At 35.8% G+C, this 72,089-nt stretch overlaps 1 protein-coding gene and 2 pseudogenes across 1 annotated transcript; all 3 read left to right on the top strand.

Moving 5' to 3' along the window:
- The first annotated feature begins 25,801 nt into the window (after positions 1–25,801).
- Positions 25,802–26,767, top strand: LOC101417892 (olfactory receptor 52N4). The gene has a single exon (XM_004463186.2). It carries the CDS (start codon positions 25,802–25,804, stop codon positions 26,765–26,767), a length of 966 nt encoding a protein of 321 aa, XP_004463243.2.
- A 12,640-nt stretch (positions 26,768–39,407) lies between these two features.
- On the top strand, positions 39,408–41,085 carry LOC101420967 (olfactory receptor 52N4-like; annotated as a pseudogene).
- A 26,664-nt stretch (positions 41,086–67,749) lies between these two features.
- On the top strand, positions 67,750–68,692 carry LOC105746583 (putative olfactory receptor 56B2; annotated as a pseudogene).
- Positions 68,693–72,089: the final 3,397 nt, after the last annotated feature.

The raw sequence follows: 72,089 nt of genomic DNA, 5'->3' as shown, positions 1-72,089 counted from the left end.
TGATATTAATGTATTACTCCGTCCCTTTTTTGGTTATTGTTTGCTTGTAAGATTGTATTCCAGCCATTCACATTCAACCTCCTTGAACCCCTGAGTCTAAGATGGGATTCTTGTAGACATCATATAGATGGCTCAGTTTCCTTATCCATTTGGCTTAGCTGTGTGTCTTAACAGGTGAATTTAATCCATTGACATTCAGTGCTGTTACTCTCAAGGAATTACTTATATTAACCATATTTTCTTTGGATTTGTGTATGTCATATGCTGTTTTTATTTCTCTTTTTGTCTTTTTAGTTGTTCTTAAACTCTCCTCCAACTCTGTCTCTCCTGTGCTTTTTCTTCCCTCCTGTGAACTCCATTAGTTTTTCTTGAAGGGCAGGTTTCTTGTTGGTGTACTCTTTTAGTTTCTGTTTATATGTGAATATTTTGAACTCTCCATCATTTTTGAATAGTAGCTTGGCTGGATAGCATACTCTTGGCTGGAATTTTTTTTTCTTTTAGAACTTTGACTATGTCATACCACTGCTTTCTTGCCTCCATGGTTTCAGATGAGAAATCAGCACTTAATCTTATTGAGCTTCCCTTGTATATGATGGTTCTCTTTTCTCTTGCTGCCTTCATTATTTTCTCTTTGTCTTGAGCATTGGATAATTTCACAATTATATGTCTTGGCCTGTTGGGATTTATGCTGTTTGGGATGTGTTGTGCTTCCTGGACACTTACATTCATCTCCCTCAGTAGGTTCGGGATGTTTTCAGCCATTATTTCCTCCAATACCCTTTCTGTTCCTTTTCCATTCTCTTCTCCTTCTGGGATAATATGTGTATTTGTGCATTTTGGGTTGTCATTCAGATCCCTGAGTACCTAGTGTTTTTTTCCTATCATTTCATAGATCAATTCTACTCTATGTTTGATTTCAAATGTGCTGTCTTCTACATCACTAATTCTCTCCTCTGCCTTTTCAAATCTACAATTATTTGCTGAGAATGGATTTTTGATTGCTTGGATTGTGTCATTCATCATGATCATTTCATTATCTTTTTGTATATGATTACATTTTTTTCTGAATGCCCTTCAGTATTTTCTTAATATTCTTAATCTCTTCCTTCACTTCCTTAAGTTGGCCCATGATATTTGTTTGGAGAGCTTTTATTAGCTGTTTGATACTCTGCTCCTCTTCCTGGTTTTAGTTTGTTCATTGGATTGGGTATGGTTTGTAATTTTTTTGTTGCTGTCTGATCATCCTTTTATCTTGATGGGTTTGTTTAGTTGATTAGCTTCTCCATCTGGTCTCAAGGTTTATTTAGGTGCTGTTTTCATGTGTGTGTTAAGTATTCTCATTGACACTTTGTTCTTCTTATTCGATTTCCTTGCTGTTGTCTACGTTCCCTTGAAGGAAAAAATTGGGGGCAGGAAAAGCAAAAGAAAAGCAAAAGAAAAGCAAAGTATAGTAGTAGTATTGATAGTAAATGTCAGCAGAAGAACCATGTAAGACCTAGGAGAATGAATATTAAACTCATGTAAGCTGTGTAGAGTTATAACAATAAAAAAGTGTAGTACCTACAATGAGATGGGAAATTGAATGTGGAGAAGAACATAGTATGAATTAAAAGGCCAGTGTGATCTGGAGGGAGGGAAAGTAAAAAGAAAGGACAGCAACATAAAGAGTGAATCAAAGATAGAAAACAGAATACAGGTGTTGGAAATAAAAACCCAGAGAAATTGGGAGTAAACAAAGAAGGGTGGAATGTGAGAGCAGCAACAGAAGATAGAGGATAGATGTAAAGGAAAGGGATAGCATTCTTAGCCAAAATCAGTACTCACAGAATAGAGGAAATTGAGGATGAGGAAGTACAGCAAACAAGAAACACTGCCTGCAGCACCTAATGGAAAAAAAGAATTAAAAAAGCAGTGTGGGGATGAAGAGGAAGGAAGACAGGAAAACAAAGAAAAAGCCCAGACAAGCCCTCAAGCAACTAGTCCTCTTTGCAATTGAATAAACTGCTTAGAATCTGTCCTTGCTTCTTTCTCCCTTCTTTACTTCTCTCTTCCAGGTCTTCAAGAAGCCCATGTGAGAGCTCCCCGCCGAGATTTAAATGGGACCCTGGTGAACCAACTCACCACAGAAAATAATGACTCTCAGTCGCTTTTAAAGGTAACACCCACACCTTGTGGGGGGCTCTAAATATGCTATTGGAAGACTATCAAACATGTTCCTCTGTCCCCCTCCCTTAGGTGTGTTGCACAGGACTAGTTAATTGCCTGACTCCACCTCTCTCAGGACAATTTTCCCTATCCCAGGGCATTTAGTAAATTGGGCTGCTCCCATACATTCACCTCTCCTCTCTTCTTAGCCTTTCCCCAAGCCAGCTGGAATACTCCTCCAAGCTCATGAAAGGTGGGACCAGACAATTGAGCCTGCATTCCTCAGGCCCCTCTGTGCCTCTCACCAGAACCCTCCCACTGTCGGAGTTTGTTGAGACCAGCAGTCTAGGGGAATGCTGGTGTTAGGGAGCGCTGGGTTCAAGGAACACGGGCTCAGGCAGCATTGGCTCAGGGAACATGAGTTTGGTGAACACTGATCACTGGGAACTCTGGGTTCGGGGAACAATGGACTCAGGAAGGCTGCTGTACAACTGGCAGTGTTCAGGGAATGCTGTAGCTCTCAGACCTAAGGGAAGGGTTTAGCCTTCCCACAGCTTTGGGTACAAGGTCCAGAAACCCATGGTTTTACCTTGAGCAAGCACTCCTTTTGTCACACTCTCTCCAGATCAATGTCCAGAAACCTCCTACTTTGTGGGTTCCCAAAACAGATCACTTGGGCAGGATTCTGTCCCCACTCAGCCAGGAGAAGTGAGGAGGGTGTACTTACTGAGATGCCATCTTGCCCCACCTCTGTAAGATGTTATTAACAGAGGAAAATGTAAGAGGGGGAAGGGTGGACAATATGAAAATGCCCTATATTTCTTATGTGAAGAATTTTTTAAAGAATCTTCTAAGGAAAATCCATGAGTATTATTTTTTCACTCAATTGATGTAAATTTAAATTATTGGCCATACAGGAATTGTTAAACCTTTAAGTATCAATACTATCCTCTGACTAAATTTTTTTTCCACAGTACATAAAATTTTCATTTATTTTTTAGTAAGTTTTTAAAATTTTTGAAAGATAGATAGATCATATAAAATATTACCTTAAAAATATGAGGATCCCATATACCTCCACTCCCCATTCCCCCACTCCTCCCACATCACCTAATTCTTTCATCAGTGTGACACATTCATTGCATTTGATGAATACGTTTTGGAGTACTGCTACACAGCATGGATTGCAGTTTACATTGTAGTGTACACTCTAACCCAGTCCATTCAGTGGGTTATGGCAGGATATATGATGTCCAACACTTTTCCTGCAATATCATTCAGGACAATTCCAAGTCCTGAAAATGCTCCGTAGCATAGCTCTTCTTCTGTCTCCCTGCCCTCGGCAACTCCTGTGGCCACTGTCTCCATATCAATGATACAATTTCTTCCATTGCTGGAGTCACCATATAATTCCATAGTTGAAAACAAGTAAGTCTGCTCTAATCCATATTTTATTCCTCTATCCTGAGACCCTGGGATGGCGATGTCCACTACATCTCTAATTTGAGAGTGGGCTTAGATCCCACATGGCTGAAGGATGGGATTCTCCTGCTTGCAGTTGTAGATTCTCGGTTCCCTGGTGTGGTGGTTGACCATCCCCACTTCCCTGTTAGTTGACATGGGCATCTGATTAAATTTTTACAAACAGAAATGAAAATTACGAATTTTATATAGATATAAAAAAGTAATATAAGTATTTTTCTTATTGAACCAATTTAACAACAGTTCTATTACCTAGCACATACATTTACCTAATCAACACACTCTATTGATTATCTACATTGTGTCCAGAACAAACTACAAGAGTATAAAATAGAAAAAAAGGAGTTCAAAAACCTTTAAAACAGAAATCCTCCATATGGGTTTCCTGTCTATGCGAACCACAGAGTCAATATAGGTGTCTTTTTGTTTATTTAACAAACTATTCATCTGTTAACTATAGAAAACTTTTGTCTCATTGTTTCAATAGTAAAAGATTTTATTAAACTATTAAGAACTATCACTAGAGTTAGGAATGCAGCTACTTGAGAATGAATATAGCTAGTAATAGTTTAAGATTAATGCACTTCCTAAAATTCAGATGATTCTCTGTAATTAATTTTACACAGATTATGTTAAAATTTTAAATTTCTATGATAGACTTCTCTTTCTTAATATATCCAACTTCATTAATTCAAAGAAACATTATCATAAATAAGTAATTTGAGCAATTATGAAAAATGTAAACCAATAGATACTCCTGGATACTGCTACCAACCACTCTTTATTTTTTTTTCTTTGTTGATTTTAAATTTTTGCTGTCTAAGAATTAATTATACAATCATTTTTTTTGTTGTCCGGCAGTTTCTATTACTCTAATTTATATCTTTTTATTATTTTTAAATATATGACAGCAATTTGGTGAATTCCAGCCAGAAATGACAATGAGCTAGGTATGCTAAGAAGATATAGGAATGAATTAAAGAAACACTACTCCCAGAATTGCAATTATGGAATGTGTGCATATGTGGTGTGTGTGTGTGTTTGTGTGTGTGTGTGAATTTATATACCTAGGGGGAGGGAATCCTGCCACTGAGAGTTCCCACCCTGATAAATACCTGAGAATATTAATCCCGGTTTTTTGGTCAAGATATGGGCAGGCCATTCTGTCAGACGTAACTCCCCCAGGTTGCTGAACAAAAACATGTTGAAACATCTGTACACAAGAGAAAGGGGGTTGGGTAGGCGAGGGCTGGGAGAGAGCCACTAAGCATGTCTGGGTTTTCCCCAGCAATCACACATTATTATCAGGATTTTGGGTGTGGCTTTCTAGATGGTTCAGGACTGGGGTATCTCATGAGGTTGCAGTCAAGATATACTTGGGGGTACAGGCATTTTAGAGGGTTTGTGTTGGCTGGAGCTGGAAGACTTGCTTCCAAGATGGTCATTCATGTACCGACTCCCTGAGTGTTCTCATATCATGAAAGTCTGCTTTCCCCAGAATGGGCATCCAAAAGACAGAGCAAGGAGGAAGTTTCAAAAGTCACACACTATCACTTCTGCAATATCCTATTTTTCCTTCAAAATATTCCTGACCTCTCCTCTAATTAGAGAGCTTTGAGACTTTTAAAGGTGGGCTAACCCATTCTTCAAGGAAGGGGATTTAAGCACCACCTCCTAAAGGGAAGTGTGTCAAAAGATTTGTGAATGTTTTTTAAAACAATCACATTTTTTGTTAATGTTTATAATTACCTGGTTTCTTTATCTTTTCATGTTTGATCCTCTAACCTGGGGGTGGAAATATGCACCGAACTATTAGCATCAAAATGCCCTAGGCTCCACATATGAATCAAAATATCTCTCCTATTTGGCTTCATAGATTCTACTTAGAATAACTATTGTTTTTCCAAATATTCTATGTGGATATATAGTCTATACGAAACATGAATAAGTACCCCCTAAAAGTCAAAAGTAAATTTTCTGCAATAGTTGGATGTGCCACTTCTATTTTCCCTTCTCTAATAATCATGTTTATCATCAGTCGCAGATTGTTCTGACACTAAGATTGGGGAAAGGATGAGATTTTTCACTTGGGAGCAGACTGTGAAAATGTTATAGCAAAGGAGATTTACTATGTGGAAAATATTTTGTCAAATTATTCTGCTTTGATTTGAACCTTTGATGTCATTGTAGGCTAATCAATTGTTTTTAAGATTCAGCTAAGAGAGCCCTCTAACTCCAGTTTTCTCCATCAAGTGGTTTCTGCAAGACTGGGGACCACACTAAACAGTCTTCTGGGCTGAAATGAGAAGGGATAAATGGGCAAAAGGGAGCAATTAGGGCTGAGGTTGTATTGAGCGTTCAAATCAACAGCCCAAACCAAATGATCCCTGAACTTGGATTCAGATGAGTGGGCTCTGACTCTGAATTTTGGTGTGATTGCAACTTCCTGTCATTTTGTGGGTGTTCACCACGTGTATGTATTGTCATGTGTTTGTAATAATGATATTACATAACAGTTGGTATTTTTTGAGAGCTTACCATTTTCCAGGCAAGGAGCTGAGGACCTTATCTGACTTTTCTCATGTAATCTGAAAAAAAAATTTTTTTGAGGAAATGGGCATCTTAAGTGCTCAGCAAACTTGTTTGATACAATACAAGTAAGAAGCCCAACTCAGACATGCAAATCCAGTCTAAAATTAGTGTTCTTAAGCAGTTAGCTTGCTTATAGTATCTCTGGGTGGACTCTGTACCTAAGTCCACATGTGTCTGGGCATACGTGTAAATGTGCTCTGTTTTGTTCTTCTTCTTTCATTCACTCATTCTTTTGGCCATTCATTCAACAGCCTGTATTTTAATGGAACAGAGAGCAAATAGAAAGGAGCTTAGCTTGGAAGTGAGTAGGGGAGGGATATCGTCTTCAAATGGGGTCTTGCATGGTCCTAAGGATTTAAACATTATTCATTTATTCAATAAAATTTATTCATTGGTTTCCAGAAATTGAAATAGAATCATGAAATAAAACTATGAATATGAAAAATGTCTTCATCCTCAAGAAGGATAGAAAATAGACAAATAAATGCAACAGACCGTTATAATTGCAACCATGGAATTTAAGTGTGTAGTTCTGTGGATGTAGAAAGGAAGGACACTTAGTTTAGTTTTGGAGGTTAAGAAAAATATTTCTGAAGCTGAGACAAAAGGGAAGGACAAAGGAAACATCCCTAAAAATGACCTGTCTCACTGGTTAAAACTTCTTGGGCAATCTTAATAAAAATGATAATTATGATTATATTTTATTTTTCATGGTAACACCTTTAGCAATCTTCTGATTTGGCATGTTACTGGCTGCTGGTTTGTATAGGTTTGTTTGGCCTTATTTATGCAATAATATTTAGTGATTTCAAATGTGTTTTCAGAGTTTATTGGGACAATTGGAATATTATCTTTGTCTTTACTCATGAATGATATTCAATAGCAGAAATATTTACTGAGCACTTTTTAAGTGACATCATCATGCAGACATCGTGCAAAACAAAACAAATTATATGATTTCTTTCTTTACAGATATTACATATAACAGAGAAAATACATATTAAACAAGTAGTTTCAAGTATAATCAATTTCAGAAAAGGAGAAATAAAATTAGGAAATACCCTTTTCTAATGCCAAGTGATCTGGAAGACCATTCCCAGGAAAGTAATATTTAAGCTGAATGAAGACAGGATTAGCTGAGACTTGAATGATGAGTGGAATTTAGCTTTGTTGGGAGATAGGAGTAGGGATGGAAATAATTGTTGTAAGCAAATGGAGAAGTATGTGCATTACCTCCTAGTCAGCAAACTTTGGCTCTAAAGAAACTGTTTCTTTACCTATATTTAGAATATTGCATATTATCTTTTTAGACACTTACCTACAACAGCCATTGTTCACAGAAGTGCGCAGTACTCAATACATGACAACGTCACCATGCATAGCAGTTCAGAACACCTTGCAATATGATTGCTCAACTTCAGGAAATGGACATTACATCATTTTTCTTCACTGCATTGATTTTCAATCTCTTGCTTCATTTATGCTCATTTTCAGAGAAAAGAGAGGAATCTTAGCTGATGTAAGTTTAACATGAAAAGGAAATAATTAGAAACTGTTTTTAGAACCCTGGAAATGAAGTGATAGAGGACTTTACCATGACCTTTTATATGGAAATTGCTTCTAACATATACATTTTTAGATTAGGCATTATATATTTTTGGCTAACATTCCTGGAGTGTATCAAGAAGGCTGAAGTATCAAGATCAGATTATTGAGATCTTGTTAGAAGGGTTAAGGGTTTTTTTTCACTTTGTTTCAAAACAGATTTGAATCAATATAATTGCATGTAGAGGGGTTTAAAGAGAGGTAGGTATAAATGATGCATTTCAGGTTTTTGCTTTGAGTGAATGAGTGGATGATCCCAACGTTCTCTGAAATATTGGATAAGGTAAGGGACAGCAAGTCTGTGAGGAAATATGATGAGTTTTAATTTTGATGAAATTTTGGGATGCCTTTGTGACATTTTGGGATGCCTTTGCGACATCCAAAAGGGATGCTTTTGGTGCAGCTGATTATATACACACAATGGAATATTGCTCAGCTGTAAGAAGAAATGCAGTTGGTAGACCTATGACAAAATGGATGAACCTTCAGGACATCATGTTGAGTGAAGCAAGCTAGACACAAAAGGATAAATTTTATATGATCTCAAGAATAAGAACTAATTTAATTATTATAAGCGAACTCATGGACTTAATAGTTAGAATATATGTCACCAGAAAATAGAATAAGATAGAGAATGGAATTCTGAAGATTACTTTCTGCGCAAAAAGATTGTTTGTAAATGGATAGAGATAATAATAGCATATTATAGTGATTGTAATTAGTAGTGCTAATATTTACATGTGATAAAGGGAATATTTAAGTTATGGTATATCACTAGAAGGAAAGTGGAAAGCTAAAGCATGAAACATGGGCCTGCACCCATAGCAAACTGTCTTGTGGATCATGTGTACACTTTGGATCAGTTGTAAGTGTTTGTGAATACATTTCAATAGAATTGGTTTGTTTCAAGTGCTCCATTTACACATGTACACACACACACAAAGAATGAAGGAACAAGAGGTGACAGGCAATGGCCACAATAAAATGCCATGATTCCTCGCCAAGTTCCCAGTTGGGCCAGTTTACATATTCAGAACCCTTTAACTGAGGAGGTTCCAGGTGCCCAGGGGGAAAGACCCTTCCTGCAAGTATATACTGTGGCAAGTATAATCTGTAATGATTCTTTCAGTCCTTGCACAAATGGACTCATAGCCATTTACTTGGGTGACTATCCTGAGGTAAAGGGAATATTCAGACATTTTGAGAATATTTAGGATATAGTATCTGAATTAAAATTGATTCCTGGAGATTCAAAATATCATCATGTTCCCCTTGTAAGAATGAAAGCTTAAGGGAAACAGATAACAAATGAAGTCCTGGCTAACACTTGGCTTTCAGTGGATCCACTGAGTCATAGTTTCACCTACTGGATGTTTCCCTGGTCTCTGACTATATAACTGGAGGTAATAACCACATTACATACTGTCCCCTGGAGTAAGAACTATTAATATGGAGAAGGATATGTAGAAGCCAATAAAGCTGACACCTCGCCCCATAGCCAATTAAGTAAATAAAAAACCGTATCACCTGAAGGGAAGGAAGAGATTAGTACCACCAATAAATATCTAAAGAAGGTTTTGATGTGATCTCTGTCCTATCTTGGTTTAATTCTCCAGTTTGACCTCTAAAGAAACAAGATGATACTGGAGAATGACTATATACTACTGCAGTCTCTATCAAGCAGCAGCCAAAATTGCAAATGCTGTGTCTGAGATTGTATGCTTGCTAGAGCAGGTTAATAAGGCCCTAGATACATGGTATGCAGCCATTGATTTCACCAATGCACTCTTTTCTATTTCAATTTTAAAAAAAGAAATAGTGCAGATTCAAGTGGAATGAACAAATGTATTCACTTAGAGTTTACTCCAGAGTTAGAATGGTTGATAACATTGTGTTGTTAAATCTATTAACATCTTATCCTTCCCTCCTTTCCACACTCCCTCCCTCCCTCCTTTTTTTTGTGGAAAAAAAACAGTGTGTAAGGATATTTGGTGAGTCTCTGGAGCACCTATTTTCACCTGAAACCTTGATACTATCTTTTTTTGCCAATGCCAACTTGACATATGATGTGTCAACAGATTTATTAGAGACCAATGCTGTTGTGTACTTCTTGAAATAGTACAGAAGCTAAATTAGCAAGAATGTCTTTCATCCTAGATATAATAAGATTAGATGAGTTCTTCTTCTTTTAGTTTATCGTCTCCACACACTTTGAATGACATATTCCTGTATTGTCTTCTGACCTCATTTTAACAACATCATGAATAGTGACCTTCCGTTCACAACATAACATCCCTGTCAGTAGTTATTTTGGGTCTCTATCTGCTTTTATTTTTTCAAGCTTCCTCAATTCGTCCAAGCATGACTACATTTGGAATAGCTATTCAGATATGTCAATTATGCTATTTTTTTCCATGGCTAAGACCATTTTTTTAGTTTGTACACTTTTTTACTCCATCGCCAAACAATTCTAAAGCATGTGATAGTTTTTCTAGATATTTATAACTTTTCATGTAACTATGGGAAAGCTGAATGAGTGAAATGATTAACCGTCTTGGACCCTCTGTAGGACAGTCAAACAAGTGTTGAAGAGAAAAGAAAATCAGTGATTCAAGATTCAGAGATATCTTTCTAGCTTGAATTATTCCCTATCCTGCTCACAAATTTTTCTGACAACAACATTCTTCTTTATCATTTCAAGATATTATCTATGCTATAGTTAGAGTAATATATCTAAAGCATATATATATATACAACAAACTTCCTTATATATTTTACAAAGCTTTTCTTCCTCTATAGCTTAAAATTAATCCACTCTGATCTAAAGCAACTTTTTCATATTTCCATCTTCACTCACTACTCAGATAGTCATATATAAATATTCACTTAATTAAACCTCAAAGATTAGATTATCATGTTATCCCATGAGTTACTTTCCAAGTCCGTGCCCTTCATTCAAGCTCCCACAGCACTTGTAGTAACCATTCTCATTGTACTTGCAATAAAACCTGTAGTTCTTCATTTGTCTATAACCTCTCCCTGAAACTGATTTCCTTGAAGAGACTGTAATTTATTCACTTTTTCTCCCCTAGACTAACAGAGACTCATGCAAAATTAGGATATGTGCTAAATATTTAAGTGGATATATTACTAATATTATACTTTGAGTTTTTCTTCTCAAAACTATGAAAACTATTTTCTTAAAACTATCTACGATGGAGGTTCACTTTTTTAAAAAATCAAACCATGTTGGATGAATAATTTTGTCAAAGACAAAACGCGATAAATGAGTCGCCAGAAACTAATAAAAGCACACAATATGAGACAGCTTTTCTAAAACTATCACAGTGAACAGGCATTTTAGAGTCCCCAGAAACACTCTTAATTCTGTACTTTACTCATCAATGACTAGTAACAAATTTTTATGGACTGGCAGAGATAAGTAGACCACATTTTGAGAAAACTGCTTTTTTTTTGCCTTCCCATGCAAATTTATTTATTTTTTATAAACAAATTTTTTAAACAAGCTTTAGATTACATAAAATGTTACTTAAAAAATATCAGGGATTCCCATATGCCCCTGTAACTTCCCATATTAACAACATCCTTCATTATTGTGGTACACTTGTTACAATTGATGAACCCATATTGAAACATTGCTACTAACCATGGACCACAGTTAGTATTATCATTTTCACTTTTTCCCACACAATTTTGTAAGTTGTGACAAAATGTACAATGTTCTGTATTCATCACTGTAATGTCATGCAGGACAGATCCATTATCCCAAAAATGCCCCCATATAACACCTACTCTTCCCTCTCCCATCCCTTATACCCTCTGGTGGCCATTGCCTTTACATCAATGGTAAGAGTTCTTCCATTGCTAGAGTACTAGTAAGTCGATAGTAGAATAATAATAAGTCTACTTTAGTCCATTGTTCATTCCTCAGTCTTGAGAATTGGGGATAGTAATGCTCACCCTGCATCTAATTGAGTGGGGATTTAAATCCTATTTAAGGGCAGATAGATGGAGCCATCTTGCAGTAAGTTGCTTTTGAATGTGTAAAAAATTCCCCATGTATTTAATTTCCATAAAAATGTTTAGAAGTAGGTAGTTAGATATGAACTACTATCATTTTTGAATCAGCATTCAAAGTTAAGCACCTGACTGCTAGAATTAGCCTTCAACTTGGTGAATAATTCTTGAAAATATGGCTTAGGAATATGCATTTTATTTCTTCCATAAAAAAACATTATTTTTTAAAGTTTCAGATTACAGAAGTGTTACATCCAAACTATAGGAGATTCTCATATACCCACATGCTCCCCTTTTAACATTTCTCCCCATTAATAACATCTTTCATGAGTGCAATACATTTGTCACAATTTACAAGCAAATATTGAGGAATTGCTACTAACCAAGGTCTATACTTTACATTATGCCTTACACTTTGTACTGTACAATTATATTGGTTTTGAAAAAATGTATAATGGCTGGTTTCTGTCATTGCAGTATTGTGCAGAACAATTCCAGTTCTCTAAAAATACCCTGTGTTCCACCTATTCTCTCTTCCTCCCCTTAGAACTTCTGGTAATCTCTATCTTTATATCAATGTTACAAGTTCTTCCATTACTACAATAATAATAATTGAACTTTGGTCCATAGTACACTTCCATTTCTGTTCATTCCTCAATTTTTAAAATATTTTGGAGTGGTGATGCCTATTCTGCTTCAGATTGAGAGGCAGCTTAGATCTTATGGCGCAGATGGAAGGAACTTACTTGCTTGCAGTTGGAGGCACTCTTTGTTTTTTGGGATGGGGGTTTTTAGTTATACTGGGCAAATCTGATGACCTGAGAGTAGGAATTGGTCACAATTCTGCTGAGATTCAGGGCATATGAACAGACAGAAGATTCAAGTCTCTGGAACATATATATATATATAACTGGTCTAGTGCAACTTATAGGTTCAAATAAAAGTGGTAAAATAATCATATGTAGGGAAATTATAAATGAGTCTGATTCTTTTAATTTGAGGAAATAGGTTATCATATATTCCAGGGTAAGGTCCACTAATGGGTGCTGATTTCATGGGGTTTGTGCTTTGCCTATAGTGTCAGTTAGTGATGTCTGCCTAAGATGTGCGTAAGTGTAACATCTGGAATGACCTCCTGAATCACTTTGTAATCTCTTAACCCTAAAAAAGGTTTTTGTATTAATGTTTCCCACTTTTGGTCAAGGTCTTTTCCAAATGTATCACTGGTTGGCATTTGGTATTAATCCCTCAGGGTCAGGGAGGTTCATCTCCTGGGGTCATGTCCTAGTCTGGGGAAAAGGTGGTGAGTTTATTTGTTGACTTTGGCTTAGAGAGAGGCTACATTTGTGTAACAAGGAGGTATTCAGGAGGTAACTATTAGGGATTAGATATTATTAGGCTAAATTTCAATTTTACAATAATAAGGTTCAGAAGTACAAGCATAAATATGGAGGGTTTGGCATATTGGTCTGTTCCCTTTGGTTAGGCACTCCCTATGTACTCTAGAGATCCTTGCCACTCTATTTGAGATTGTAGCAGTACTTCTCAGGATGGGAATTTAATTTTTGTTGGTTATTGTGAGTGTTGCCACCCCTGAGATTATACCCATGACCATAAGAACACATTCATATTCCATAGAGGCTTGCCCCAGGTCCACTTTTCCCCACACATCCCCCCACCTCCAAAACCCTGCACCTTGCCTGCGATAATTGCCAAAAGAAAACTCTCACAATTTAATTCTCAACCAGTCTTCTACTTACCCAGAGTTGAACTGTTCCTCCCTCCAGCCCACCCACCAGCTCTGTGGATAACTCAACCCACTGCCCAACCCAGCTTACCCTAATACCTCAGCATCATTGTCCCCTGTTATATTCACATCCCTGCACCACCATCATCCCTGTCCACTGCCAAATGATGCCCATCCACCTTATCATAGATTCTACCCAAATTGAGCATCAACTCACCATTCTCTACTCCCTTTCTGTCTCCTGGTATCCTATCTTCCAGACTCTGTGTTTGTGCGTATGTGCTCAATATCTATAGGTCATTTCAATGACATCATATAATCTTCAACTTTTACAGACTGGTTTACTTCACTCAATATAATGTCTTCAAGATTCATCCATGTTGTTGCATGTGTCAATACTTCATTCCATTTTACAGTTTAATAATATTCCATCTTATATATAAACCACATTCTATTTATTTATTGATCCACTGATGGACACTTGGGTTGTTTCCAACTTTTGGCAATTGTGAATAATGCTGCGATTAGCAGTGGTGTGTGTATATCTGTTCACCTCCTTAGGTGTGTTTGCATTTCAAACAAACATTCCAGGTAATTCTGATACTAGTACTTCTTGGATAATGAATTAAGGAACACTGTACCAGATTCTAATGTATTGTTATTTTGATGACGTATCTCCAAATACTAGTTAATATCTGGAATGTTAGTTTAATAAATATTTGCTGAATATTCTAAACATACTAATTTTGATTTGACAAATAAAGTAATTGAGATGAATAATCTTCAATAATGGATTTAAAATATAGAGTTGGAAAAGATACAGTTGGCTGAAAATCACATTTTCTGACTATGATTAGAGATATTTCTAATATACAACCCACTGAGGAGACAATAGTACAAAACATTCACAGAATTCACTAATGAATAATAATTCCTATATTAGAATCAGTTGATCTCTTTGCTTCATTACCAAAGGCTTTGACATAAATTAGAAGCAATTTCATGATTATAAATAAAATGGATTGGGATTAAAATTCAAATTAGTTATTTAATGGTTGTGTGATTATATTTTATGCATCAATTTCCCTATCATTCAAAAGGTTTCTATCTTCCCTGGTGAGCTGTCTTGTTAAGTTGTTGAGTAAAATAACATGAATGGTTTTAACATATTAATTACAATGGTAGCTATTACTATAGTATGCAGAAATTTTTAGCTAAGAAAAGGAAGAAAAGAAATATGTAGTGTGTCTGTATTACTCATTTCTCAGTTTGTCACACAGGATCAAAAGTTCAAACTCAAAAATGATTAGTTGGATGTTTTGGTAAGTTCCCAACTTCTCTAATAAAAAAACTTCAAGATAAGTGATTAGCTGTGTGGGAGATGAGACAGAGAATGGAATGGATTATGTAAATTAATTACCTTGATATCATTTTATAGCTTGGAAAGGACTTTTATTTACATCTCATTTTATATCTACAACTCTAAAAATGGGAGGAGGACTGAAAAAGTAATGCACAATACATATGGTCATATGGTCCAGTATGCCACCCCTCAAAAACATTCTAAATATTTTTTATCATATATTATTCTAATGTGTATTTTTAACGTTCCTATGCTAGACACTTGCTAAATGCTAAGAAAACAAAAATGAACCAAACAGACAAAAATCCTGGCCATCATCTGATTTCTATGTTAAAATTCTCATCATTATGGTTTCTTTTATGACATAAGTGTCTCTGAATATGTGTATACTCTCATACTTTTAAAAAATTTTGTTCAGGTTTAGAATATTTCCATGCCTACAATTAATGTTCTACAATTTTCCTTTAAATCTTAATGGTAATTTTGCTTTTACATTTTTATTTAATAAAACTTTAATGCATTTTCATGTATGAAGGAGCAATAAAATATTACAAATAATAAAAGCATAATAAAGTGAACATCACAATACAAAAATGGATAGAGTGTTAGAATTGGTTGTTCAGAAAATACGTATTTACATATAGAAATATATATGACAATAAAGAAAGTCAGAAAATGAAACAATAAAGGAATAATTATGTATTCACCAAAAGCACTAAAAAATCTAAAGATGGATAATATATAATGCTTTATAATTTATAATAAAATAATACACACAGACACATAAAGACAACAATCTTCTGGTAAATCAGTAGCTACAGGAAAGGGAAGAAAAAATTAACAGAAAGACTAATAGTGGGAGTTTTGAATACACTACTTTTCGTCCAAGACCAGTCAGGTAAACTTCATTATAAAGTATATTTGATGGTCATATATTTAACCCAATATCCCAGTATTAGATAATTATTCTTCTTTAGCACTTGTAAATATTAACAAAAACAGATCATATTCTTGTGGAGGTCACAAAACATCCTTAAGAAGACCCATAAAGAGAAATAACACAAGCATCTTTCTCTCATCACAATGTATTACAACCAACAATATTATATTTTAAAAATTAACAGACTTTACTGAACTCATTTATAAGTTCTAGAAGATTTGTTGTAGACTTCTCATTGTTTTCTATGTATAGGATCATATCATCTGCAAATAGTGAAATTTGACTTCTTCCTTTCCAATTTGGTTGCCTTTTATGTCAGGTTCTTGCCTCAGTGCTCGAGCAAGTACTTATAAGAAAATGTTAAATAGAAGGGGTGATAGTGGGCATCCTTGTCTTGTTCGTGATCTTAGATGGAAAGATTTTAGTATTTCACCATTGTAAATGATGTTAGCTATGGGTTTTTCATATACACCCTTTATCATGTCCAGAAAGTTTCCTTCAAACTCAGCATGTAAATGCATTACCTTCCTCCCCACTGTGGGATATGACTCCCGGGTATGAGCCTCCTTAGCGCTGATGGATTACTACCAAGCACCAGCTGATGACATAACTAGAAAAAGACCTTGAATAAAAAGGTCAACTCAGACCAGCAGAATATCTCAGCCTACATGTAATAACAGGTGTTAAAAACTGCTTTTTGACTTTGGATAAAAGGGGGAAATGGAAAGGACAAATGAGTTTATATGGCTATGAATCTCCAAAAAAGAGCCAGGAGATCATCAAAGGGGTAACATGCATGCCTCAGCAGGGTACCAGAGGCAGCCAAAGTAGATAGGAACCCAGGTACTGGTTCTCCTGAGGGCTACAGAGACCCATATGTTCTATGGTCATAGCAGATGACTCTGGAGTTCAGTGTCATGTCAGTTGGCCCTACTTTGGAGTTTGTGTTCCTGAATGTGATGGAGTTGGACTCAGACATGACCTATCTACACATGCCTCTTCTGTTACTTTTACCGGACCTGTGGTTGGTGTTTGGGTTGGTGTATACTCAGGAGACCTGAATATCTGGACTGTCCATGTGACAGCCAGGCCCTGAGCCTCAGCAGACTTGCAACTCCTACCATCTGGTTTGTTGGACTTAGCCTGGCCAGTTAACAGGGAGGTGAAAAAGGTCAACCACCACACCAGGGAGCCAAGAATGCCTACAACTGTAAGCAGGAGAATTGCATCCATCATCCACGTGGAATCTAAACCCCCTCTTGATATAGAAGGGGAGTGGACATAACCATCCCAGAATCCACAGGATGGAGGAATATAGTATGGATTAGAGTGGACTTACTGGTGTTCTGCTGTGGAACTATTGCAATTAGTAATGGATGAAATTGTAGCATTGATGTGGAGAAAGTGGCCAAGGTGGCTGCTGAGGGTTGGAAGAGGGAAGAAGAGATATGATATGGGGGCATTTTCAGGATTTGGAGTTGTCCTGAGCGGTGCTGCAGGGACAAATGCTGGACATTGTGTATACTGCCATGGCCCACTGGGTGGACTGAGGAAGAGTGTAGAAGACAATGTAGGCCACTGTCCATGTGGTGCAGCAGTGCTCCAAAATATATTCACCAGGTGCAGTGAATGTGCCACAATGATGGAAGAGGTTGTTGATGTGGGACAAGTGGGGTGAGGGGGTGGGGTATGAGGACCTCATATTTTCTAATGTAACATTTAAAAGAAAACAAAGAAGAAAAAAATTAACAGATTTAGTAAATAAGCAACAATGTAGTTAAATGACTATAAGATAATACTCTCTCATCAAATCTGCCTATAATTATTGGCATGAAAAAATGAAACTCTAACACACAATAGAAATTTATTTTGAGGGAACAAGTAGGTCATAAATGTCATAAAAGTTTCACAGACATTTTCATTTATTAGAGCATTCCTTAAAAATAATAGTTTCTTTTTTTAAGAATAGAAACAGGTTTAAATAAATTATATATAAATTAGTTCATTCATGATGAACTTCTATTCAATCATAATAATCCCATTTCAGAATGGTGTAATTCTATAATATTAAATGGAAATAGCAATATTCATATTGTAATATGTTATCACCTATTTTCTCTTAAACCATATATATGTCAAACCATATATAATGAAATTGCCATATATGGTTTAAAAAATCATGATAATATACTTTAGAAGTCCCCTCTAAACCTAAAGTGCTATGGGTATTTTTAATCTTCTTCAAAGCTCCTTTTTACGTTCTTCTTTTATTCAAAATATTAATGAATCTAAAATTAGAATTAGTATTCTCTTTAATATATTATCATCTTCATATGATATCAAGGTTTCTACATTCTTCTAATTATCCTAACTTAATATTATGTGTAATAAACCTAAACTTTTGGTGGTTTTCTAGACTGCCATAATACTCATCATTTCCTTCATTGAAAGTAAACTTTTTGACCCAGGGGCCATGTTTATATAATGTAATTTGTAAATTGCTAATCACAATTACATTATGTGGGGAGTAGTAAGTCCTTAATAAATATTATATATATGAAGAGTGAAACAACACATGAATAATATAATAAATAAAACAATGAATCAGTGGGTAAATGAATAATACATTTTCTATCTAAGCACTTTCAAACTTTTTTCTACAGACCAGTGGCAACGAAGGGAACATAAATCTGCAATAAAGTTTAAAATCAGTAGTTATCATTAAAATTAACTTCTGATAATTTTCATTCACTACCCCCATATATATATGCTCATACATATTTAAAAAGCATACAGATACACACATGTGAAATTATTCGCTTATATATTTATGTATTGTTATTTGGGCATGAAGAATGGAAAGCTCTCACTATTTTTTTCCTACTCCCACAGAAGTTATATAGATTCCCAACCAGCAAATGTGTCTCCGATGCTCTGAAATGTCCCCTTGAGATATATAGCATATATTTTCCTTTAAATGCCGAGAACAATAGTACACAGAAATCAATGTGTTTAGCGGTGGAGGACTGTGTATTTTGTGATTGTGATGTTTTTTGACAAGGCCTTGGACCCCTGGACCAGATTTCGTTCAGCTCACTATATTGATATCCAAAAACTAAGGTATTAATGGACATACAAAAGTGGAATAGTGACAGGAATATTTTTGTAGGCAGTTAGAAAAATTGGGGAGGCTTTGAATATATATATACATAGAGAGAGATATAGATATAGATAAATTGTTTATTATTTTTCCAGAAATAAATGTTTGACTCTATTCAGTTTTAAAGCAGAATGTTGGGTGAAGTCGGGTTTTCTTGGAAAGTGTATATATTCCTAACTCTGCCATTAAAATTCAGTGTATCCTTTCATGACGGTTATGAACAACTCTGGTATTTTTTAACAAAATAGGAATTTTTAGTACAGTAGTGGTAGAATTCAGATGTGAATTGCCCCTATGACAAAGACAAATGGAGGAAAGCTAGAAAATAGTTCTTGTTCATGAGAACAATGGCCAGAATCCTTTTGCTCCGTGTCTATCCTTCCCTCATTCCTTAAAATTAGATCTAATATTCTCAGTTATTTTCTTGGGACAATTAATTATTTCTTTGTTTCTTCCATTTTGAATAGCAATACTAACACAGAACAAACGATTCTTATATGAGAAAAGAACATGGGTCTAAAGAATTGAAGATGATATGGTGAAATAAACACATTTATTGCCTATAGGGTTTAAGAAAGAGGACAGACAACAAATGATATCAAAATTGTACTTTATAAGTGTAATAGTTTAACTTATTAATAATAATGTCAATATTATTATTCCAATAACCCTACCCACACTTAAGCATTAAATTTCCTTGCAGGAGGAAGTAAAATTATAAGGTAGTGAAATAATTGTGAATTTGTTTCAAAAAAGAAAATTGCTTCAGTGTGCAACTAATAATTAGATCTCTTACTTAGATCTCTGAGAGCTTTGCAAATGTTTTCAAGATGGGACCCAAATTGTTGAGATAGAATACTTCCAGTTTTACTGATTAAAGCTATACCTATGAAAAGGAAATATGAGGGATATAAATAGAATGTTTAACTAGTATTAAAAATATACATCATTCAGAATTGTGCACATATAATTCCAGAAAAAATATTTTCTGATTTCTGTTAAGGTACACCTAGGCTTCCCTTAATATCTCTACTGGCTTCTAATACATAGATATATATATGGTTAGAATGCAAAAGAGAGAAAGAGACTCTTGGAAAACACACATAGTATCTTTGTCTCCAACCCAGATAGTTGATCTTTCTGTGCAGAAATCATTAAAACACTGAACTAACACTGCCCACTGTTGCCATGATGTACTCTAATTACAAGGTGAGCTTCAAAAGTGCAATTATTTACAATGCACTCTACTGACTGAAACATGCAGTTGAACAACAAAGTTAAGAGAAACTGTTCAATGTATTGAAGGGGATTGGAAAAAGAAAGTAGTCCTCTTTGATTAGTTAATAATAATCATAAGTTATTGAGGACTATTTTTACAAATCTATCTTATTGCAACAGTAATTAATTGTGTGTTTTATATACCATTTTATATGTATGTTTCTGTTAATGTGTGTGAAAAAAACCTGAAAATATAAATGTTGATCACAAACATAGATTATTAATTGATTGAAATTTGTTCTTCAAGGATAAACATTTCTTACATGCAAACACTTATTTTATACTTTTATCTAAGATGCAAATTAATACAGTCCTTGAATTTCCAAAACTAAAAAATTAACTTAAAACAAACCATTTACCTTAAATTGAAAATTGAAAGTCAGATTATAAAGTATCATATGATTTAAATGTAAATTTGAGAAATCCTCATTTTAAAACCTTCAGTCTGTATTAAATTAATGAAGTGAGTTTTAATGATTTTTATGATTTGAGCTGTAGAAAAACCTTTTCACACCTGGAAATGAATGAATTTGTTACAATCCACTTTAATTGCATACTAGCACAACTTTTATTTTCCCAAATTATTCTTGACCCAAGTGTTTTGTATTTGAATTCTCGACCTGGCATTAATACATCTTCCTCAATTCTTTGCCATGTATCATTTACCTAAAAAATGTTGCATCTATGTTTTTAAACCTTTGTGAGTAGTTTTTCATTCTGATGCTCTTTTGTACTATATGTATACTGTATGTATAATTTTAAAAAATTAATTAGAATTTGGTCCAATTTAATGTGTAAATGTAAATACAAACTATCCCTAATGTCAATGAATTCATTGAATTGTGGAGGATTTCCCCAAATGAATTGGTTATTACGGTACCATGAGGTAAATATAATGAAAGAAAATTCTGTCAACAAATCAATTTCTTACCTTTAAGACTGGTTTGTTGAAGACACATTATTTTAAGGTCATTTAGAGGAAGATTTAGTATCACATCCAAGGGACAGTTGGATCTACCTTATGAATGGGTAGGACTAGCTCCATTTGGTAGGAGTGGCAGGTTTGAGGGGTTTGGCAGGGGACGCACCAAAATAGCAAACAGAAACCGGAAACTACACTGTTCCTTCCATTGCGATCTGCCATAATCCCAAACATTCTTCAGGTCTAAGAGCACTTGTCCATTCCTCTGAGATGATTTCTCTGCTTTATCCAAGACCAGGTTAAGTATACATGTGCTCCTGTCACACACCCTGTATAACTCTAATATTTTGTAATGACATGAGGTGAGTCCTTGAAGGGCATGCTTATTAAAATATTCAACCTGTGAAGCTTCACATTTCCAATACAAGTTACGTCTTGATAAAAATGATCTGTCCTCTCTTGTTGTCACTTTATGACATAGAATTTCTGTGTGACCATATGCTCATACCAGATAATGATCTTAAAATAGTTTATTTTATTATTAATTGAGGGCAGGAGGAATCCTTCCTCTTATGGGGCACAAAAGAGCATTCATTTGATGGTGCATAAGTACTTCCTACAACATGAATTTGTGTAAGCTATGCCAAAATGACTGTCAGTCAGAGAAGAATATAAAAATATGGGTACCCAATACGTAAAAATGAAATAGGATGATTTAACATGCTGCTTCGTTTACTTCCCTCTGCCATATTTTTAAATAATTATAATATACATATGAAATATGAACAATTAATTATATTCAGATAAATTCTTACAGCCTGAATTCTCAAGTACCTTACAACTAGATTAAGATAAAGCATTTTACCAGCATTCTTCAAGAAGTCTCTACTTCATGTTTCTTTCGAGTTACCACTTTCTCCCATCTAGGGAAAACACTGTCTTGTTTGTAATAAAAGATTAGTTTGAACTATTTTTGTATTTTATATAAATGGCATCAATATTATATACCATTTTATAAATTAATGCTATGTTTGTAAGATTCATGTCTTTACCTATGCTGTTGAATGTCATTGTAGACCTCTTATTCTCATTATTATGTAGATAGCCATTGTAGGAATGTACCAAAATTTATTTACCCATTCTATTGTTGAAGGGCACTTAGCTATTTTCCAGTTTTAGTTTACCACAAATTGTGCTAAAATATTAATTCTAGTTCAAGTGGTGTCTGGCGAATGAATGTATATACTTCTGTTGGAAATGAAATGGTTGATTATGAATATATTTAATATCACAAGATACTTGAAAAATGTTTGTTCTAATTTGTACTCCTACCAGCAATGTATGAGAATTCCACTTACTCAACATTCTTGCCAACTTTTGGCATTTTTGATCTTTTACATTTTAGTTCTTCTGTTTGCTATACACTACTAGTCATGAGAGATTCAGTTTGCACTTACTTCATGATTAAAACATTTATGCCTATTTATGTATTTATTAGCACTTTTATTCCTCTTTTGTAAAGTATATGTTAAGTCTTTTGCTCCTCTCCTCCTTTTCTTATGGGTGTTGTAGAAGTACTTTAGATATACTGGGTACAAAATTTTTGTTGAATATATTCATTGAGAATATCTTATCCTAGTTTATGGCTTATCATTTGTATACTTTTAAGAGAGTCTTCTCATTAAATGATTATTTTAATTTAATCCAATCTGTCTTTTTTTGTAGTTAGCACTCTTTGTTTCTGTTTTCAAATCATTGCCTACTCCAAATATCAAAGAGGATGTGTGTACTGCCTTTAATATTTAGATCTAATATTTTTCTGAAGTTGATTTTTGCATATGATATGAGTGAGGGGATAAAATATGTTTCTTTTCCCCACTCAATACCTAATTGACCTAAATGCCTAATTGGCGTTACAGTTGTTGAAAATACCATTTTGCCCCACAATCCGTGGTGTTTCCTTTGTCATATATTAGATGACCGAATATGTGCCTTAGGACTTGATTTCTGAACTCTGCATTTCTCATAATATTATTAACCTATTTTAATTTTAATATTTTATCTATATTTTAGAGGATAGATTATTTTAAGGAAGTTACATAATTTGTTCACATACATATATTTAGAAATTGAAAAACCAGATTAAAATCTATGTATTTCACTAAGATCTTTCTCTTGTTGTGCTAATCTAACTTAGAGAAATTGAGAAGTCAGAAAAAAAAAAACGCTTAACAGAGTTTAAGTGAACTGACAAAATCATTTCCATATCCCAGATGTTCTGCCTAACAAATTCGTGGATTACCATTATATTACTTGACAATATTTTAAGAAAAATAAGATGTACCATTTACAATTTAGTGAAGATGGTAAGTGGTAGCCAATTGGGCTGTTTGGGAGATCTGATCACAGAGTTCTTTTCACTCTAACAAATAGAAAGCTCCTGATACCTTGGAGCTGGCTAGCTAACTGATAACTGGCAGATATATCAGCCTCGATTCCTGTCTCCTACTGACACTTACCCACTGATCAGAAAAACAGCAGAAAGACTATAATATCTCATACATATTTTCTTCCTTCTGCTGTCCTCACTCCTTAGGAGGAATGAATATTTCCTTGGAGGGGAAGAGGACTCAGACTTCTGTACTCCTTGATAAGGTTCCCAAGCACCATAGAGTTAATTCATGATCTTCAGGATTCTTGTGAATTCTTTATTATTTTTCTTCATTTCAAGGAAGTCCCTGTATCTGAAATTTACAAGATCCTTTGTGATATGGCTCCTGACAAAATCTAGTAGGACAAGGATGACTAGCCCTTGTGGCTGGCCTCCTGCGACTTGATGGCCTATATACCAGGCACATCACACTTTTTGAATTCTCTCAAACTTGATCGTTTGACTTCCGTGCTTTCACATGTAGATTCTTCTCTCTGGGATTCATTTCACAAACTTATATTCCTTAGAACTTGTCTTTCTTCAAAATAGATATAAAATAAATTCTTTTCAACATAGTCCATCTTAACAATCACCAATTCTTCCTCCAAACACTCCATCACCAACAATCCACATCCACTTTAATAGTCTAGTGTGCATTTATAATCTTGCACATACTTCTGTTTTAGTTCTTGTCACATTACTGTTATTATTTATATACATTTTGATTTCTCCATTAAACTCTAGTATTCTTAAAGGAAAAACCAGTGTCACATTTCTTATATTGTGACATTGCAGGTATTCAATAAATATTGATGAGCGATAAAGAGATGAGTGAAATAATGAGAGGCTATTTCTTCATCCCAAATATTTAGTTAACTTGAAAATAAGATTTAGATATAAGTAAAGAATTTGGGATTGTTTAATTTTGCTCTTAGATTAGAAATAAATTTGACATGCTATTAAAAACGTCACATTGAAATCTATATTTATATTGTAAATCAAGTAAAATGAGTTCCATTTTAAAATTCATAAATATCATAAACCCAAAAGGTCAGAGAGAAAAACAGGTAAGGAAGCAATAAAAATTAGGGATGTCAACCTATTATTGAATGATCAGTGTTAGATGGAAAAACCAGAGAAATGAAGCAAAGTATATTCATGTCTTTAGTAATGTTTATTAATAACAAGATGGTTACTTTTTGTCACAGACACCAGAAAATTTCAGAAGGATTTCAGTATCCGATGATAAAAGAGGGATTGACAAAAAGATAGAATAAAGGGAAAGATGTGAACCACTGATAGACTCACCATCATAACCAATGTTTACTAGTCCCCTGTCATGGTTGGAGGGTTATTCTCAGGAGAAATTTAAAAACAGTGCTCTAAATACATCTTTGCCAGCCGAAGTCAAGGGCAAGGATAAGGCATCTTAAAAAGTGAGAAGACTGAATCGAAATCTTCCCACTGAATTGTAGGATCCCAACTTCTATAGAGGAATAAATGAGTTACTATTTCCCAAGTTCATAAAATAGGGCCTGGATATATTAAGTAGTGATATATTAAGTATATATTAAGTATATTAATAGTAAGCAAAATAAATATCAGTCATTCACTAAGAATAAAAACATCTTCATCATAACTGTTGGGTCATTGGCAAGATGATCAAAGGAACTTGTTTAAGATCACATCCAAGGGAACTGAGTGGTTATTAATTTAAGTAAGATATCCTAACAAAAACCCTTTTACAAAAGTCAGAACAGATTTACACTTGGTTAAAAAAGAGGACAGCGAATCTGTCTTGTTTAAATTAATATAGAATCAGTTTCTGTGAAGAGAAATGGGGCATTGGGGGTCCTCAAAATTTTTTTCTGAATGAATTGGTCAATTCATTAATGAAAAAACAACACCTAAGCAAACAAAAAAACTTATTCTCTGTCACTCAGAAAATTTGGTGCTTAATCATTAAAATACACTGAGGAATAAAAGAAAATTGAGGGAGGGGAAATATTGTCCATAACCTGTCTTTTTCTGTCTCTTTTTCTTACTCTAGGAAAACTTATATAAATTTAAAAGTATTTGATGATCATAATAGATGATCATGCTAATGCTGAATAAAACAGCACTGACACCAGCATCATTCATTCTGAATGGAGTCCCAGGCCTGGAAGACATGCATGTCTGGATTTCCTTCCCATTCTGCTCCATGTATGTTGTGGCTATGGTAGGGAATTGTGGACTCCTCTACCTCATCCGTTATGAAGACTCTCTGCACAGGCCCATGTACTACTTCTTGGCCATGCTTTCCTTCACGGACCTTGTCATGTGCTCTAGTTCAATCCCTAAAGCCCTCAGCATCTTCTGGTTCCATCTGAAGGAAATTAGTTTTGACGAATGCCTGACTCAGATGTTCTTTATCCACACCTTCACAGGGATGGAGTCTGGGGTGCTCATGCTTATGGCCCTGGACCGCTACGTGGCCATCTGTTTCCCTCTGCGCTACTCAATTATCCTCACCAATCCTGTTATTGCAAAGGTTGGGCTTGCCACATTCCTGAGAGGAGTGTTGCTTATTATTCCCTTCACTTTCCTCACTAAAAGCCTGCCGTATTGCAGAGGCAATATAATTTCCCACACCTACTGTGACCACATGTCTGTGGCCAAATTATCCTGTGGCAATATCAAGGTCAATGCTGTCTATGGTCTGATGGTAGCCCTCCTGATTGGGGGCTTTGACATCCTGTGCATCACAGTTTCCTACACCATGATCCTCCGGGCAGTGGTCAACCTCTCCTCAGCAGATGCTCGGCAGAAGGCTTTCAGCACCTGCACTGCACACATCTGTGCCATTGTTTTCTCCTACAGTCCAGCTTTCTTCTCCTTTTTTTCCCATCGCTTTGGGGAACACAGTATCCCTCCATCTTGCCACATCATTGTGGCAAATCTTTATCTACTCCTGCCTCCCACTATGAACCCTGTTGTCTATGGAGTGAAAACCAAGCAGATACGAGACTGTGTTCTAAGGATCCTGTCTGGTTCTAAGGACATCAAATCCCACAGCATATGAACAAACATTTGCCACTGATCAGGAAAAAAGGGAAGGATTACTCCTACCTGCCTGTTTATTCAGGAGCTGTTAAAATGTTTCTGGAGTACTATATTGACTGTTTAAAGGGAGGATGGTAAATGGTACATTGAAAATAAGTGTCCTGAGAATCTCAACATCACTGCATGACCAACATCTTCTCTTTGAATTCTGGGCCTTTTCACCTCTGAGGAAAATTAGCTTCATTATTAGCCTAAGTTTCTTTCAACAAAACTTCATGAACAAATGAATAAAGTGGAAGGAGGTATTCTGGGACCAAATCTTCTTGGTCTGGACCTGTTTTCAAATTGGGTATAGTTTTCAGACTTATAGCCAGTTGCTACTTTCAACTGGAATATCTGTGCTATACTTTTCTCATCATTACTTAAATACCTCTGTTTTCTCAATAACTTCTTGTAGGAGAAGCTGGGAGGTATCCCATGAAGTCTTAAGCATAAGTTTTATATTTCTGGATATCTTCCTAGAATCAAGTTATACAACTGAAAAGTTTTCCCCAAACCAGGCCACATACATAATTTTTCATTATAGAATGAATGCATTTTTCTGTTTCCCTTCATAGGACTTTTAAAAGCACACGGTTTGTATAGAGAAATAGATAACTTAACCAAATGTAAGAAACAGTGTTTTTTTTTTTCATGAAAACAGCATGCGAGGGAAGGAAAAAGTACTTGTTCCATCTTATTTTCAATTTTGAAACTAAAAAAGAAAAGGTATACTCCTTCCTCTAATACTTAAAGTTCTTCTAAATTAAATAAAACTGAAGAAAATAGTAGTTCTATATCAAGGTTTCATTAAATAAGACATTATATAGGAATATAAGTAAGCATTTTTAACTCTTATCTCTCCCTATTGAAAGTACAAGAATAGACATTTTTTCTCCTCAGTTAAGCTAATTACATTCATTATATTTTTTGAGTCATCCTTTATTATCTATAATTTTAAAATCTTATAAAAAGCATCCTACCCCCTATAGTATAAATGCATGTATCCTCCCATTTCTCTGATAAACTTAACTTCAAAGTTTGTAGAACATGTTGTCAATGTTCTTTCCCTTTACTTTCTCAACTTAAAATCATTCTTCCCCTTGCCTTTCTCCTATCTCTACAATCACTTGAAAGTGCTGTTATCAAATTCATCATTGTTTTCCACTTTACAAATAAAATAGACTCTCTTCGCGCTCACATAACACTTTCAGAAATACTTGAATTGCAGACATTATTCCTGATATCTTATAATACTTCAATTTTTTAAAAATTCAGAAGCACTGAACTGTTTATGATTTTCTCAATTCTTACTGAACACTTCTTTACAACCTCATTTTTTAGATCCTCCCTCTTGATGCCAGATTTTTACATATTTGGCATGTCACTGGACTAAACCTTGATTTCTTTCTACATTCTCTTCCTTGGAATTCTCTTTCAGATTCATGGTCTTCAGTATTATCTGTTACTTATGATACTCAAGAGAAAGCTAAAGTTCTGATAGCTGTTTTCCACAAACTTGTTATTTCTAACAGAGCACATTTTCTTTTTGCTCTCTGACTACACTGCTGATTCTCATTTTCCACTCTTTCCCATATTTTGGCATATATTTTTGGATGCATAAATATCTTTGAAAATGCAACTTGAGTGATTTTACGTATTTAAACTTAAATACATCTATTTTTTTTAAGATTTATTTTATTTGTTATCCCGCATCCCCATTGTTTGTGCTCACTGGCTGTTCTCTACCCATTATCTGTGTGCCTTCTGTGTCTGCTTGTCTTCTCTTTAGGAAACACTGGGCACTGAATCAGGGACCTCCCATGTGGAAGAGGGACACTCAATCACTCGAGGCTCCTCTGCTCCCTACTTTGCTGTCTCTTTCATTGGGTTCCCTCCTTGTGTCTCTTCTTGTGTCATCTTGTTGCATCAACTTACCGCGCCAGCCCATTTCACTAGCTAGCTTTCCTGCTGTCTTGCTTACCTTTTCCAGGAGGAAGTGGGAACCAAACGTGGCTTCTTACGTGTGGTAGGCAGGAGCTCAATTGCTTGAGCCACATCTGCTTCCCTTAAATACATTTTATTATCATAAAGATCTCAGTCTATTGCTTACTTTTTCACTCAGCACTTTAGTCTCTTTTTTTTTGTAGTAACATATATACAATTCAAACTTTGACCATTTTGACGACTATCAATTGTACAATTCAGTGATATTAATTCCATTCATAATATCGTGCTACCACCACCAATATTTATTAATTAAACATATAACTCTTGTCTCCCCCTGCTGTGGGCACCTGATAACCCATAATCTACAACCTGTCTCTTAGAATTTTGCTTACCGTATGTGAGATCATATAACATTTGTCATTTTGCATCTGGCTTATTTCACTCAACATGAAGTCTTCAAACTCTCATCCATGTTGTAGATTTTACCAGAATGTCAGCTTTTCTCATAACTGTATAAAGTCCCACTGTGTGACAATACCATATTTTGCGTTTCTATTCATCTGCTGATGGACACTCGGATTACTTTACCTTTTCACTTTGTAGATAATGGTGCTGAAGACGTTTCAGTACAAATATCTGTTCAAGTCCGGGCTTTCAAATTTTGGGGGTATATAACAAGAAGAAGGTTTGTCAAATTATATGATAATTCTATGTTTAACTTTCTGAGGGAACTCCAAACTGATTTCCATAGTGGATGTACCATTTCATAACGTACTATGATCACAGATATACAATATCCCTATTGTTTCATCACCTCAAACAGAATCCACTCAATCATTAAATTATAATTCCTTCCTGTTCCCCACCATAGCCACTGGCAACCTATAAATCACATCTTTCTCTACGAAACATCTTCTAGATATTTCATATAAGCATGATGATACAATATTTGTCTTTTTGTGTTTGCTTTATTTTTATTTACCATGATGTGCTCAAATTTCATACATTATTGTTGATAGTAGCCCAAAATTTTAAGCATACTCAATATTACTGAATTGTACACTTGCATTTAGTTAAAATGGTGCATTTTGTATTATGTACTGTTAAAAATAAAAAGTTTAAAATAAAAAAAATTGTGTTCATTCTCATCTCTCCCCAGTATATAAATGATCACACACAAGCCCACACATGTAGATACATACAAATGATTTTTTTTACTTACTTGCTTAATGCTCATCATTTGAGCTATAAGGATGGAAAGCTCTCATTCTTTTTCCTCCTTTCATTAACATGAACTTGATTTTCACAACAGTGCTTGTGTCTGTGATGCTCTGAAGTATTCCCTTGGGACATATAACATTCATTTCCCTTTAAAGACTCAGGCCAAAAGTACACAGAGATAAAAGAACTTTGAGGCAGAGGGCTGTGCATGTACATTGATGCTAAGATTGTGATGCTATTCCCCCAAGGTCCTGGGCAACTGGATTGTATTCAGCTCACTGTTTGACTATCCAAAAACTAAGGTATTACAAGACATAGAAAAAAACTGATGACAAGACTTATGTTTCTGTGGTAAGTAAGATAGAGTAGAAAGGGACTTTGAATGTACATGAACTGCTTATGCCATTCTCAGAAATGCAGGTATGATTCCAAATAAATACTTGAAGATAGAAATGTTGTGAGAAGTTAGGTTTCCTTAGAAAATACGTATTTCCCCAATTCTCAGATTATGTTCAGTGCAAATTTATCATGATTATTGTGGATAGCTATGTTATTTTCCTAACCAAATAGAATTCACTGGTTCTATAGTGATGTGAGGGAGACAGGAATCCTCCCCATGAAAAGGAGGAATGGGGGGATAGTTAGAGAATAGTTCCTTATCATGAGGCTAATGGGCAGATTACTCTTGTTTGTTTTTTGCCTACCTTACCCTTATTCCCCAAAACGGCTAACTACTAAAGAGATTTAGCTACAACTGAATTCATCCACTTTTAAACAGTATGAACCCACTATCATATATACTGAAAAGCATGGGTCTCAACTACTGAGGAAAGTCAAGAGTGGAAACAAACTTATTGCTTATGAGGTTTGGGAATTAGAATAGACAGCAGAAGATATCAAAGTTCCACTTTATAAATGGCAATATTTGAGTATCAGTGTTATTATTCTAACACCCCTGCCCACAGCCACAGCACATTATCAATCAATATTCCTTACAGAATAAATTAAATTATGATATATTGAAATTATTTGAAATTTGTTTTGGTATTATAAACATAATATTTAAGGTTATAACTATAAAAAAGAAATATGAAGAATATAAATAGGAAATTTATCTCATTTTTCAGATAGATAATTCCCAGAATAGGAAAGCAGAAGTGATTTCAAAAACGTATTTCCTCTTTTCAGTTTCGCAGTAGCTACATTTCCTGTAATTTCTCTTCTTCCTTCTGTTGCCTGGATACAGAGTTAAGAGTTCACTGTTGAAGAGTTATGATCTCATTTTTTCAATTACTTATAACAATTTGGTATACACTAACCAAATGTTTATCAGAAATAACTGTAAAAGTATATTTATTTCCATTGCAATCAATTGTGTAATTATGTATATATCTGTACATATATATTTGTCCTTGTATGTTTACATGTACATATATTTACATATGAATTGTTATAATTTTTGCTTCTTTAAATTATTTCCATGAAAATAACCTGAAAAAATTCAGTGTATACAAATATAAAGTATACATTTACAAGCTAGAAGGAAAGAATCTTGATAGTAATTTTGATCTTCAAAGAAACACAATTCTTCTATTATAAACCCATATTTTATTTTATTCATAATGCATCATACAAGGTATCTTGAGGACCTTGCACTAATTTACTTAGGGCCACACCCATGACAACATAAAAACTTGAAGATCAGCTAAATTATCTGTGATATTTAAGAGAATTCCCCATATTTTTAAAACTTCTTACAAAATGTACTCATAAAGTGAGAAAGATCATTCCAGTGCTTTCTGTTATTTTGGTTTTAGAGAAACCTTATCAAATCTGGAGATGTAACCATTTGATACAGTCTGCTCAATTGCATTGTCAAGAATTTCATCTGCTGTTTCTCAAAACTGGTCTTGATCCAATATTTTTTTGCTTTGATTTCTAATTTCTTTGATATTAATATTCCCTCCCACATTTCTGGGTCGGATTTGGTATGTTTTGTATATTTTCTGTTGAGTGATAAAAAAAAAAAAACAACTTCAAGTATACTTCAAGTATGTTTCCTTCTATGCACCTCATTTTATTGCACACACACACATATATATATAATCACTCTGAATTTTGAGTACTTTTGTGGTATAGTTAAATAATTGGCATTTATTGCTTAAATGAGCATATTCATTTTCCTTTCTGTCTTATTTTTTTCCTGTTTTCTTGGGATAGCCTTTATTTTCTCTATTTAAAATGGAATTTTTTTGAAATTGATATTTTTCTGGTGTTTTATGAGGTACATTTTCTTGTTTTGTTTCTTCTGATGGTACTTTTTTTTGTTTTCCAGACAATAGTATGAAGATTATAGTTTAATAACCATTAATATCAAGAATTAAATGCTATTCTTCTATTCCATAATCTACTCATTCTAACAGAAAGCATGTATTGACATCTAATATTCAGCATAGAACACATTAGACACTGCAGTTATAAATATGAATACCCCAATATTCAGTGTTTTTATAAATTGTGGATGAATGAAGAACATAAATATATTTTATAATACCAATGAATAAATGAAATAGATTGATTTCTACAAAAAAAATTTTCTCCTCTGTACGTCAAGGACTTTTCAAATTATAACATATAAAGAAGATTTAGAAAATGTTTAACTATCCTGTCTAAGAGTTGAAGGTAGTTATGGTCGTGGTGGACGGTAGTAGTGAAGAATAGGAGTAGAGGGACAAAGAACTGCAAAAGTACAAAACTAAAAGTTATTATGAAGCGAGTACAAAATAAACAGCAACAGTCATATGAAGGAGATTCTTATTTTGATCTGGCGTTATCCTAGTCAGGCTTCAGAACTAAGTTCATTCGTCATTTCCTCTTCCTCTTACAAGCTTTTGTTGCTGTCCCCCAAAGTTTTGCTTAATTTACATTGCTATCTGCTTCTGCAAGACTATAAGATTTTTAAAAATTAGGTAACATATATATTTATATATTTAATAAAAACCTTGCCATTAAAGAGTTTCAACTGGATAAATTAATGGCGTTAATTACATTTACAATGTTGTGCTTCCATCTGCACCCTCCATTATGAAAACTTTTTTTCGCACCCAAAACAGAATCTCTGCACATTAAGCCATAATTTCTTATTCCTTCCCTCCTCTCCCAATCTATTTTCTCTCTATAAATTTTGCTAATACTATAATTTCTTATAATTAGAATCATACAATGCTTATCCTTTGTGCCTGTTTTCTTTCACTTAGAATAATGTTTCACTTAGAATATGTTGTAACATATATCAGAACTTCATTAATTTTTATGGCAGAATAATATACCATTGTGTGTATATACCACTTCTGTTTGTCAATTCATCTCTTTTTTTTAATTGACTTTGTAATAATATTACATTAAAAATATATATGTGAGGTCCCATTCAACCCCACCCCCCCACCCCACCTCTCCCCCCACCCCAGCAACACTCCCTCCCATCATCACGACACATCCATTGGATTTGGTAAGTACATCTTTGGGCACCTCTGCACCTCATAGTCAATGGTCCACATCATGGCCCATACTCTCCCCCATTCCATCCAGTGGGCCCTGTGAGGATATACAATGTCCGGTGATTGCCTCTGAAGCACCATCCAGGGCAGCTCCATGTCCCAAAGATGCCTCCACCTCTCATCTCTTCCTGCCTTTCCCCATACCCATCAGCCACCATGTCCAGGGAGAGTTGGGTTGTTTCCATCTTCAGTCTATTATGAATAATGCTTCCATGCCAGTAATTGGACAATACCTGCTCTTGTTCCAAATTTGATTTCTTTGGCGGTGTATATCTATGAGTGGAATTGCTTGATTATATGGTGTTTCTGTAACCAAATATTACCAAACCATTTCCACAGCCGCTGAACCATTTTACATGATTATCAGTAATGCTGACAGTTCCAGTTTCTCCACATTCTCATCAACACTTATTTTCCATTTTTTAAAATATTAGTTCTCCTAGTGGATATAAACTAGTATTTCATTATGATTTTATTTAAATTTTCCTAATGACTAAAGAAATTGAGCATCTTTTCATGTGCTTTACGGCCATTTGGTCTTCTTACTGAGGATCCCTTGTATGTGATGAGAAGCTTCTGTCTTGCTGCTTTTAGGATTTTCCTTGTCTTTGACATTTGACAATTTAACTATAATGTGTCTCAGTTGGAACTTTTTTACTTCATCCTCTTTGGAATTCACTGAGCTTCTTGGAGGTGGACATTCATATCTTTATTCCAATTTGGAAAGCTTTCAGTCATTATTTTTTTTAAGATTTTTTAAAAGTCTATTTCTCTCTCCTTCCCCTGCCTCCCATTGTCTGCTCTCTGTATCCGTTCACTGTGTGTTCCTCTGTGTCTACTTGCATTCTTGTCAGTGGCACTGGAAATCTGTGTCTCTTTTTGTTGCGTCATCTGGCTGGGTCAGCTCTCCATGTGTGCAGCACCACTCCTGGACAGGCTGCACTTTTTTTGCCTGGGACGACATTCCTTGTGCATGGGGCTCCCTTACGCAGGGGATACCCCTGTGTGGCATGGCACTCTTTGCTTGCATCAGCACTGTGCATGGGCCAGCTCATCACATTGGTCAGGGGGCCCTTGGTTGAACCCTGGACTTCCCATGTGGTAGGTGGATACTCTATCAGTTGAGCCAAATCTGCTCCCCAGACATTATTTCTTCAGATATTCTTTCTGAACTTTTATATTTTTCTTACCCTTGTAGTACAGAAATTGGTGTACTTCATGGTGTCTCACAGGTTCCTTGGACTCTGTTCACTGTTGTTCATTTTTTTCTCTTTCTGATCCTTAGGGTGCATAATTTTAATTGCCCTCCCTTCAGGTTTGCTAATTCTTCCTTTTGCTGGCTTTATATTTCTGTTGAACCTTTCTAGAGATTTTATTTTTTTAAAAATCATTATACTTCGTAGCTCCAGATTTTCTGTTCTTGGGTTCCTTTAAAAAATAGCTACTTCTTGAATTCCTGTTTTTCATGTCTCTTTTTCCTGATTTCTTTAGTTCTTTGTCCATGTTTTCCTGTAACTCACTGAATTTATTTAAGAGAGTTGACTTAATATCTTTAATTAGTAATTTTGATGTCTGACTTCCTTAGGGATGGTATCTATCATTTTTTATTGTTCCTTTAAGTAGGCCCACTTTTCCTGTTACAGATTCCTTGTGATTTTTTACTAAAATTTGGACAATTGAATATTTTAATGTATTATCTCTGGACGACAGATTGTCCCTTTACCAGGATATTGCAATCTATAGTTGTCTATTTGCTTTGTAATTTTTCCAAAATATTTGTGCTAAGACTGTTTCCTAGATGTTTATAGTCACTGCAATTTCTTTCCTTTAACTTATATTCAGCTAGTGTTATGATAGAAATTTCTTTGAATCCCAGGAGTTAACAAAGACAAAAACAACAAAAATCTAAATCACACCTCTCCATTGCTTTCAGAATGGCTTTGTGCTGAGGCTGTTCTTCAGCATTCAGACAGTCTTGTCCTGAGCATAAAGAGCAGACCATGGTCAACACTTAGGAGCCTCTCTGGTCTTTCTGAGCATGCACCTTTCTGTGGATTTGTGCAATTTAAATTCCCCAATTTTCCCTGGTACTTCTTGGCAATATTTCCTCCTGTGTAAAGATGTTACACTGTATGTCTCAATCACATAATGCTTTGTTCCAGGTGGCTGCTGTTTGATTGCTCTTTTACAGAGATTTAGTGTCCATGCCTGCTGCGTCTCCATCCAGAGTGAGTTCTGGGACAAACAAGACAGAGATGAGTATCTTGGAACAGTCCTTCAGGCTGTCATCAGACATGTTCGAACAGACATACAAATCCTCCAAACTGCAAATAAGGTGGAGTCTCTTCTCTCTGGAGTGAGAAAAAGGAACACACAAAGGGACCATGAGCTGCTATTGTACCAAACCAGAGTCTGTGGGGGAAGGGCTTGAATTAATGACACAAGGCTTTCATACCATTTTTAAGTGGCCTTTTTCTTGATTGAGCATTCACTTGGCTGTTCTTAATAAAAACATTTGTCTGTTTTCCAGAGTTCTGAGAAAATTGGTTCTGCCCATTTATGTCTATTTCTCAATGTTTTTGTTGGGGAATAGGATTTTAGAAACTCTGACTTTGTCATCCTGCTAATGCCACTCACTAGGATTTTTCAATGACAGGAGAAAGATCTTTGAAGAATACTTTTATTAATACGATCAACATATTTTCTTTATTATATATAGAAGTTACTTTTTCCATACTTAATCTGTCATCCTTCAATATGAATACATAAAGATAAATAGATATAGATAAAAAAGTGAATAAGGAACATTTTGATATCTTTGTTTCGTGTTCTTTCTTATACTATATGTTAACTAAACTTTTAGGGCTGGAAGTTTATTTTAGTCAGAAATTTTAACAAATATTAAAAATGCATATGTATCAGATCTGGCCAAGAACAAAGATGAGGCATCCCAAAAAATTAATGGAAGGATTGTGTTTAAATATTTATATTTAATTGTGAGATCCCCAGTTTTCTTTTCCTATTCAACTCCAAGAACTCTAACAACCAATCATATTTTCTTAAAGGAAGCATTTTACTTGATTCTTCTTTGGAAAATTTGAAAAGCCTGGAAAAAAGACTTATTGACTCTGATAACTAAGATTTCTTCAATGAAGCAAAGAAATCTCTTAGCACTCCTAAGTGAATTATACCAATCATTGCTTAGTTTGGCAGCACATATAATAAAATTTGAAGGATGGCATGCAAATTCACAAAGTGGTCCATATATTAAAAAAAGAATTTATACCAATCGACGAAATTCAAATATCACACAGAATATACAGTCAACAATTTAAGTTGCTTTCTTATATCAAAGAAAAAATTGCACCAGGCAATGTTAAGCAGAGAAAGGCTACTGCACTAACGGAAAGAGGATAGAAACCAAGTCTAAATTCAATTCCATCCAGACAATGGACTGTAGATTTATAAAGGCTAGGGGATGGATTAGTGGAAAAGCATCCGAGGATGTTAAAGCAGTTTTATCACCGGTCAGGATGAGTGATTTTCTGAGTTTTCAACTAGGACTACTTGGTTTGGAATGTTTTTTTGTTTGTTTGTTTGTTTTTTACTATGATTGGGTCTGATGGTTATAAAGTACAGGAGAGGAAGAAGGAGGTAAGGAGCTTTCCAGTTAGGCAGAGTCAGACCTGAATAATGACTAGAGGGAGGTCAGAGGCCTTGAAATCAGTAGAAGCCTGTCCAAAGTTTGATCAAGCTAAAGGGAAGTTAAAGCAGTCATAGTCACTTAGTAATATGAATTAACAGTCTAGCATTACCAGACATTTCAGAATAACCCAAAAGAAAAGCCATAAACAAAATAAGCTATAAAATAAATAATTGAAGGCTAGACTTTATGTAATTAATATATATAGCAAAATGCATTTTTATGTATACATATAGAGAATTATGATTATCAAATTTACAAGTTTCATTGGAAAATAACAAGATCTTAGAAATTTGCATATGATAAACACCAAAAAATACCAAAATATTTTGAAGAAACACTTGAGTAACTTCTCCAGAAAATGAATCAAATATGGATGCAAATAACAATTAAAAAGAAAAAAGAAAAATAAGATAATATCAGGAGGTACAATGTTCAAATAAAAAGAGTTGTATAAAAAGTAAGAAGAAAATGTTGGGAAAGAAATTATCAATAGTCAATACAAGAATTTTTTCCAAAACCATAGGTCACAGAACTTTTTGCTGAAAAGCACAACAAGTATCAGAAAATAAAACGTGTACCTCCACAAACACCTCTATCATCACCATTATTACCATGGAATTTTAAAGCAGACAAATTTTTAAATATTCTTAAATATTTCAAAGATAAAATAAATAAATGAAGAAAATCAAAAGAAGAATAGTTCCGGTAAAAAACATAAAAAGTTAGAAAGGTTTTCTGATGGAAGTTGGAGATTAGTAGGGAAAAGTTCTCAAAATTCTGTGTTAAAATAATTGTTAACCTAGAATTCTAAGTCCTACAAAATGATGAAGAGAACAAACATATATTCAGATATTGGTAATCTCAAAAACATAAAATCCATAGGCTTGTGTGAATGGGGAAGGAGAAAGATACCAGTTCAAATATGGTAAGTTAACACAAAGAATAGATGAAGGGAATTTCTGGATGGGAATTGTGCCACAAACCATGGTAGCAACTACTAGTCAGAGCAGCAGGAGGACCAAAACTTCCCAGAAGGAAGTGCAATGGTGTATGGGAAGATAAAAAATAATAGATTGTGCCCAACTGTCAAAAAAAACAGAGTAAATTTTAATAGGGACTTCAAAATATTTTGAGACATATCAAATAGCAAACAAAAATAAAGGAAATTATTCATCAAAAAGAAAAATATTAAATGGGGAAGAAAATAAAATTGCTATGCCATGTTATTCAGAAAGGGATAATTGTTATATGATCATAAAATGTAAACAATACAAAATAATTTAAATGAAAATTATCTTGAAGAATGACAAACTAAATAAAAACAGAACATGCATATCATTTTGAAACATGGAAATAAATGCTATTCCAGAGCTAAAAGATTGAAAGGGACTGTGTATGGAGACTTCAAAATTCAGTATGGTCGAGCAGTTAAATTTGTTTCTTGTTATGATCCTATGACTCTATGAATTGAATAAAAACACATTTCTTCGATGAAAGTTGGAAAACAATTTTTAAAAAAGTGTTAGTGGATGACTCAGTTTTGGTGTTCAATGCACAATTCAGAATAAAGAAGCCCCATCTACATAATTCCTCTATTTACTCAATAATAGAGTGTAGCTTAATGATAATACCTTCAGAGCTTGTAGTGAAGATTAAATTAATTAATATTTATGAAATCCTTATAACAGTTCCTCATGTATAGTAAAAATAAATACGACATGTAATTAAGAATATCAATAGCAATTACATCATCCTTATCATATCTGTTGGACCATTGGTGAGGTGATCAATGAACATGTCTTTAAAAAACACTCAAAAGAAGTTGTGTGTAGTTAACATTTAAATAAGATACCTCGATAATGCAGTCAAAATATAATTACATTTCATTATGTCAGAAAGAATTGAATCTATTTCATTTCATAATATCTGTCATATATCCTGGCTATAGTTAGTGCTAAAAATGTATTTGTTGAATGAATTGATAAGTGAATGAATTAACAAACATATATCATTGGCTTTAACAATGTTTAAGTAAATGCTTTTGGTATTTAAAAATGTAATTAATATTAAAATGCACCATTTGAGAGAGTAGAGACCATAAGAGAAATATTTTTCATATTTTTCCTTTCTAGAGGAATCAAAAAACAAACACCTATAAACTGCTTAAGGATTACATCAGCCTTATCATGCTAACGTTGAATAAAACAGAACTGACCCCAGAATATCATTCATTCTGAACAGGGTCCCAGACCTGGAAGACATGCATGTCTGGATTTTCTTCCCATTCTGCTCCATGTATTTTGTGGCTATGGTAGGGAATTGTGGACTCCTCTACCTCATCTGTTATGAAGACTCTCTTCACAGGCCCATGTACTTTTTCTTGGCCATGCTTTCCCTCACTAACCTTGTCATGAGCTCTAGTTCAATCCCTAAAGCCCTCAACATCTTCTGGATCCATCTCAAGGAAATCAGCTTTGACGAATGCCTGGTTCAGATGTTCTTTATCCACACCTTCACAGGGATGGAGTCTGGAGTGCTCATTCTTGTGGTCCTGGACCTCTACGTGGCCATCTGCTACCCTCTGTACTACTCAATCATTCTCACCAGTTCTGTTATTGCAAAGGTTGGGCTTGCCACCTTTCTGAGAGAAGTGTTACTCATCATTCCCTTGATTTTTCTTACCAAAAGCCTACCTTATTGCAGAGGCAATATAATACACCATACTTACTGTGACCAGCTATTTGTAGCCAAGTTAACCTGTGGAAATATCATGGCCAATGTTATCTATGGCCTAATGGCTGCCGTCTCAATTGGGGGCTTTGACATCCTGTGCATCATAAGTTTCCTACACCATGATCCTCCAGGCAGTGGCAGCCTCTCATCGAAAGATGCTCGACAACTCAGATGGGATCTCCCTTCATAAGACTTTCATGCTAATGTGCTGGAGGTGCAGTTAATGTTGGGGTTTAAGATATATTTAGGGGATTTGAATCTCTGGACTGACAATGTGATAGCCAGATCCTGAGCCTCAACAGACTCCAGCACCTACAATCTGATTTATTGGACTTACCACACTCAGCTAAGATGGAGGTGAAGAAGGACAACCACCACACCATGGAGCCTAGAGTGATTACAACTGAAAATGGGAGGATTGCATCCAGCATCCAGGTGGAATCTGAGCCTCCTCTTGACATAAAGGTGCAATGGACACAACCAATCCAGTGTCCACATAGAAGAGGTGGCATTGGATTGGGAAAAGTGGACATAATGGACAAAGGGAATGGGGAAAGGCAGGAAGAGATGAGAGGTGGAGGCGTCTTCGGGACATGGAGCTGCCCTGGATGGTGCTTCAGAGGTAATCACCGGACATTGTAAATCCTCACAGGGCCTACTTGATGGAATAGAGGAGAGTATGGGCCATGATGTGAACCAATGTATATGAGGTGCAGAGGTGCCCAAAGATGTACTTACCAAATCCAATGGATGTGTCATGATGATGGGAACGAGTGTTGTTGGGGGGGGGGAGAGGGGGGGTGGGGGGGTGGGGTTGAATGGGACCTCACATATATATTTTTAATGTAATATTATTACAAAGTCAATAAAAAATAAAAAAATTAAAAAAAAAAAAAAAAAAAAAAAGAAAGATGCTCGACAGAAGGCCTTCAGCACCTGCACTGCACACATCTGTGCCATTGTTTTTTCCTACAGTCCAGTTTTCTTCTGCTCCTTTGTGACCACTTTGGAAGCCACATTATCCTTCCATCTTGCCACATCCTTGCAACAAATCTTTATCTACTCTTGCCTCCCACTATGAACCCTGGTTTCTATGTGTTTAAACCAAGTAGATATGGGACTGTGTCCTAAGTATCATTTCAGGAACTAAGGATTCCAAATCCCACAAATCATGAAAAGGACATTTGTTAAGGAAGGGAAGGAATTAAAGGGAAGGGAAGGAATGTTTCTGCCTGCTATTTAGGCAGGAGGTAATGATGTCTTCCTAAAAGTACTGTCTTGAGCATAACAAGGGAAGATGATGAGTGGTGCTTTTCCATTAAGAAACTTCAGAATCTCCACATCAGAGGCATGGCCAACACACATCCTCAGAGTTTGGTATCACCTCACCTCTGTGAAGGCCTCCTGTCATCATTAACCCAATTTCCCATGAATAAATTCCTTATGGTAAGTTCAGGCAATTATCAAGAGAAAGGCATAAAGTAGAAGGAGACAATCTGCAGCTAGATGCCAATTTGTTCTATTTTCAAATAGTAATTAGAATTTTCTGTTTGAAAGGCAGTTGTTTTATTTCTTCTGGAAAATATGTTGTATATTTTTCTCATCATTACCAAAATTTCTCAGTTTTCTCAATGGTGTCTTCCTGATGGAGAAGTTAGGTCATATGCCGAGAGGTATTTCATCTAATGAGGTTTCAGCTTCTAGTTTTTTAATGTGAAAATAAATCTTCATTCCAATCACAATTCTCCTAGTCTGACCCTACTCAAAACTGCTTTTTACAGACTAGTTGAATATAAAGTTACTTTCAAGATGACCTTCCAAAAACAGGTCATTTGGAAAGAATGATAGAAATGCTAACCAAATATAAGAATCATCATCATAAATATACCTTTCATTAGCAGAGGTTATGGGGAAGCAAAACGTATATTTCTTGTATTCTTTACATTTGAGAATGAAACTAAAGGAATCAACTCTACATTCTCTTAATTTTTTTTTAATTTTAAAAAAATTTATTGAAATATATCACTCATACATAAACATACATAAACAATAAGTGTATAATAGTTGTGAACCTACAAAACAAACATATATAACATCAAACAACATATATAACATCTCACCCTACCACCAATAACTTGCATTGTTTTTAAACCTTTTTAACTAATGATTAAACAGCATTGTCAAAATATTACTACTAAACAAAGTATTTTTCCCCTAACCAATCTGATTATTATTTTTACATCATTTATATATGAACATACATAAGCAATTAAGTGTATAATTAAAGTTGTGAACTTACAAAGCAAACATGCATAATATCCTACAGGGGTCCCATACATCAACTTTCCACCAACACATTGCATTGTCATGAGACATTTGTTGCAAACTATAAAAAGAACACTGTCAAAATCTTACTACTAATCAGAGTCCTTATCTTACATTTGGTGTGTTTTTCCCCCAACCCACCCTATTATTTTTTAAAATATTTTTTATGACAGAAGTTGTAAATTTATAAAACAATCATGAACATGTGCAGAATTCCCAAATATAACCCCTCCATCAATACACAACAATATGGTATGTCATTTGCTACAGATAAAATAATATCATCTGATTGTTACCATGTCCATACTGTTTATGTGGCTCACATTTTCCATACTGCCTCGGTATCAACACAGCATATCTTTTGCATAGATACAAAAATATTATATTATTACTACTAACCACAGTCCATAGGTCACTCTAGCTGCATTTTTCCCATGCTTCTCCACATTCCCAATACCTTGCAGTAGTGATTTACATTTGTTCTAGCTAACAAAGAACACTCTTGCTTCTGTACCATCAACAACAATGCTCACCCACCTCTTGGTTTATTGTGCTATCCAGGTTCTAGATTATTCTCTAACATTCTGTCAATTGGCATTTACATAACTAGACTACTATTTTCAGTCACATCTCCATTTTAAACTAGCTGTTACTCACTGTGTGTTACCATCCACTCTATACATTTCCACAATTTTACAGTAAAGCTAATTAAAATTTCTACGTATATTAAACATCAGTAGTCCACTCAGTCCTTCTCTTATCTCCTTCAAGAATCCACCACTTACCACCAAGTTTTGAAGATATTTTCCAATAATTTCTTCTAGAAGTTTTATGGTTATTGCTTTTATTTTCAGGGTTTTTTTTTTATCCATTTTGAGTTAATTTTTGGATAAGGTGTGAGGTAGGTGTCCTCTTTCCTTCTTTCAGCTATGGTTGTCCAATTCCTTCAGCACCATTTGTTGAATGTATTGTTCGGCCCAAGCTGTGTGAGTTTGACAGACTAGTCAAAAATCACTTGACCATAACTGTGAGGGTCTGTTTCTGAACCATAAATTTGGTTCCATTAGTCTGTTGTGTCTGTCTTTAGGTCGGTACCATGCTGTTTTTTACCACTATAGGTAGGTCTTATGATTTAAAGTCTGGAGATGAGGGTTCACTTTTCCTTTTTATGATGTTTTTGGTTATTCAGGATTCCTTACCCTTCAAAATAAATTTAATGATCATATTTTCAATTTTTTCTTTAATGCTGGTGGAATTTGTATCCGGATTGCATTAAATCTATATACCAAATTTGAGTAGAATTGATATCTTAATGGTATTTAGTTTTCCAACCCATGAGCATGGAATATTCTTCCAGTTATTTAGGGCTTGTTTGATTTGTTTTAACAATGGAGTTGCAAATTTCTGAATATGAGTGCTTTACATCATTGGTTAAGTTTATTCCTCTCTATTTGAGTTTTAACTGTCTTATTTTATTTTCACCACTCTTTTGACCCTTTTAGTTACTTTTATTCATATAACCTTCCTTTCTAGACTCTCTTCCAGGCCCCTCCCTCCTGTCTTTTCTTTTCAGGCTCTAGCATACCCTTTAGTATTTCCTGAAATTCTGGTCTCTTGCTTAGAAACTCTCTCAGTTTCTATTTATCTGTGAATATCCTAATCTCACCCTCATTTTTGAAAGACAGTCTTGCTGGATATAAGATTCTTGGCTGGAAGTTTTTCTCTCATAGTATCTTTTCTCTTATAGTATCTTAAATATATCAGACCACTGTCTTCTTGTGTCCATGGTTTCTGGTGAAAAATCAGCACTTAATCTTATAGGATATCCCTTATATGTTATGCATTGCTTTTCTCTTGCTGCTCTCAGAATTCTCCCTTTGACTTTGGCCTTTGATATTCTGAAGAGTATGTGTCTTGGAGTTGGACTATTCAGATTTTTTTGGATGGGAAGATGTTGTGTTTCTTGGAGAGGGATATCTATGTCCTTCAACAGGGTTGGGAAATTTTCTACCATTATTTCTTTAACTATTCCTTCTGCTCATTTTCCCTTTTCTTCTCCTTCTGGGACACCCATGACATGAATATTTGCATGTTTTTGCTGTCATTAGTTACCTGAGACCTTGTTCACTTTTTCCATTCTTTTTTTCATCTCTTCTTTTGGATGTTCACTTTCAGAGGCCATTTCTTCAAGCTCACCAATCTTTTCTTCTTCCTCCTCAAATCTGCAATTATATGATTCCAATGTTTTTATTTATTTCATTCATTGCACCTTTTATTCCCATAAGATCTGCTGTTTTTCTGTGTATGCTTTCAAATTCTTCCTTGTGCTCATCCAGTGTCTTCTTTTTTTTTCTTAATTTTTTTTAATTAAAGTTAGTAGGTCACAAGGAATGTTACATTAAAAAACATAAAAAAATACAAGAAACATAAGAGGTTCCCATATAACCCACTCCCCACCACACACCACATAATTTTTGTAAATTGTATTTTTTGAAGATATATACATCATAAAAAAAGTTACACTAAAAAATATAAGAGGTTCCTGTTTTCCTGCACCTCCCACCCCCCTCCTCCCACACCAACAACCTTCCTCATCATTGCAGCACACTCATTGCACTCTGTGAACACATTTTGGGGTGCTGCTGCACTACACAGATAATAGTTTACCCTGTACCTTGCATTCTCCCCCAGTACATTCAGTGGGTTATGGCAGGATATATAAGGTCCAGCATCTGACCTTGCAATATCATTAAGGCTAACTCAAAATCACACAAATTCCCACAAGTCACATCTCTTCTACCCTTTCCCAACCCTCAGCAACTACTGTGGCCACTTTCTCCACCTTGATGCTAAAACTTCTTCTATTAGTCGTCACAATAATTTTATAGTAGAATATCAGTAAGTCCACTCTAGTTCATATTTTATTCCTCCATTCTGTGGACACTGGGATGGCAATGTCCCCTCCACCTCTAGATCAAGAGGGAGCTTAGCTTCCACAGGGATGATGGATGCAATTCCTCTACTTACAGTTTTAGGCAACCTTGATTCCCTCGTGTTGTGGTTGACCATCTTCACCTCCCTGTGAGTTGACCTGGGTAAGACCAATGAACCAGAGAGTAGGAGTCACCACTCTGCTGAGGGTCAGGGCCCAGCTGGCACATGAGCAGGCCAGAGATTCAAGTCTCCTAGCACCAACCACAGGTTCAGTAAAAGTGACAGAAGAGGCATGTGTAGAAAAGTCAAATCTGAGTCCAGCTCTGTCGCACTCAGGAGCACAAATTCCAAAGTAGGGTCCTCTGATATGGCATAGAGCTCCAAATCCATCTTCCATGATTATATACCCTGTGGATCTCCCTAGCCTTCAGGAGAACCAGTACGTAGGGTTGTATCTACTTTGGCTTTTTCTGGGGTCCTGCTGAGGTGTGTGTAAGTACGACCCCTCTGATGACCTCTAGACTCTTTTTGGAAGATTCTTATTAGCCATATCAACTCATTTGTCTTTGCCAATTCCTCCTTTTATTCAAGGTCATAGAGCAGTTTTTACCACTTGATCGAACATGTAGGCTGAGATATTCTGTTGGTCTGAGTTGACCCTTTTATTCGATGTCTCTTTCTAGTAGTTTTTCCAGTTAATGATTGGTAGTAATCCCTCGGCGCAAGGGAGGTTTCATCCCACGTTGGGGGGAAGGTAATGCATTTACATACTGAGTTTGACTTAGAGAGTGGCCACATTTGACCAACATGGAGGCTTTCAAGAGGTAACTCTTAGGCACCCTGCAGCTCAAGGCCTAGTTCATATTTCAGGAATACAGTCTCCTAAGCATAGCCATCAGTACCAAGGGCTCATTATTGGACCATCCTTCCTTGTTGATCTTTGCTGTTGCACTTAAGGAATTATTGCTCTATTGGGGAATATGATAGAGCTCCCATGGGTGGGAACTCAGCACTCCCTCAGTTGACATTTGTAACATAACTAACTATAAAAATACCCCACAGATATCCTAACATATTTATGTTCCCTATATACATGCCCTGGAGAACCCCCTCACCCATGTGCCCCCCATCAATAACACACCACACCAAAGTTCCTCCTCTTCCATAGTTCAACCTCTCTGTGGTCCGAAACTTCTTCAACAATGAAACTTAATATATTGCCAAATTCAATTAATAGGAAATTGAAATACAGGGATGGGTTTAAAGCTTAGAAATAGAATACATAGTAATTTAGAAATACTAAAATAAAGTAAAAATAAATTGGTGTATTAATAAAATGAAAAATAATAAAAAGCTTTGTTTCTAGCATTTTGCCTTTCATCACTGTAATAGGTGTTGCCCTGTATGTACAGTAGCAAGGCATTTCCATTTCTTTCTCAGTATCTACATCTTTTTTTTTAATTTTAAATTTTGCCCTCAAAAAGTTTTGGGTCACAGTAATTCACATATGTAATATAGGGGACTCCCTGATAGCCAATATCAAATCCTTTTCCCCTTTCCTCAGCATGATCTCTTTACATGTTCATGTTATATTTGCTGCAGCTGATGTACAAATTTAGAAACATAACTATCAGACATGGTTCCATTTTGGTTTACATTATTGTTTATATTTTAGACCATACAAATTTCTAAATTTGTAGTTTCCTTATGTTTTACAGTATAGTTTACATTTTAGTTTATAGACTTTTATACACTTTAGATGTAAGTTGACATGTCCATTATTGCATGATTTTTTAGAGCACTTCCATTGCCCTCCAGTTCCCTGCTTCCATCCATGCTATAGCTCTCTCTCCCTCCCCTCAGGGTACACCATGACACTCAATCTTCACTACTTGAGGAATCAGATTTACAAATACTGCAACGATGCTGAGGGCTTGACATTCTAGACTGCCCTAACAAATTGGGAGCCAGTGATCCTCTCGAAACACAATTCCCTCTCTTTAGGAACATCAGGTCTTCCCAGGATGTGGGTGTACCTTCACACTCATTGTATGAGTCTCCACCCAATGATATACCACACTATGACAAAATGAGCACTCACATACTCCCTAGAAGCTTGCCCCTGTACCAGATGCCCCCCCCTTAAGCACCTTAAACACATGATTCTTCCTTATTATATTTTCTAAAGAATTTTCTCAACAGTATTGTTTCAAACATATACCTGACATTCTCCCATATTCATCGGTTTCCTCCCCGGCCATTCCCCAAATTCCTTGGGTCATCTGACCCATCTCCCAATTTTAGCCCCCCTCAAACCCACAAAGCCATACCCAAAGGTATCCCTATGCCCCCATCTTATCCCTTCTCTGTACAAATACTTACCTCCAGCTTGACATAGACTTCACCCATATAAACATCAGCTCGCTAACTTCCTCACGCCCCCCCCCAGATTCCTTTAAGCCTATCTTCCTGTCTTTAGCTCTCTGATACAGCTCAGTTTGCTTGTTTCATATCAGAGAGCTCATGTAGTATTTGTCCTTCAATGCCTGACTTGCTTCACTCAACATAAGGTCTTCAAGATTCATCCATGTTATCACATGTGTTTGTAGTGTATTTGTTCTTATAGCTGAATAGTATTCCATTGTATGTATGTATTACATTTTATTAATCCACTCATCCATTGATGGGCATTTGGGTTGATTCCAACTTTTGGCAATAGTGTATAATGCGGCTATGAACATTGGTGTACATATATCGGTTTGTGTCCTTTGGAATTGCTGGGTCATATGGCAAATCTATAGCAACTTTTGGAGAAACCACCAATCAGTCCTCCAGAATGGCTGGATCCTTATGCATTCCCACCAGTAGTGGATTAGTGTTCCCATTCCTCCACATCCTGTCCGGCACTTGTAGTCTTCTGTTTTTTCGATAGCTGCCAGTATTATGAGAGTATGATGGTATCTCATTGTAATTTTGATTTGCATTTCCCTAATAGCTAGTGAGTTTGAGCATTTTCTCATGTGCTTTATGGCCATTTGTATTTCTTCTTTGGAGAAGTGTCTGTTCAAATCTTTTTCCCATTTTTTAAATAGGTTGTTTATCTTTTTATTTTTAAGATATAGGAGTTCTTTATATATGCAGGATATGTCTCCTATCAAATATATGGTTACCAAATATTTTCTCCCATTGTATAGTCTCTCTTCACTTTCATGACAAACTCCTTTGAGGTGTAAAAGGCTTTAATTTTGAGGAAGTCTCATTTATCTATTTGTTCTTTTGCTGCTCATGCTTTTGGTGTGAAGCTCATGAAGACATTTCCTATTACAAGTTCCTGTAGATGCTTCCCTACATTATTTTCCAAGGTCTTTATGGTCTTGGCTCTTACATTTAGGTCTTTGATCCATCTTGAGTTGATTTTTGTATAAGGCGTGAGATGGTAATCCTTCTTTTGCATATTGATATCCAATTCTCTAGACACCATTTTTTGAAAAGGCCATTCTCACCCAGTTGAGTGGTTTTGGTGGCCTTGTCGAATATCAGTTGACTGTGTATATGAGGGTCTACATCAGAACTCTCAATTTGCTTCCATTGGTCAGTGTGTCTATGCTGGTGCCCATAACATGCCATTTTCACTACTGTAGCTTTTTAGTATGTTTTGAAGTCTGGTAGTGTGATTCCTCCGGTTTCATTTTTCTTTTTCAATATGTCTTTGGTTATTCGGGGCCTCATTCCTTTCCAAATAAATTTCATAGCTGGTATTTCTAGTTCCTTAAAGAATGCTGTGTTGATTCTTATTGGGATTGCATTGCCTCTGTAGTTTAGTTTTCGTAGGATAGACATCTTAATAATATTTAGGCTTCCTATTCATGAACAGGGAATATTCTTCCATTTGTTTAGGTCTTCTTTGATTTCCTTGAACAGTTTTGTGTAGTTTTCTGTGTATGTCTTTTACATCATTTGTTAAATTTATTCCTACGTATTTGATTTTTTAATTTACTACTATAAAAGGTATTTGTTTCTTGATTTCTCCCTCAGATTGCTCATCATCAGTGTACAGAAATACTACTCATTTTTGTGTATTGTTCTTATACCCTGTGACTTTACTGAACTCATTTATAAGTTCTAGAAGCTTTGTTGTAGACTTCTCAGGGCTTTCTATGTATAAAATCATTCTATGTATAGAATTATACAATAGTGTATAATGCTGCAAATAGTGAAATCTTGACTTCGTCCTTTCCTATTTGGATTCCTTTTATATCTGAGTCTTGCCTCAGTGCTCAAGCTAGTACTTCTAACACAATGTTAAATAGAAAGGGTAATAGTGGACATCCTTGTCTTGTTCCTGATATTAGAGGGAAAGATTTTAGGATTTCACCATTGTAAATGTTATTAGCTGTGGGTTTTTCATATATACTCTTTATTATGTTCAGAAAGTTTCCTTCTATTCCTATCTTTTACAGTGTTTTTATCAAGAAAGTGTGCTGTATTTTGTGAAATGCTTATTCTGCATCTATAGATATGATCATGTGATTTTTTTCCTTCAATCTGTTTATGTCATGTATTACATTAATTGATTTTCTTATGTTGTACCATCCTTGCATACCAAGAATGAAGCCCACTTGGTCATGGTGCATAATTTGTTTAATGTGTTGTTGAATATGATTAGCAAGTATTTTGTTGAGGATTTTTGCATCTAGGTTGATTAGATTTTTCTGTAATTTTCCCTTCTTGTGGTATTTTTGTTTGGCTTTCGTATCGGGGTAATGTTGGCATCATAAAATGAATTAGGCAATATTCCTTCTATTTCCATTTTTTGGAAGACTGTAAGCAAAATTGGTGTTATTTCTTTCCAAAAGGTTTGGTAGAATTCATCTGTGAAGCCATCTGGCCCAGGGCTCTTCTTAGTTGCAAGGTTTTTAATAATTGATTCTATCTCTTTACTTGTGATTGGTTTGTTGAGATCATCAATTTCTTCTTTTGTCAATGTAAGCTGTTTATGTGTTTCTAGGAATTTGTGCATTTCCTCTTAATTGTCTTTCATTTTGGAATACAGTTTTTCAAAGTATCTTCCTATGAAAGTCTTTATTTCAGAGGGGTCAGTGGTGATATCACCTTTCTCATTTCTTATTTTGTGTATTTGCATCTTCTCTCTTTTTTTCTTTGTTAGTCTAGTTATGGGTTTGTCAATTTTATTGATCTTCTCAAAGAACCAGCTCTTTGTTCTGTTTATTTTTTCAAGTGCTTTCCTATTTTCTATTTCATTTGTTTCTGCTCTGATCTTTGTTATTTCTTTCCTTCTTCTTTCTTTGGGGATAGTTTATTGTTGTTGTTGTTGTTTTTTTTAGTAATTCCTCCAATTGTTCAGTTAGTTCTTCAATTTTAGCTCTTTCTTCTTTTTTGATGTATGAATTTATGGCTATAAATTTCCTTCTCAGTACTGCTTTTGCTGCATCTCATAAATTTTGATATGTTGTGTTATCATTTTCATTAGGTTCAAGGTAGTTATTGCTTTCTGTTGAGATTTCCTCCTTGGCCCACTGTTTTTCTAAGAGTGGGTTGTTTGTTTGTTTTTTTTTTATTGACTTTGTAATAATATTACATTAAAAATATATATGTGAGGTCCCATTCAACCCCACCCCCCCTCTCCCCCCCCAACAACACTCGTTCCCATCATCATGACACATCCATTGGATTTGGTAAGTACATCTTTGGGCACCTCTGCACCTCATAGACAATGGTCCACATCATGGCCCATACTCTCCTCCATTCCATCCAGTGGGCCCTGTGAGGATCCACGATGTCCGGTGATCACCCCCGAGGCGCCATCCAGGGCAGCTCCACGTCCCAAATACGCCCCCACCTCTCATCTCTTCCTGCCCTTCCCCATACCCATCGTCCACCATGTCCACTTTTCCCAATCCAATGCCACCTCTTCTATGTGGACATTGGATTGGTTGTGTCCATTGCACCTCTATGTCAAGAGGAGGCTCAGATTCCACATGGATGCTGGCTGCCATCCTCCCATTTTCAGTTGTAATCACTCTAGGCTCCATGGTGTGGTGATTGTCCTTCTTCAACTCCATCTTAGCTGAGTGTGGTAAGTCCAATAGATCAGATTGTAGGTGCTGGAGTCTGTTGAGGCTCAGGACCTGGCTATCACATTATCAGTCCAGAGATTCAAATCCCCTAACTATATCTTAAACCCCAACGTTAACTGCACCTCCAGCAGATTAGTATGAAAGTCTTATGAAGGGAGATCCCATCTGAGTCCAGATTCATCACACATAAACACCATTTCCAGAGAGGGGCCATCTGCCCTGGTAGTAAACCCCATCGGCCATGACCATAACTCTCATGGGTCTCTTTAGCCTTCATAGGAACCAATATCTGGGGGTTGTATCTGCTTTATCTGTCTCTCTGACTCTGCTCAGTTGTGCATGAGGGCAATCCTTCTGCCAGCCTCCAGACTCTTTTTTAGAAACTCGTAGCCATATAAACTCATTTCTCCTTTCCATTTCCCCCTTACTTTAGGTCAAACAGCATTTTAAAGTCATGTTATTTTATGTAGACATGGATATTCTGCTGATCCGCATTGAACCTTCCATATAAGGTCCTTTTCCAGTTGCATCATCAGTTGGTATTTGATAGTGGTCCCTCGTTGCCAGGGAGGCTCATCCCCGGGTGTCATGTCCCACGCTGGAGGGAAGGCATTGCATTTACATGCTGAGTTTGGCTTCGAGACTGGAAGAGTGGGTTGTTTAACTTCCATATCTTGGTGCCAAATCTGGACCTCTGGCCCTTGCAGATTTCCAGATTTATTCCACTGTGGTCAGAGAAATTATTTTGTATGATTTAAGTCTTTCTGAATTCATTGAATCTTTCTTTGTGGCCTAGCATGTGGTCTATCTTGGAGAATGATCCATGTGCACTTGAGAAAAATGTATATCCTGCTGTATTTGGGTGTAATGTTCTGTATATGTCTATTAGGTCCAGATTCTCAAATAAATTGTTCAAAGTCTTTGTTTCTTTATTGATTCTCTTTTGAGATGTTCGTCCAAAGGTGATAGTGGTGTGTTAAAGTCCCCCACAATAATTGTAGAGGCATTTATTCCTTCACTTAGTTTTTCCAGTGTTTGCCTCACATATTTGGAGGCACCCTTATTACGGGCATAAATGTTTATGATTGTTCTTTCTTCTTGAAAGATTGTCCCTTTGACTAATATGTAGTGTCCATCTTTGCCACTCACAACAGTTTTGCAGTTAAAGTCTATTTTGTCTGATATTAATATAGCTACACCTACCCTTTTTTGGTTATTGTTTACCTGTATTTGTTTTCCAGCCACTCACTTTCAATCTCCTGGAATCCCTGGGTCTAAGATGATTTTCTTGTAGACAACATATAGATAGGTCATATTTCCTTATCCAAGCTTCCAATCTGTGTCTCTTAACAATTGAGTTTAATCCATTGACATTTAGTGTTATTACTTTTAAGGAATTACTTATATTAGCCATATTTTCTTTGGATTTGTGTTTATCTTATGTTGTTTGATTTTTTTCTCTTTTTGTAGTTTTAGTTGTTCTTGCACTCTCCTCCAACTCTGTCTCTCCTGTTATTTTCTTTCCTCCTGCAGAACTCCCTTTAGTATTTCTTGAAGGGCAGGTTTCTTGTTAGCATACTCTCTTAGTTTCTGTTTATGTGAATATTTTGAACTCTCCATCATTTTTGAATGCTAGCTTTGCTGGTTGAAAATTCTTTTCTTTAGTACCTTGACTGTGTCATACCACTGCCCTCTTGCCTCTATGGTTTCAGATGAGAGATCAGCACTTAATCTTATAGAGCTTCCCTTGTATGTGATGGTTCTCTTTTCTCTTGCTGCTTTTAGTATTTTCTCTTTGTCTTGTGCATTGGATAATTTGACAAATATATGTCTTGGGGTAGGCCTGTTGGGATTTATGGTGTTTGGCGTACATTATGGTTCCAGGACATGCACATTCATCTCCCTCAATAGGTTTGGGAGGTTTTCAGTCATTATTTCCTCCAATACCCCTTCTGTCCCCTTTCCCTTCTTTTCTCCTTCTAGGGTTCCTATAATCATATGTTTGTGTGTTTTGCATTGTCATTCAGGTCCCTAAGTCTCTGCTGGATTTTTTCTATCTTTTTATCAATTAATTCTACTATCTGTTTGATTTCAGATATACTCTTCCACATCACTAATTCTTTCCTCTGCCTCTTCGAATCTGCTATTATTTGCTGAGAGTACATTTTTGATTTCTTGGATTGTGCTATTGATCCCCATCATCTCCGTGATCTTTTTGTGCATGATCACAATTTTTCTGTAGGCTCTCCAAGTGTTTTCTTAATATGCTTAATCTCTTCCTTCACTTCATTGAATTGGTCCATGATACATGTTTTGAAGGCTTTAATTACTTATTCAATGTTCCATTTCTCTTCCTGGTTTTTAGCTTGTTCATTGGATTGGCCCATGTTTTCCTGATTATTGGTATGGTCTGTAGTTTTTTGTTGCTGTCTGGTCATCATTTTATCTTGTTGTGTTTATTCTGTTGCTTATCTTCTTATTCTAGTCTTGGGGTTTAATTAGTTGTTGTTTTTGTGTACATTGTAAGTCTTCTCTTTGTCACTTTTTTCTTCTTATTCTATTTCCTTGTTGTTGGCTAAGTTCCCTTGAAGGAAAATATTAGGTCCAGAGAAAGTAAAACAGGTAAGAAAAGAAAGATATAACAGTAGTATAGGTAGTGAATGTTAGAAGAACCATGTGAGATCTAGGAGAATGGATATAGAACTCATGGAAGCTGTGTATAGTTATAAATGTAAAAAAAGTGGAGTACCTATAATGAGACATTAAACTGATTATGGGGAGGAATATACTATGAATTAGAAGGTCAGTGTGGTCAGGAGAGAGGGAAAAAGAAAAGAGAGGACAGTTATATAAAGAGTGAATAAAGTATAGAAAACAGATTAGAGGTATTAGAGTTAAAAAGTCAGAAATATTGATGGCTAAACAGAGAGAGGTGGAATGTGAGAGAAAAAATAAGTGATGGATGAGAGAATGATGTAAAGGAAAGAGGATAGAGTTGGTAACCAAAATCAGTACACACAGAAAAGAAAAAAATGAGGATGAGGAAGCACAACAAATAAGAAACTTTGCCTGCAGCACTAATATAAAAAAGAAAAAAGCAAAAAAGCAGGGCAAGACAAAGAGAAGGGAGAAAAAAGAAAAAGAAAAAAAGGGTGGTGGGAGGGATAAAGAGGAAGCTAAAACAAGAAAACAAACCAACAAAAAAGGCCAGATAAGGCCTTAGACAAAGAATCCTCTTTGCAATTGAATAAACTGCTTAGGAGCCTGAAATTCCCTCTTTCTCCCTTTCTCACTTCCCTCTCTCCCAAGGCAGCAGGAAGGCTGAGTGAGGGCTCCTGTAGGAAATTCAAATGGGTCCATGGTGAACCAACTCACCTGAGAAAATGACTCTTAATTTCTTGAGAGAGCACCCACCCCTTGCCAGGAACCTTAAATATGTATTGGAAACCTTTAAAGCATGCCCTACTGTCCCTCTCCCTTAGGTGTGCTACAAGGGGGGTGGTTAATTTTCTGACTCCTCCTTCTCCCAGAACAAGTTTCCTATCCCAGGGCATTTAGGTAAATTGGGCTTTCTCAGCAGATACACCTCTTCCCTATTCCTAGGGAAATCAGCTAATATCTCCTCCAAATCAGCTAATATCCCCTCCAAACTCAAAAGGGGGGGACCAGAAAATTAAACCTGCACTCCTTGGCGCTTCTGCACCTCCCACCTAAACTCTCCCACTCCCAGAGTTAGTCTGTGACTGAGGGGGTAGGGCAATTCCAGATTTCCAGGAGTGCTGGGCTTGGGATACAGAGGCCTGGGAGAATGTGGGCTCGGGGTATGTAGGTCTGTGAAACGTGGGCCATGGGGATTCAGGGGACACAGGTTTGGGATTCATGCATTTGGGAAACACGAGGCTTGGAAACTCTGCCCCACGAATGGCAGTTCTCAGTGAACGCCAAGGCTCTTAGCCTTGGGGGGAGGGATTTACCTTCCCATGGCTTCTGAGTTCAGTGTTAGAAACCCGCAGTTCTACCTTGAGCAAACACCAAGTCTGTTGCAACCTTGCCAGATCAATGTCCAGACACCTCCTGCCCTGGAGATTCTCAAAACAGCCTTCTCTGGTAGGACTCCATCACCACACCCCAGTGTCTTCTTAATATCCTTAATCTCTTTAGCCATTTCATTGAATTTATTAAGAGGATTTGTTTGAACATCTATAATTAGTTGTCTCAACTCCTTTATGTCATCTGGAGGTTTATCTTGTTCCTTTCACTGGGTTATAGCTTCCTGTTTCTTGGTGTGGATTGTAATTTTTTGTTGGTGTCTTCGCATCTGGCTTACTAGAGTATTTTTATCTGGGTTCAGTTTTTCTCTTTAGTTTAGGACTTCCTATCATTTCTCCCTTGCTGGTTATGCCGTAGCAGCCAAGCATGTAGTTGGTGCCTTAAGCTGTGGAGGCTCAAGCTGCCCTCATTGCACTAGGGACCAATGAAACTTCTTCCAACTTTCTCCTTTGCCAGGGGTAGGGACAGGGCCACAGCTATGTGGAATAATCCATGTGCAGGCCTAGACCGTAGTTGCCCAGAGAGACTGATGAAGCTTCACATCCCTTTCTCCCCTGCCTGGGGCAGGGATGGAGCTGCAGGTGTGCACAGCAACCTATGCAGTGAGGGTCCAAGATGACCACAGTTGCCCTGGTAGACTTTTTTTTTTTTTTAGTTTTTTTTTTTTTTTTAATTCCCCTCCCCTCCCCCGGTTCTCTGTTTTCTGTGTCTTTTTGCTGCGTCTTGTTTCTTTGTCCGCTTCTGTTGTCGTCAGCGGCACGGGAAGTGTGGGCGGCGCCATTCCTGGGCAGGCTGCTCCCTCCTTCGCGCTGGGTGGCTCTCCTTATGGGTGCACTCCTTGCGCGTGGGGCTCCCCTACGCGGGGGACACCCCTGTGTGGCACGGCACTCCCTTGCGCGCATCAGCACTGCACATGGGCCAGCTCCACACGGGTCAAGGAGGCCCGGGGCTTGAACCGCGGACCTCCCATGTGGTAGACGGACGCCCTAACCACTGGGCCAAAGTCCGTTTCCCCCCTGGTAGACTTTTGATTTTCAGTCCATGCCAGAGAAAGTTACCTGTATAGGCTGGTGCAGGGCTCCTCAGTCTCCTGCCGGCCAGAGGCAGCACTGAAGCCTAGGCAGGCTGCAGGCTAATCTGCATGAAAGAAAATGGTTCCTGTGACACTGAGAGTTTCAGTCAGTTTGACTTCCCCTCAGCCTGGGGGTGGAGTCAAAATGGTGGCTACTGGCCTCTTTCTGACTTGGGCTGGTTCACACCCCAGTTGTTCACAGAATTATCTCCTAGCCAGCCAAGTCTACCAATCAGTAACCGAAATCAGCAGCCAACCATCTCCTCCTTCCCTGTTTCTGGGAAATGGAGCCTCCAATTCCTGTCATGGAACAGCTCCTGGGGCGGCTCCTGCCTGCAGAGCAGGACAATCTCCGGCCTCCACAGCTTAACTGTTAATTTCCTGGAGAAGCTGGTGCAGGTCCCAGTAGCTTCCTTCCTGCTGGGGGTGGCACTGGGTCCTAGGGAGAGCTGCAATATGATCTGGATGGGAAGAAGCTGGTCCCCATCAGCATTGGAGTTTTCAGTCTGCCCTGCTTCCCCTCATGCCACGTGTGGAGGAGTTAAGATGGCGGCTTTCTGATTTGGACAGCCTCAAACTTTAGCTGTTCTCAGGACTATGCTGTAGCCTGCTGAATTTCCTCATCATAGCTGAAATTGCTGCCCAATCATCTTTTCCTTCCTCATTTTAAGGAAGTGGGGCTTTCAATTCTAGCTGCGAAACAGCTCCCAAGGTGGCTTGTTCCTCCAGTGGAGGATGGGCACCTGTCTCCGTGGCGTGGAGCACTCTACATACAAGTCTTCTCTGCAGATGGGCAGTCTCTTCCTTCCACTCCCTTAAGAACATTGCAGGATGCTCTTCTGGTCTCCTGGAGTCCCCAAACAGGAGCTTCAGCTAGCTCCAGAGAGCTCTGTGTATTTGCTAACTGCCCTGTAGCAGGAGCTGATTCTAGGAGTTCCTTACTCTGCCACCATCTTGCTGTTTCTTCATTCTCTTTAATTTTTAAGTTTGTTACAAATTAATAACAAGGACAGAGACTCAAGATGTTTATATTAACATCACAGAAATCATGCCAGGAATTAAGAATATAGAGTAAACTCACAATTTAAAAATTTCTAATCCCTCCCTATTCAACTAATAAGAATACAGTTTCCCCCAATTAAGTCTAGGTATAATCATTTAGTTGCATCTAATCATTTTGAGATATCATCTACTATTTCTCATTTTACAATCTTACTTAAAAAACCATCCACTCTTCTGAAGATTATTACCCTCTGTTTACCACCTATGTCTCCACACACACACACAAAATCCAAAACTTCAAATAACAAATTGTCAATATTCATTTTCTCCACTCCAAACCATGCTTCCTGATGCTCTTTTCAGTTTCACCTCTGCCTTCCTGTTGATTGAAAAGGTCATCCTCTATTCTTATCAAACACGACTTCTCAGGAATAATGAATGCAATTCATTTATTCTCAATGTCTTGAAATAATCACTTCTTTAAAAATCCCAGAAACTCTGAATTTTCATGTTTTTCTCCATCTTTGCTGAACACTTTTTACAACCTCATTTGCAAGCTTTTCCTTTTATTTCAGATTTTTACATATATAATAATTTTTAATGAGAAATCTTAAATTTTAATGTGTTTGGTTCATCATTTTAAACATAATTTGTGGGACTTATTCATGACGTCTCACATCATGAGGGAATTAAAATTTAATCTTCTAATTGTTCTGATATAGATGAACACATTTCTGTTTTAAAATTTATGTTCTCTTTTTGCTTTTTGTAGGGTTCTATATCTCTCTCTTCATACATGTTAAGCATGATATTTGTAGCTTGCTTATTATCATCTGTCAATGCTAAGATTAAATGTGTTTAAAAGGGCTTTTCCTGTTATTATCTCATCAAAATTTCATTTCCTTAAATACTTTTGATTATGATCTGTCAATCAATTCTCCCTAACCAAAACATAACCTTTCTAAGGGTGGATCATTTCCTATCTTGTTAGACAAACAACTGAACCATCCAATAAAATTTCTGTTGTGTATGTACAAATATAGAGAATGTTCAAAGCATTTTTGCAGAATAAATAAATGCATTTATGAATTTATCAATTTCATAAAAGTGTAGAACAGGTAAAATGTAAAGAAAAGAGACTTCAGGAAAGAGATCTTCAATTTGAGTATTGGTAATAGGTATTTTTAAAGAGAGGACATTAGAATAAAAGGCCATATAAGGTGCTTGAAAGAAATGATCAAAGGTGTGAAAGGAAATACAGGTTTTTAATGTGAATCTAAAGGAAAGCAACGTTTTCTGAGGAAGGGTTAATAAATTGTATTTTCCAGTAATATTGCTTGACAAATAACCACAAAGCTTCAGTGGCATACAATATTAAATGTTTATTTTTGCTCACAAGCCTAGGAGTCACTTGAACATTTCTGTTAATTGGTTCTGAATTATCTGGCTAATCTTATGTGATTTCACTGATGTATCCAGTAAACAGCTGGCCTTGATAGGGGGCAGAATGGGGAAAGACAGTCTCAGCTGAGAGGACTCATTTCTGCTACACGCAGCCACACATCCTGAATCCAAGACCTGTGCTTGTTCTCAGGGTGCAATTCGTAGGGTTTCAAGGAGGAGGTATATGTAGGAAAATATGCCCATGTATTTTTGAAAGTCTATAATTGTATCATGTTTGTTGTGCCACTGACCAAAAGAAGTCACAAACTCAAGTTTAAGAAAATATTGAGCACTGCTCCAGATTTATGGAGGGAGTACATCTGTTGGGGTCATTAATGTAATTAATCTACCACAAGGGACTAAAGTTCACTAAATATTAATTAAATGTGTGTGTTTGTGTGCCTAAAGAGTGCATCTTTCAAATTTATCTTGTATATTGAGTAAAACTAATTTTAAAAAGTAAAAAGGAAATTCAATATTTGGGAGAAACATATTTTGGGAGTTTTGAAAGCCTGTATTTGTCAACATCTACAAAGTAATAAAAGATTCTCTAGATACTCAACGCACAGATGTGAGGCAAGTGAACCCCTGTCCTTAGAGATTTTACAACTGTGCAGCAGAGGGGAGGAATGATGAAGAAAGGGAAAAGCAGTGTGAGACATTTACACCAGAAAAACAAAAGTTTTGTTCTAGAAATGGAATTTGGGATAAGCCTCATAATAGGGCAAATGAAGGCTAAGAGATTTTAATCTAGTCAGATAAATAATAAATTCTTGAAACCTGGGAAGTGATGTAAAGGCACTCAAGGGAAAGAGCCAGTAAATAAATGCAAAGTGCAGCATTGCTACACATTGTGTAATGTCAGGAATGTTTCTCAAGTTTTATGTGCATCAGATAATTCTTCTGTAAAAGTTAATAAATAATATCTAAAAATAGCAGTTACTAAGAGGATGATTTCTTAAAATATGTAAAATTCTTAAATTAATTTTGGTATGTCAGAATTATTATATATATGTTTTCTTTTTATGTATTAAGTAAAGTATTTCTGAATCTAGCTTGCCAGAAGGAAAAGTAGTCATTCGTGGGAAATAGGTTTGGAAAGCTTGTTATGGACACTCTATAATATTATAAACACACATATGTGGTGATAAACCTAGACTATACAGTATTTTAAAATCATTTAATTTTCTGGTTTGGTGTGTGTTTGTGTGAGATAGAAGATAAGACCAAGTTGACTGATAAAACTCTTCCTAAAAATTACTTCTGGAACACCCAAGGAGAATCAGGCATCTGCAACCAAGAGTTAAGTTTATCTTCATCCCTTCCATTTTTTTTAATGGAGCTCAGCCTACCCAAGCCAAGTACAGTGCCATATAAGAATTCCAAGTCTCTAATGTCTGCTGTTGTATAAATCACTTAGTATTTTCTTATCTCTAGAGCTGGACAACCCAGTTATTTTCTGAGTTATTTCTCTTACTCCTATTAGGACATCTTGAAGATGCAAATTTTTAAAAAATCTCTAGAAACCTGCATTTACAAAACCTAAATATAAAGAGCAAGAAGTTTTATATTCGGCTTTTCTTTTGAAAACAAGTCGCAAAAGATCTTCCTTAAACAGAAAGCTCTGTGAAAGTTCAGACATTTGACTTATTTATGCCTATATTTAATAAAAGCTAGCTCAACCATAGTCAAATAAAGATGTTAGTTAAATAAAGTGATTTCAGTACTGCTCCCTAATTTTATCCTCCATCCCTGGGTTTGCTCATTTTCACAGTGACTTGGGTTTTATTCCCTGGAGAACGTGATTTCTCTCCACCGTTGCAGGTACCTGAGTTTCTCTAACTTGTCATAAAATCACAGAATCCATATGCAGTAGCTGTAAGCACCACTGGGATAGAGAAGAATGACACATAAAACGAGTTCAGTCTAGTAGGCCCCACATTCCATACATAGCTGGGGCCAGAGATAGTCTTTTCAAACTTCTGCATAGATTTGGGGATGCATTAGAGAAGATATGATTCACCTGAGATAGGAGCACCTACAGGGTCATTTTTTCCTTCAAAATCAGTTTGTCTTTTCACATTTTTCAAGTCCTCTGGAGATGAATATCTGTAGTCTTAAATGGGTTGAGCGAGGATCATGCTCTAACAACCCTGACCCCCACTTGAGCCAGCCAATGGAAATTAAGAATGAAAGCAAGTTTCAGACATAATTGTGCTACATGTACAAATCATGTTAGCAAGCAGACACAGGTTCAGAAGACCTACTCTTTAAATTGGAGATTCCTTTGCTTTAGGTCATTTTAGGAACTCCACTAGGACAGTACTAAATAGTACTAAAAGAACAGAGTAATCTTTCAATGATTTCTTTATGGGAAATCATGTGTCTATAGAAATCTATACCTAATTAAATGGAGTATTGGAATGTTTTACAGGAACTTGATATGGCAAAATATTCAATTTTCCATTTCCTCTAAGGCTTAATATAAAAATTGTTAAAATATGGCAAAGTACATTAGCACCAATATCCTATAGAATCATATTCCTTGCTTTGTTAGCTTTTTATCCTATTAGATGGAGTATTTGTAATGCCTTACAAATTTTCTAAGCCCAATGCTTATCTGGCTGTGTCAGACTTCTTCATTTTCCAGTTCCACTGAGTTTCTATATATAATCTTGACAATTCTTTTCTTAGATTACTGACTCTTTAGCAGCAGTTTAAAGGAGTCAAGTGTTGATGGCTATTGTCTCCACTGAGGAAATAGCCATCCAGGTCCTCATTTAAATTGACCACATAAATATTAATTATCCTTCCATATTTCAAGGATTTTAATTGGAAATTTTCAGAGAAGTTAATCATTCTCAGGAAATCAAAATGAATTCTTTTATTATACAGATTAGAATCAAGAGTGCTAGATGTTAAAGCAATTTTTCAAATCATAGGGCCACATACCACCACAATGTTATGAAAACTGTTGAACATTGGTAAAAATGGCACATACTCGCTGTGGTCTTCAAGAAATTCCCAGAACTGAAAGAGCACTTTGTTTCTCTTGTATACTTTTCAAGGTTATAGCATAAATCAGTGATTGAATAAGGGAACATAACCCATTCTAAGAATAAATTAGCTATCTTCATAGCAATTTTTAACATTTCCTAAGGTTTGTCTGTAGATGTCCTTGGCATTTCAACATAGGTCTTTGTATGTTACAAAATAGATGCCAGCTACATTTCTTTCCTATAGTCCATTAGCCTTTGATCCTCTACTTCACTGAGTAAAAGAAAGTGAGATAGCAGGAACCCAAAACGCGTTCATTAACTAAGCAGTTGTCTTTGAATTTTTACCAGATAATACTCATTATATTACAAAAGTTCCCGCTTTTACTGATGTAATTTGAATTTTTAAAAATATATAAAATCAAATACCTTTCTGTTCTGTCTGATCTTTATATTTCCTTTGATTCTAACAAAGTGAGTTTCAATTAATATTTTTCTAATGTTGAAGCACTTTTGTTCAAGTTTGTTATATATTTTTCACGTTACATGGTTACATTCCCTAACATTGGATATTCATAATAGAAATAGTCCTAAATCTTTTAGAAATGCTTTTCCAAAAGAAATTGTCTTGTTTAGCAGATGGACAGTTTTGCTCCTTTTTATAATTCCTTGATCTACATACATTGAGTAATAATTATATATTCTATGAAGGATTATTAATATTTTTGGTACATTTCTTGTACTTTTTTGATAAATTTCTAATTTCTGTTTCCGTTTCTTTACCTCTTTTGTTGGTTACAGTTAATTATTCAAAATCTGGTAATTCAATTTCAATTTTGATTTTGAATCATAAAGTGATTGACAAATTTCATTACTATTTTTACATTAATTTTCTAATTGGCATTTCTGATTTTTAATCATATTGGATATTTGTGTTTTATCTTTGATTTCTCTTGCATCCTTTCCTAGATTTTATCTATTTACTGACTCTCTTTAAATAATAAGCTTCTTAATTTTTGGAGAATTCTTATCAACTTTTTCTCCAATTTCAGTACTTCATTTTTTAAAAAATTCTCTTTGTTTCATGTTTACTGTGAAGTTAGATGTAATTTCTTGAAGTAAATGACTAGCTCACAAATTTAAGTAAATTTTCTATGTAATATATACCTTTACAGTGCTGGATTTCTTAAATATCATTGTAACCATAATCTTTTTTTGTGGTAATTTTTGTATATTTTTTATTGTCTTTTTTTTTAAAGATAAATAGATCACAAAAAAAGTTACATTAAAAAAAGTAAGAGGTTCCCATATACCCCACACCACACCCAAGCCCTCTCCTCCCAAATCAACAACCTCTTTCATCATTGTGGCACATTCATTGCATTTGGTGGATAGATTTTAGAGCACTGTTGCTCTGCATGAATTACAGTTACATTGTAGTTTACAATCTCCCCCAGTCCATTCAGTGCGTTATGGCAGGATATATAATATTCTGAATCTGTCCCTGCAATATCATTTAGAACAACTCCAAGTCCCAAAAATGCCCCTACATCACATTTCTTCCTCCTTCTTCCTGCCCTCAGCAACTACAGTGGCCGCTTTCTCCACATCAATGATACAATTTCTTCCATTGCTGGTCACAATAGTTCTATAGTAGAATACCAGTAAATCCAAACTAATCCATATTTTATTCCTCCATCCTGTGGACCCTGGGATGGTTATGTCCACCCCAACTCTAATTCAAGAGGGGGCTTAGATCCCACTTGACTGATGGATGCAATTTTCCTGCTTCTATTTGTAGGCACTTTTGGTTCCCTGGTGTGGTGGTTCTCATTTTAAGGTTCTCATTGTTTTTCATTTCTTTACTTTTTGTGATTTCTGTTACTTTTATGTACATACTATTTATTATTTCACAGCCTATTTAAGTTTTTCCAAATATTTTCACTGCTTTATCTCTTTTATGCAAAAATAAATAGTTTTTATACTTTTCTTTGTGATCTTTATTAAACTAAATCTTTGTTATTTCTTGGTTGGAACCTTCCACAAGTTAAATACTCATAAAAATTGTGTGTGCTTATAATAATCTATAGTATCTATATTTTGTACATAGTTTTATCTATTAATGCTGTGGTCAATATTTTTAATTGTGCTGCTAAATCTATATCATTACCTATTTTTGTTTTCCAAATTGTGTCTTATTATAATTTTGAATTTTCCATTGTATTCTTTGATTTGTGTTAGGTTGAAATAGGTTAGGGCAAGGCACAGGTATTATATTAGTCTTTCAGTGGTTCCTTATATCAATGCATAATTTTCATATTTAATTGAATTATTGCTTTTTCAAATAGCTGATATGATAGTGCTTAATTATTTTCTTATGCAAGAATACAATATTCACTTTGCCCGTTTCTTTTCAAACTTTGTGTTTTAAGTGTCACTTATAAATAGCAAGTAGTTTTAAAAATAATAATTCTGAAAATATTTGTCTTTTGTTGTCAAGTACAATCTATTAATAATTAAAACATATATAGATATGTATTATTTCACTTTTCTTATTTTCCAATATCAATTATTTTTTTGTGTGTTTTTTGCCTTGATGAAATTTCTGTTAACTTTCCCCCTTCATTTGATTTACATTATTTTCTCTTCTCATCTCTCTCTCTCTCTCTCTTTCCCCATCCCCACCCTTCTCCCTACTTCCATCCTACTTGCTGTCATGCATTTTGTATTCCAACAGGGGAGATAAAAAATAAATTAAAATCATGAATTGCTGTCAAAGTTTTTTCCATCTTTTGGTAACAACTACTCCTACCTTGAAGCAGTATTATTTTAACTAACAATTACTTATATTTGCTCATATTTTCAAGTATTTTCCCCACAATTCTCCTTTACATTTTACCTTATTGTCATGAGTTATCTCAGTAATACCTTGGATCATGTCTAAATTATGGGAATATAAAAACCCACCATGGTTAGCCTTAATCTTTAAATTTTAATGAAGCATGAGTTTCAATTTTGTATTAATTCCTATAAAAACAGAAGATATAATGTTAATGTATTTTGGTTTCTATGTTTTGAAATTTTCTATTGTCTTCTAAAATTTTAGTGTGTGTTTAATGTTTATTTTTTGATGTGGGATCCTGAAGTTGATTTAAGATCTGCTTAATTATGATTTTATTTCTTTTACTCAGCATTTGTATTTCTAAAATATGATACATGCCTTTCTTATATTCTGCAAAATCTCAGTCATTTGGGTTTCACATATTTTCTTTCCATCAATCTTTGTGGGATTTTTTTTTTCCTGTTGCTATTTGTTTCTGGAAGCCCTATTAGTTGCATAGTATAATTTGGTTCTTTAATCATTCTTCTATATAATATTGAGTTCTATGACCATATTCTCTTTTAGGATATGTATGTTTTTAATTTCCATTTTTCATAGTACTTCATTCTCGTTATTGGTATAAAGTATCCTATTTTATAGGAAGAAAAATGGGCCTCCCTCATCAATTTCTTGAATTCTTATTCAGAAAATTCTTATTGATTTATCTGCAGACTTCATGGATGATTATTTTCTCATAGTGTTTTTAAATTTATGTTTCACGGTGGTATTTAATTTCATTTGTGAGTCCCATGTACATTAACAGACTAATTGTTATTAAGACCAATATTTTGTTTGATTCTGTTGGTTTTCTCATCCAGAAATGTTTTGTTACTTTTTGTCTTGGTTCTTCCTTATTAAAAAGTTAAAAACAGAGGAGTGGACGTGGCTCAAGTGATTGAGTGCCTGCTTCCCACCTTCAAGGTCTTGGGTTCAATCTCTGATTCCTCCAAAAAAAAAATAAAACAAAAACATTAAGCACAGACTCCAGAAATATGCATGGTTCATGGAATGTGAGATATGAATCTTTACTCAATTCCCTAAATATTGATATACTTCTTTTGTGCTTCAATGAACACATGGAAATAGTATTTCCAGATGCTTTTTTCATTATAGGTGAAGCTATTTCTTGTTGATGAGTTAAAGAACCAATCCCATTACTAGTATCCATTATAAGAATGAGCCAAAATCATTTTCTGTTCAGGTTTCAGTATTAAAATGCCAATCAAGAGACATTAGCACCTTTATCTTATATGATCTTCCCATTCTATTGTTGAACCAATACATAATTTTAGAGATCTGGTTTAAATTTACTCTTTTATTTCTAAAATTAAGGTATTTTTTATTTTAACTTGATATTTAGAGTATTTATTCAAATATTATTGTATTTTATTCAGGATTAAAAATCTGTACATTTCTATTATTGATTTACTTCAGCTAATTATGTTATAATTATTATGAAATACTGTTAGGTGTGTTCAGGTGAATATATGCACCAAGTTCATATTGATATCACCCCCTCTATTGAGTTTATACTTTTAGCTCAACAATACATATTTTTTAAAACACAGTATCTTTATATTAACTTATTAATATGTGGAATATCCAAAGGATTAAATAATAATTAACAAACATTTATTAATAAAAATGTTACGAAACTGTTCTGAATTAAATCAGGTTTTTAATAAATAAGCATACCAATAAAATGTCCTAGATATTAAAAGTGGAATTTAACAAACCTCTGACAAAACACATGTCTCACTTTGTGTTTTTCACTTCTGCTTTACCCATTGTGTGGCTGCCTGGATTGCTCCATTAAGCAAATATAAATATGTCCATACAAGAGAAAAGTTACTCCACATCAGAACCGATTAAATTTAAAGAACACAAGGACTTCCAATACACTTCAATTCTTTTATATAAGTTTGGCTTTAGTCAAGCCATTGGTATTCTATATATTAGTTTCCTCAATATAAAATGGGTATAGCAAGCTACTTTATACATTTTAATGTAAATTAAGTAATATTCAAAAGTTTTTCACAATTTCTCAAGTACTTAAACAAAAAACATGCCTTTTCATCTATTCTAATACCTAATGTATTACTTGAAAATTTTCCCTGAATTTATCAGTCAACTCTTAATCTGTATGTTAAGTCTCTAAAGAAATCAATCCTTTAACAAAGAAAAATTTAAAAGCCCAGGACATGATATGAGATCCCTTCCACCTTGTCCTGCTTCTAAAACTTACTACTTGGAAGGTCATAAATAAGGACATCATTTTTGTTTAATATTCTGTTTCTTCAGTGTGATGCTTAGGCTAATGTGTCAACTCAGTCAGGTAATAATGCCCAGTTGTTTGGTCAACTGAGCACTGGGCAAATTGTTAATAGAAGGGCATATCATGACTTTAATCATCAGTGAGTTGCATACATATGTGGCTGATTGCATCTTCAATCAAAAGAGGAGATTGCTTTCAGCAATGAGTGACTTCTCATCCAATCAGTTGTAGGCCTTAAAAGGAGAGGTGATTTCAGAATTCAGAGAGAGAATTCCCATTTATACTTCACATAGCCAGTGTTTCCTGGGTAATTCATCGAGGAAATTCATTGGAATATCTGAATAGCAGCTTGTCCAATAGAATTTGGACTTGTGCATCACCACAGTCATGTGAAATAATTTTATAAAATCCCATCCTGTTTAAAGATATCTCCTATCAGTTCTGTTTCCCTAGAGAACCCAACTACTACACTCAGTTATAAAAGGTGGATGTATTATGACCCGATTTATGGAGTTTTGGTATGATTATCTGAGTTAGCACATAGAATGTTATACCACAGTTCTGGCTTCAAAAAAATGTCCAAAAATGTTGGTGACATGATGAGAACAAAGAGGATTCTATTAATCGCCCTTTCAAATATTATCATTGTAGGTAAACATTTTTCAAATATTGTGTTAGAGATAATAAATAATAAACTTGAATAATTTTCTTTTTAGAGAATGATGCTCCAGGTTCTCAGAGATTCCAACAGCTCTAAGTTGCAGGTTTTTTACTTTGTCCTGGTGGGATTCCCAGGCATTCATGAATGGCAGCACTGGCTCTCCCTGCCCCTAGCTCTGCTCTATCTCTTAGCTCTCGGTGCCAATATCCTTACACTGATCACCATCAACCAGGAGGCTACACTACATTAGCCTATGTACCATTTTCTGGGCATCCAGGCTGTGGTTGATATGGACCTGGCTACCATGATTATGCCCAAGATTTTGGCTATATTATGGTTCAGTGTTAAGACTTTGCTCAAATGTATGTCATACATTGTTCTGTGGGCATGGAGTCAGGCATCTTCTTCTGCATGGTCTTTGATAGATATGTAGCCATTTGCTGACCCCTATGATATCCATCAATATTACTGATTCCTTTGTGGTCAAAGCCACTGTGTTCATGGTCCTCAGAAACAGCTTGCTTACCATCCCAGTGCCTGTGCTGGCTGCTCAGAGATACTACTACTCTAGCAATCAAATTCAGCATTGTCTGTCCTCTAACCTTGGAGTCAACAGCTTATCCTGTGATGACAGGATGATCAACTGTGTCTATCAGCTACTTCTGGCTTGGACATTCCTGGACAGTAACCTGGGTATGATTATTTTATCATATGCTTTGATACTTCACTCTGTTCTTAGGTTGAATTCAGCAGAAGCTGCATCCAAGGCCCTGAGTACCTGTACATCTCAACTCATCTTAATTCTTTTCTTCTACACAATTCTCATTGTCATTTCCATCACCCATCGTACAACAAAGGCAGTTCCCCTCTTTCCATATTTACTTAATGTATTACACAATGTCCTTCCCCCTTCCCTCAACCCCATGGTCTATGCATTCAAGAATACGGAGCTCAGGCAGGGCTTGTTCAAAGTGCTTAAACTTGACATCAAAAACAACTAGCCTGCAGATGGTGCTCACACTTTTTTTTTTTAAGATTCAAAAGCTCTTTTGATTCCTTTAATGACAATTGGAGTACAATTTTAGATAAAGCTGTCCAATATTTCTTTACACATTTCAGAAAAAAAGATTCCTCTGCAAAGACTATTTCCATGCATGTTAATTTCCCCATATACTTACTTACTTATGTTGTTCAATGATTGTCAAAAGACAATCATACAATATATCTTTTTTGATCACAATAGAATGAAGTTATCCAAAAATAATAATAGCCACTGAAGGAATTGAAAGTTCACAAATATTTGGACACTAAACAGTGTACTTTAAAACAATCAACAGGTTAAAAAGGAAATCGCAAGAGAAAATTAGGAAATATCTTGAGGCAAAGAAAATGAAAATACAATAAAACAAAACTTACCAAATGCATCATAAGCAATGTTGAGAAGGAAATTTATAGTTTTTAATGCTTATGTTATAAAAGAAGATAGATTTCAAATCAGATACCTAACCTCAAAACTGAAGAACTGTAAAAGAAGAGCAAACCATACCCACAGCAAGCTGAAGATAGATAATAACAAAGACTACAAAGAGAAAAGCAAAATAGAAAACAAAAATAGAGAGGATCAACAAAACCCAAAGTTGGTACTTGGTAAAGATCAAGAAAATGGACAATTTTTTAGCTAGACTGATGAAGGAAAAAAGAGAGATGAGACAAATAACTTAAATATAAAATGAGGGGAGAGGTGGGGCAAAATGGTGCCTGAGTGAGTGTACCTTATAGTCTCTCCTGCAAAGAAGTGGCTGAGCAGCGTTGGAAATTTTTCTTGACTAGGCTGTTTCAGGGTTTTGCAGGGCAGGAGGTGTCTGGACATCGATTTGGTGGGACGGTGACAGAGAAGATTCATGTAAAAGGTAGAATTTATGGTCTCTTTCACAGAGATTGGGGCTGTGCATGGGATGCTTTACCCTGGGGTGAGTGGCATGGTGGGGATTCCTGGAGGCTCTGCTGCACTGGGGAATTCCTAAGCCCTTAGCGGGCTATTCAGGGGCTTACAGGGCAGGAGGTATCCTGAAGTCGACTTGGTGAGAAAGTGACAGAAGAGACTCTTGTGAGAGGGGGAATTTTGGGTTTCTGACACAGAGGTCAGAGTTTATGGATGTGACCCTCCCCCATAGGGCTGGTGCCCAGCTGCAGGGATACCTGAAGGCTGTGTTGCACTGCGGTGCTTCCAGCCTCCCTGTTAACTGGATTCGTGGTTCCCAGGTCTGTGTCCCCTAAACCTTGGTGGCCCACACCCCAGAGACTCACACCTCTTGAGTCTGCAATATCACAGACTTCCCATACCTGAAACAAACCACACCCTGAGGGCCATCTGATGTCCTTGATTGGCCTAGACCTCGGCGTTTGTGTTTTTTTTTCTTTTGTTTCCTTTTTCTCTTTTTCCTTTTTTTTATTGTCTTGGATGCTAATATTGTGTTATCTCCTAGTCTTTTCTCCCATTGTATCCCCCAAGGTCCTTTTTCGTTTATTTAGGGTTTTTTTTTCTTTCTTCTATTCTTTTTCTTGTTTGTTTCCCTCCCTTTTCTTTGCCCACCACCTTGTTTTCTTCTCTTTTTTTCTTTTCTCTCTTTTTCTTCTTATTTTATTTTATCTTAATTATACAATAGGTGCTGCAGGGAATGCCTCACATTTGCTGGGTTTCCTCATCCTCCATTTCCTCGTTTCTGTGTGAATTGATTTTGGCCACATACACTATTCCCTTTCCCCCACACCTTGATATCCTCCATCATCTACTGTCTCTCCTACATTCAACCTCCCTTTCTTTGATCCCCAAATTGTCTAACATTTAAAACATTTAATTTCTAATACCTTTGTTTTGTTTTCTGTCTTTTATCCACTCTTGATACTATTGTCTTTCTTTTCTCTTTCCCTCTCTCATGAAAACACTGGCTTTTTTTTTTTTTTTTTTGGGTTCATTTTTTTTTTTTATTGACTTTGTAATAATATTACATCAAAAATATATATGTGAGGTCCCATTCAACCCCACTCCCCCACCCCCCCCTCTCCCCCCCAAAACACTCGTTCCCATCATCATGGCACATCCATTGGATTTGGTAAGTACATCTTTGGGCACCTCTGCACCTCATAGTCAATGGTCCACATCATGGCCCATACTCTCCTCCATTCCATCCAGTGGGCCCTGTGAGGATTTACAATGTCCAGTGATTGCCTCTGAAGCACCATCCAGGGCAGCTCCATGTCCCAAAGACACCTCCACCTCTCATCTCTTCCTGCCTTTCCCCATACCCATCGTCCACCATGTCCACTTTTCTCAATCCAATACCACCTCTTCTATGTGGACATTGGATTGGTTGTGTCCATTGCACCTCTATGTCAAGAGGAGGCTCAAATTCCACATGGATGCTGGATGCAATCCTCCCATTTTCAGTTGTAATCACTCTAGGCTCCATGGTGTGGTGATTGTCCTTCTTCAACTCCATCTTAGCTGAGTGTGGTAAGTCCAATAAATCAGATTGTAGGTGCTGGAGTCTGTTGAGGCTCAGGACCTGGCTATGACATTGTCAACACTGGCTTTTTAATTCATACTATAGTCCTCCTCATATTCACTTGACTATCTCATTATAGGTATTCTACTTAATGCTATAACTCTACACAACTTACATGAATCTAATATCCATTCTCCCAGATCTCATATTGTTGCTCTGTTAACATTTATTACCAATACTACCTTACACATTTTCCTTTTTTTTACACAATTGCCTTTCCCTGGCCCTAATATTTTCCTTCAAAGTGAACTCAGCCAGCAACAAGAATTAGAATAAGAAGGACAAAGTGACAAAGAGAAGATGTAACACTTACGCAAGAACAACAGTTAATTAATCCACAAGACTACACAAAGAAACTAAGGAATTGATTAAACCCATCAACATAAAATAATGACCAGACAGCAACAAAAAACTACAAACCAAACCAGTAATTGGGAAAACATGGCTGAATACAATGAACAAACTAAAAACCAGGAAGGGGAGAAGAACTTTGGACAAGTAATTAGAGATATCAGAACATGTATTAGAGACCAACTTATTGAAGTAAAGGAAGAGTTTAACAATATGAAAAAAAACACTTGGATAGGAAATTGCAGACATATGCAAAAAGATAACAGATGTGATGGGAATGAACACCACAGTTCAAGAAATCAAAAATACACTCGCAGCCAGTAGCAGCAGACTAGAAGAGGCAGAGGAGAGAATTAGCGATGTGCTAGACAGTACATCAGAAATCAAACAGATAGTAGAACTGATTGATAATAAGATAGAAAAAATCCAGCTAGTACTTAGGGACCTTAATGAAAATGCAAAATGCACAAACATACGTATT

Source organism: Dasypus novemcinctus, chromosome 10 (genome assembly GCF_030445035.2).
Source record: "Dasypus novemcinctus isolate mDasNov1 chromosome 10, mDasNov1.1.hap2, whole genome shotgun sequence".
In the NCBI taxonomy this organism is placed as follows: Eukaryota; Metazoa; Chordata; class Mammalia; order Cingulata; family Dasypodidae; genus Dasypus; species Dasypus novemcinctus.
Note: the sequence above shows the minus strand (reverse complement) of the source record. Positions and strands in the feature narration are given on the sequence as shown.

Coding starts and splice junctions, on each gene's coding strand:
- LOC101417892 (XM_004463186.2), top strand. CDS start 25,802: ATGCTAATGCTGAATAAAACAGCACTGACACCAGCATCATTCATTCTG.